This window comes from Nelumbo lutea, chromosome 3 (genome assembly GCF_056320005.1).
Source record: "Nelumbo lutea isolate HS-2025 chromosome 3, American lotus-T2T, whole genome shotgun sequence".
Classification (NCBI taxonomy): Eukaryota; Viridiplantae; Streptophyta; class Magnoliopsida; order Proteales; family Nelumbonaceae; genus Nelumbo; species Nelumbo lutea.
Genome location: NC_142686.1, coordinates 65,546,152 through 65,618,240, shown reverse-complemented (window position 1 = coordinate 65,618,240; position 72,089 = coordinate 65,546,152). Strand labels below are relative to the sequence as shown.

The 72,089-nt window shown below is 40.4% G+C and overlaps 2 protein-coding genes and 1 long non-coding RNA gene across 3 annotated transcripts; all 3 read right to left on the bottom strand.

The window, feature by feature from the left end:
• Nucleotides 1-3,118: 3,118 nt before the first annotated feature.
• Nucleotides 3,119-7,283, bottom strand: LOC148865363 (receptor-like kinase TMK4). The gene is made up of 2 exons (XM_088981402.1): nucleotides 4,799-7,283; nucleotides 3,119-4,031 (listed from the first exon to the last, which is right to left on the bottom strand). The coding sequence occupies exons 1-2, from the start codon at nucleotides 7,059-7,061 to the stop codon at nucleotides 3,508-3,510; spliced, it is 2,787 nt and encodes a 928-aa protein (XP_088837528.1). The 5' UTR covers nucleotides 7,062-7,283; the 3' UTR covers nucleotides 3,119-3,507.
• A 25,358-nt stretch (nucleotides 7,284-32,641) lies between these two features.
• Nucleotides 32,642-33,274, bottom strand: LOC148865362 (uncharacterized). Its single transcript, XM_088976377.1, has one exon. The coding sequence runs from the start codon at nucleotides 33,272-33,274 to the stop codon at nucleotides 32,642-32,644; it is 633 nt and encodes a 210-aa protein (XP_088832503.1).
• Nucleotides 33,275-34,219: 945 nt separating this feature from the next.
• Nucleotides 34,220-37,223, bottom strand: LOC148865361 (uncharacterized). The gene is made up of 2 exons (XR_016109193.1): nucleotides 36,547-37,223; nucleotides 34,220-35,629 (listed from the first exon to the last, which is right to left on the bottom strand). It is a non-coding gene; the product is annotated as an uncharacterized LOC148865361 (long non-coding RNA).
• Nucleotides 37,224-72,089: the final 34,866 nt, after the last annotated feature.

Genomic DNA, 72,089 nt, shown 5'->3' with positions numbered 1-72,089 from the left:
TCAAAAAAGGGTAGAAACACCATTCATCTCTTTACTCCTTCAAACTACCGAACAAATCTCCCCACCTCCGGGCTCTATCTTTCTCTTTCCTCCTCCTCCTCCTCTTCCTCCTCCTTCTTCCTCTTCTTTCTTCTTCTTCTTCTCTGCATCTGGGTTTGGAGCAAAGCTGCTATAAGTTCTTCTTCTGAAACAATTAGAAAAGCACATGAAACATCATACCAGTAAATCTCGTGGTTCGCTACTGTCTCCTCTTCGGTTTGCCATTAGTGATTTGTCCCCCGCTCCCTCATCTGCCTGTTTGTCTCATGAGCAATTCGTCCGCCTTCCAGAGCTTAGCAAACTCTGGACGTCTAATGAGTTCCCTGGCTAGAAGAATGAGTCCATTCTCAAACCAACGTTGCAAGCTCTAGAAATCACGTTCTGCTTTATCTCAGTTGTTTTATCCAACCCTAGACCGTACGTGAATCAACACGAGTGGAGACGCCAACTTGAGTCCCTAGCTACTCACCAAATCGAGATTATTTCCATTCTCTGTGAAGATGACGTAGAGGCTACAGAGACTTGTGGAACTGTGCCTATCGTCGATCTTAGTTCTTCTAACGGTGTTTTGGCTTGTAACAAGAGTTCTGCCATATGGAAATTTGTTCGGCAGTATGAAGGAGGAAGGAGATAATAAGACCCAAAAGTTGCCCTTATCAACCATAATCCCTAAGTTTAATCCTTTTAAGTCATATTTAAAAATTATAAAAATTAATTCAAATTTAATAATAATAATATTATTATTATTATTTTTTAATTGAAAGTCTAATTAAATTAGTAATGTTATAAATAAATTAATAAAAAATAGTAATCTTATAAAATTAAATTTTCTATGATAAATTTATTAATTTTAAAACTAATTTTTATTAATCTAAATACTATTTAATATAATTACATAAGTAATGCTTTATAGTGGGCCTATAAATTAACCTGGCCCATGACCACACCTAATTAAGAATGTCGTAGGGCTTTTTCGACTTCATTTTCTTTTAAAAATCGTCCATTCATAATAAAATTAAAACATAGGAGAATAAGATGTCAACCCAATAATCCATAAACCAATTTCTAATTTAAATTAACGGCTCTTGAGTTTACAAAATGTGTCACAGAATATACAATTGAAAGACTAGAGCATAGGTTAGGTTAGTATCAGATTGAAGCCTATAGGGTTAGACGGGTTGGCATGGGTTTGACTCAACTCTAACCCAACCCTTTCATGCTTCCACTCAAACCCAACCCAACCCAACCTTAACCTGATCATGTAGGGTGCGTCAAAGTCGAATTTACATTTAATTTAACCCATTAACATCTTATACGAGATTAGCCACTTTCACTACGATTTCAATGTGGATTGTAACCAAAACATCTAAACATAACTCAAAAATAAAATCCTTAATATTTGTAACAAGATTCGTTCATTTTACGGGTCCCACGGATCCCAATTAGTATAGCTTTAGTCAATTCGGGCCTAAAAGCAACAAAATTGTTACTTTTTTCCCAGCTGATTTTTCGTAGAATCCACTAATTACGGGTTTTGGGGACAAGATTTGGAGCCATGGAATGGCGGTGCTCCGTGTTCGGGGGTGTTCCGCGTTCGAATCTTGAAAAGTCTTAACGAGAAGCCGGATATCAGTGGAGAGAGAGAGAGAGCGGAGTCTATGGGAAAAAGATAGAGAAGCCCCCCGGTTGCCTTTATATATTTTCTCTTCGGAGATTGTTCTAGAATTTTCGATCGGTTTGCCACATCAGCGTAGGTGGTCACAATTGTCAGCCATTCATCTACATGTTATATCCCTGACTTGGCCTGAATTGTTGTTTCGTGACCCGAGTTAAACCAAGTCGGTTCGTCTTGGATTCAAGATGGGTTTGAACGCTTGTTTGTGCCCTTACATAAGTTGCAAAAACACATGAATTAGTTGATTATTCTATTAATCAATTAATTTTTAACTATGTATTTAGTTCTGTTGACGCTTATTGAAAAAAAGGCTGTCACATCAGCGTTTTAGTGTTTATTGCATATAAAGTAAAATGAAATAACTGTTTAATTTCACTGTTTATTAAATAAACGGTAAAAAATTAAAACATTTTGATTTTTGTACATAAAATATTTGGGAAAATGTCATTCTTATTTTCTATTTTCCAACACCCCAGTGTTTCTTGAAATCAAATGATGATGTATCACATTTTAATGGGTATTAATTTGAAGTCAAGAATAAAAAACATTTAAAATATAATCCAACCGAACAATAAAAAGAGAAAACGCTTAAAGTAAAAAAATATAAATAAACCTTTAAAAGTAAAAAACACAAATGACGGTACATGCTTCACCCAGAAAACTGAACCTTTTCCATGGTTTCCCTTTCATATTTTTCCACAATTAATACTTTGAAATGGGCCCAAAAAAGAAAAGACAACTAGAGAAAAGTAGATAACCCTAAATTGGAGTTGACAAAGACGTGTAGCACACGCCCATCTTTGATAATGCAGTTAACACAAATGGGCCATACTTCCACGCACCATATGTCATAACCTAAACATGTAATTATTGACTAGCTTATCATATCATATTATATTTTATATTAATATGTTTGACTCCAGAACCTTCTAAAATCATCCTGAGGATGGTATTATTCTAAATATCCTGTCAATGTTCAACAGTTCTTCCCTGAGAATCCAAACCATCAATTCATGCATTTAGAGACCAACGGAAAAGGACTAATAAATACCACATGAGCATCACTACTGGTCCAAATTAAAATAAAGCTCTTTTTTCCACCACCTCCACCTTAACAGGCGCCTTTAATTGCTCTTCTTGCCATGTGAAAACTTACAGCTTCAACCCCACCAGGACATATATCTAAATATTCAATATTAGATAGGAAAGGAACACAATTTCCTCTCTGCCAGCTTATGTCCACCCTATCCTGATGAAAAGTTTCAAAATATTATTGTTTTTTTCTACTCCACTGTCTGCATATACATCTTTCTGAAAAAGAGAATATGGTGAGTAATTTTACACAGCCTGCAAAATCATTAAAACATATCAAAGGCAATAAATATCAGCCTACCAACCACATCGTTTTAGAAACAGAACAAATAAATACTCCTGGGCAACACTAATTTATGATCCAAATGGTCAGGTGACCAGTAAAAATGAATATGGTACAAAACTTTCTATTACTTGTAACTCCAACCTATCCACCACTAATACCACCAAACACTCCCCCCAGCTCTTTCAGTACCATCAATACAATCTGTTAAATTTACACAAAAGAATCCAAACCAGGGAAACAGATAACTCTTATGTCCAAGTAATTAACAAAATAAAAATCAGAAGAACTAACAAGAAGGAATATCAATGTCAACTAATAAAAAACCTCAACAAGAGAGATGCGTGTTCTTCACTGGCCTAATAGCATGGAAACCTGTCTTTTTCTCATCTCTTCAGAATTTTGTTTTTACCTCTGTTCATCGGCAATCTGTTGACTTGAATGTGTCTGCAAATCCTGTAGGTTTTGTAGGTATGCTGGCTTGACTGTTACTTAAGTTTATCGTTTGGCTAAAGTCAGCCATTGTTGATGTGCCTTCATCAGATTGCCATCTCTGTAGAGCTTGAGGTAAAGTCAAATGAAGGTCAATGCCATAACTTTCTTCTTCTTCTTGGGAAGAAGGTTTCCACTGCTCTACAAGAGGACCCAAGACATTAACTGCATGGCCCATGTCTGGCCTCTGAACAGGCTCACGAGCTGTGCAATGACCTGCAAGCTCAGCCACCTTGCAGATGTTAACAAAGGTCTCCTCGTCAGGATCAAGGGTGGTGTCAATAGCTTTCCTGATGTTATCCTTGTTGATCAGAACCCTACGAAACCATGTGACCAGATGAGATCTCTCCTCTGGCACAGTTTCATCAAGTGCTCTTCTACCAGTAATTATCTCCATCAAGACCACACCAAATGCATAAACATCAACTTTAGTCGTCACCCTTCCAGTAGCTGCATGGAAACAAATAACAAGTGTTCAATGTAAGGAACTCCTAAATAATATTATTACATGGACTGTTGAAAACTCAGGAGCCAAGAAAAAGAAAAAGAAAAAGAGAGAAAATCAGCAGCCATAATTATATCATACACCTGAACCATAAGAATATAAAAACAAAAATGATTGGGAACTGACTGAGAATTTGAGATTTCAGAAATTTCATTGCAAGGATGACAGTATAGTAAAATTACCACTATGAACAAATTTGGAAGAAAGTGTTTCATCACAGAGAAATGAAAAGGGCAATTTGGGTCAAATAAACTGAACAGTATTGCAACATATAGAAATAAATAGTCTAAAAATAATGGATTTCCAAAAGAACATGTTGACGAGTCTTTTGAGAGGAAAAGCATTGAAAGTCTACTTATTAAATCAAATCAAGTTGAAGAAACCATGATTCTACTTGTTGCAGAAAAAATTAGGACAATTCCATCCAAGCATATATGCAAGGTGTTATGGACTGAACTTTAGGAAGCAAAGATAACTTGTAAATTCTATTAAAACTGAAAATGTCAGACATGGTATACAAACTCGCAGCACTTGGGTTAGTCTGCATCAAAGAAAAGCCATTGAAGAAATTAATCTATGCCATGTCCAGGATTACTTCTAAGTTCTCTCCTAAGGATGAAATATCAGAGGAGAATGGTTAATACAAAATGCAAAGCAGATAATGTTAATTGACCAATTAAAAAGGCAGATAAATAGAAAATATGAACCTTACCTGCATACTCAGGTGCAAGATATCCAAATGTCCCTGCCAACCGCGTCTCAACAGAATACTTCCCATCAGGGGCATTCTTTACCAAACCAAAATCAGCAACCTTAGCCCTCATGCTATCCCCAAGAAGAATATTTGAAGGCTTTAAATCCCTGTGGATGAAACTTTGTTGTGCCAAGCTGTGGAGGTACTCCACCCCTCTGGCCACATCTAGTGCTATTGTGACCCTTTGTTTCCATGTGAGAGGAAGATATCCATGCTCGTTCCATTCAAACAAATGCTGGCCCAATGTCCCCTGAGGCATGTACTCATATACCAAAAGCCTTTCATTGCCATTGATACAGAAACCTAGAAGGGCAACCAAATGTCTATGCCTTACTTTTGTAAGAACTCCAATTTCCGCCTTAAACTCATTCATCCCCTTTGTACCCATTACAGTAGACTCCATCCGCTTAACAGCAATCTGCGTACCATCATGGAGTATTCCCTTATAAACAACTCCAAACCCTCCTCTTCCCAATATGTTTTCTTCACTGAAATTATTTGTAACCAGTCGAAGGACCTGTATTGGAATGACAACATTACCACCTTCAAAGAATTGGATTTCACTAGTATCTCTGCTACTCTGGCTGTGAAGTTCGCTAGCCACTCCAAACCCATTCATACCAATCACGCCATTTTTCACAACCTCCTTCCCATTTGAAGAAGGGCCTTGAACCCGGCTAAATTTCTGATGTTTCTTCTTGGTACAACATTTGTAGAAGACAAATAACACAACACATAAGAAAATCACAACTGCAATAACTGTACCAGCAATCATACCGGGCGAGACAGAATTTGTCTTTGGGCTATCAGATGGACTTCCACCGGGTGAATTAGCACCTGATGAGGAGCCCGAATTTCCTCCACTTCCACTTCCCGAGGATGAATCGATTCCAAGCAAGGGATTACCCGATGTTTTCAGTGTCACAGATTGTGGGAAATCTGGTATTTTTCCTGTAAGGTTGTTGTTTGTAACATCAAGAGTCTGGAGCTGAGTCAATCCTGTTAATGCACTCGGTATTGGACCGGTAAGATTATTGTCATTCAGGTACAGGTTCTTCAATGAAGTAAGGTTCGCAATGGCGGATGAGATCGTCCCTGATAAATGCTGCTTCCCAAGGTTAATTACAGAGACATTTTTACCCTGGCAAGTGACAAAGCTCCAACCTTGACATGCATCATTACCGTCCCAAGCATCCGACAGACTGACGGGGTACCCAAAGGCGCCAGCCAGAGCAAGCAATGCTGTCACCTGACGATCACAAGGGCCGGGCTTTTGATTACAGAAATTATTGGTAGTACCAACAACAACATTGACATTGGATTTGAACTGTGGGTATGGACCCTGCAACTTGTTATTCTGTAATGTCACATTTAGCAAGTTGGGAAGTGACATCAATGTCTCAGGAACGGTCCCAGTGAACTGATTGTCTCGGAGCTGAAGATCAAAGAGAGAAGTGCACTTAGAAAGATCTGGGATCGGACCGGAAAACTTGTTCGCATGTAGCCAAACCTGGGAGAGCTGAGCCATTGTTCCAAGCACATCAATGGTTCCAGATAACCCATCTGCCTGATTGTTGAGCCAGAGGTTCTGGACATCGGAACCGTTGAGAGAAAGCGGCAGAGACCCCGTCAGGTTATTATAAGAAAGCCTGACAGACTGCAGATTCGGAAGCGAACCAAAAATGTCCGGTATCGTGCCCATTACATTGGATTTGCTAGCGTAAAGCGTAACTAAACTCGCAGATTTCCCCAGATCTAAGGGTATAGGCCATGGTGCAAGGTTTGAGTTCTCGCTGATGCTAAGTATCTGTAAGTTATCGAGCCCAGTGAGGAACGAGTCCGGAACAGAGGTGAAGTTGTTAGAATCAAGATAAACTTCTTGCAGATTTGTGAGATTGGCGAGAGAAGGCAAGGGGCCCGAGATGTGGTTGTTTTGGAGAGCTAGGATTTTGAGCTGGGTGAGTTGATTGAGATCTGAAGGAAGAGTACCTGTGAGCGACTTGGAGGCAAGGCTGATAGCGGTGATTCGCTCGTTGGCGTCGCAGTTAACCCCCGTCCATTTGCAGGGGTCGTTACCTGACCAATCTGATGGGGTCGGAGAAAGAGAAGCGGCGAGCTTGTTCATGATGGCAGCATCATCGGCGACGGCGAGAGAGAAAAAATTGAAGACCCACAAGAGAAGAATCGACCGACCAGAAATGGGTTTTTTCCGTTCCCCCATTGCGGCAAGATGAGAGAGAGAGGGGGGAGAGGGAGAGAAGAAGGTGAAGAAGGAAGAGTAGGTTAGCTGTTTCTGCCGGATTTGAGAACTCGGTTGTCTTTGTGAGGGGGCACGATGGGGACGGGTCTTCTCTTCTGACACTACTCGTTAGAGAAACGCGTGGTTTGTTTCAGCTGTAATGGAAGACCACCGGATGGAAGTTTTCATTTGTTTTGATAGCAACGAAGCGATCTCTTTCCTTTTCATTTGTAGAAGTGTTAATTATAAATGATTAAGGAAAGGTTGGGTAATTAAGGAAGTGATTAGTATTAATTCATAAGAGATAAGGACTTCATTTAAATATTTTGATACGCTGAGGTGGACTGGAGTGGGTTCCACTTCATCCGTGTTCCGTTTGGGAGTGATTAAGGAAGTGTTTGGTGTTAATTGAGAAGAGATCAGGGTTAATGACTCGTTTTATTGGTCAAGTAAAGTGTGTTATTGTATTCCACCCATTTGGGAGCTGTATCAACCATTGATCTTAGTTGGCTCTTATTGTCAGCATCTAGCGGTAGGTTACTAGGTTAGGTATATTGAAGGAGAATGAGAATCCATTCAGTCCAGCAACAACATACATCAAGATATCAGGGATTTGGGGCCCATGTTGCATCTTTGTCTGGGTGGCCCACTTGGGCCCAATTGGGAGGAAGCTTGGCAACTGGCAACAGAGCTTCGTGGGCCACGAGACAAAAGGTAGGGCTATTTGGGCTCAGCAGGCCCGGAACCAGTATTGTTCAGATTCAGACCGGACCGGATGGTTGAATCAATCATAATAATTTGGTGACGTTTCTGGGTGCCGGTTTTTTTGACGGCTTGAACGGTCTAACCATCTGATTATTAAAACCATGACCCTGTCCCTGTGAGGTTTTCTGTTTGCTCAGTCTCACTCACAGCATTGACCAACTAACTTCCGGAATTTGTTCGTCTCCTTGGAATGTTCTATGTCAATCATCACCATAAATCAAAGGAAATTGTTCTGGCTATAGTACCGAAAAGGTATGATACCTAAAAGACTGACAACCAATCAACCATATGTGGATGGGAAAATAATGAAAGACATGCTATAGGAAGAGTTTTTATCAATCAAAATTTACTTTGAATTTTGATAAATGACACCTAATTAGCTACTACCTTTATGGTTTCAGTTGATTGATAAGACATTCTTGGATATCATATTTTTTCCATTATTGTAGTGAACCCTTTGCGGATTTGCCCACCCGTGAACCCAATAGCTGCGATGGTGACGGTGTCAACTGGCTCAATTGATATGGATACCTGTTTTTCAGGTATGATACTTTTCCTGTATCATAGAGGTTGCCTAAGATTCTATATATTGATAAGACCCTGACCCAACAGGGAATAAGGTCACGACTACAACTTGATCTGAGTAGGCCCAATTAACCATGTATTGGGCCCATCCTATCCACAGATTCGCTGGGCATGGGATGATAGGATGGGACGGGTTAAAATCTGGGCCTAAACTCAGTTTGGGCTACAAGATGGATCTTGGACCAGCCCAATCTTAATGCATAGACATGTATGCTTACTAACATGTTTCTCCATCAAATAAAGTTATGTAAATGATAAGCAATGTAGCGTTTACTTGCAATTCCGAATATAGGATGAGTTAAATCTGCATTTTTCTGTTTATTCTGGTCAAAATCAGAGGATCTGATCTTAAAGGCTCAGTTTGGGAAGAGTACTGCTTGTTGCTAGCACGCCCCTATTAAGGTTAGGGCGCTCCGTCTTTTTCCAAGAATTCATGAGCCGCTCGGTAAAAGCCTTCCATTTCCGTCAAATGACCCGGCCTCCCATGTCTCTTCCACCGTCCGGCTCCCTTTCCTTCCTACGCTATGCTCCCTCGGCTCGCCGTACCACGCTTCGTGCCTGCGGCGTTTTCGCCAGACGGTCTTTGCTAGTAGTGCCAAATGCAAATACGTATGATGCAAAATCTTGTATACCATCTTTCCTTATGGCTCAGTTTGGAAGGAGTATAAATGTAAATATGTAAATTGCAAAATTATGTATTTTATATTATTTTGCATATATTTGCACTGTATATGTATTTACACTCTTTAGTTCAGTTTGGAAGGAATATAAATGCAAATATGTAGAATGCAAAATCTTATATTTTATATTATTTTTTATGTATTTACATTATACATATTTGTCTTTGTACTCTTTCCAAACTGAGACTATGGTGCAAATACAAGGTTTAGTTGGAAGAGTACAAATACAAATATGTACAGTAGAAAACCTTGTAAATTTTATTTCTAAACCTAGCAAGATAGAATTATCTGTCTCCAAGGTGAAGGTACAATCTGAATTTCTTGTAATAGCTCTCACTTTGTATTCAAACGTGTACATGTCAGCACCTAATTTTTGTTTAGCCCTCTATCTGAACCCCAATTCACCTTCGAACATCAATTAAACCATGCCAAACCCCACCTCATACCCTAAGTTCCCAAAAATACCCCCTCTTCCAAAAGTTACCAAAATCCCCTTACCCAAATTCCCAAAAGACCCCTCCTTCCAAAAATGACCAAAATACCCTTGACCAGGTTATCCGAATTATCCCTTGGATCAATTTCTAAATTACTAAGGTTCAAAGTATCGAAAACGCAAGGTGTATCGGAAAGACAATTTTAAGAGACGTATCAGGATGTGCTTTAAATACATATGGATACGAACGAAAAATCAAGATACGCATAAATATGGTAAAATTTTCAAATAAATCTTAAAAAATATGTTACTAACTACATTTACAAATTTTATATGATTGTAAATAAGTCATTTAAATGTAAAAAAACATAATTTAATGGTTTATATAAAGTGTGACATATCGGGGCATAATTAGTAACTGTTGAAAAAATGATGGAATAATTAAAATGTAAAAAAAACAAAAAAGAAAAAACTAAAATGTCAATGTCAATTTTCAAAAACCAATATAATTAATCTTAATATTTATTAGCATATAAATTTTAATAATTAATTCTAGCATTTATTAATAAAAACTTGTCACTCTTTAAGAAAGGTGAAAATTTACTTAAAATTAAAAATACATATAATCATAGCAAACAAATATGTGTGGCTCATTGCAAACTTGTGGTTGTTAAAACTTACAATTAAGTAAACAAGGTTTAAATCTTGCTATACACTAACAAAACTAAATTAATGATAGGGGATCATTAATTAAAGGAATTAATGAGAGAATTTTAATTAGGCTCTAAAATTCAAATTTAAATTTAAACTTGTCTTGGAGTAATTGACTAATTAATGAAAGAGAAATTAAACTTAAATAAACTACATTAATGAGAGATTCAGTATTAAATATGGATTAGCGAATAACGATACTTTTCGTTCTGTACAAAAAGAAACAGAATGAATGATTTATATATGTCCTACGTATCGGCCAATACGTTGCGATATTTTAAACCTTGCAAATTACTCCTGTCCTAATTCCTAAAATACCCCTCCCTCCAAAATTGCCAAAATACTTCTTGACTAGATTACTAGAATTATCGTCGCACCAAATTCCTAAAATACCCCATTCACCAAATTCCCAAATTACCCCTCATTCCCAAATCACCAAAATGCCCTTGACCATATTACCCAAAATACCCCCTGACTAAATTACCAAAAATTACCCTCTAACCAAATTACCAAAATGATCCTTTTTTTCCAAACTCCCAAATTACCAAATTGCCCTTCACTCATCAAATTCCCAAATCACTCCTTCCAAATTACCTAAAATACCCCTTACCCAAATATAACCCTAAATGCACCCTTTCAAACCCTAATTGTCGAGTTAACCAAATAGACCCATGTACCTTCAAGATTTTTTTGAAACCTCCCTCTCTCATAGGCACCATGCACCCATCCCAAGGAGGGGGTAGAGGATAACGGGGTCGAAGGGGGAAGTTAGAAAGGGAGAGGCTCTCGGTGCTTTCCTTTCTATGGAGATGCCGAATTGAGAATTAAGAGAGAGAGAGAACTGAGAAAGTCTAAGAGAAAGAGAGAGAGAGAGAGAGCATAAGAAGGGGAGGGCTCTGGTGGTTTCCCTTTGAAAGACTATGATGGGAGTAGAGAGACTCTCACGTAAAGACTAGGGTCTCTCAGTTCAGGTGAGAGAAGAGACGATTAGAGAGAGAAAGAGGGATTGTACTAAAGGGAGGTTTTCATTGTCTTCAACCTGGCGGCAAACACAGAGTGTGACGAAGGGTAGTGAGCTCGGATTTCCCAAACTGCACTTCAAGCCTCTCTCTTGCCGCTATAGCAAGTTGTAGCTGAAGGGAAGGGATATCCATCATATGGATGGCCAAACCATGTAGGGTGGCTAGGCGAAATTTCAAAAATTTTCTTTCTCCCTTTCGGGAATCCTATTCCCTGATTTAGAAAAACTGCATTTTTCAAGGTTCATTCTTGAAACAAACCGGACGAGATCTAAAACCAAGATTAAGGGAGGATTATACCTGATATGGAATCCACGCAAGTAGCTCCCAATGTAGGTAGGTGTTTACGCCCAAAGAGGTCACCAAATCCCACATCCACTGAAGATGACACAGCTTAGGATGAGGTAGGATCAGCAAAGCAAGTCTTCAGCAAGAATTGCAATCCTTCGGCAAGGTTCACATAGGGGATGTGAGCACAACTTCAGATTTGATTCTTCTAGCAAGAATAAGAATCAAGAACCTTTCTTGATCAATCCAAGAATGGAGATCGAATTGGGTAGGGTGACAAGAACAGAGAGAAGATTTGGGATTTGCAAAAAGTGTTTAACAGAAGGAATTCTCCTTCTATTTATAACTTCTCTGGATCAACTTCTTAATCCTATCAAGAAAGGGTTCTTTGATCCAAACCTTTATCTGGATCAGAACTCTTAAGTGGATAAGACATATCTTATCCTCTTGTTGATCTAGAAGAAGATTTGATATCAAATTCGCCCATAATTAATTAATCTAATTAGCCCAGTTCAAATTACGCTTTAGGCCCATTAAGTCATCAAGCTCACTTCCCCTTTAATTTGCTGGTTAGCTTGTTTCTCTTTGTATGGCGTGGGACCCTAACATTGATCTCCACAAAAACCATATGGGTTCAATCTAGCCTCTATTACAAGGCCTAGCCGAATTCAATGTTGAAGATAGTGAACCCCTGAGCCCATTAATATGGGCTCTTAACAAGCCCAACATTTATACTAAATGACCCTTGGGTCCAGCCACCTTATAAAGGCCCAAGGACTATGGACTTAATTGAGATTAGCCCATCAGGTAGAAGCCCTAAATGATCTTACACTTAACCTCTTAGCCCATAATGATCAAACACTGCTCGATAAGAGAGGACCTCTTCCTCGGCTATAAGGTACAATATTGCACTCTCTGCTCACATGGATCCCAGGAATTAAAACCTTTTGCAAACATTTTGTAAAACCATAATATATATGTATATCTCTATATAAATATATTTTGCAAAACAAATCTCAACAAGTTTGAAATCAACTGCCAACAATTTAGGTTTCCATCAGAGAGAGTGCATTCTTCGATCATTTACTTTGTCAGACAAAGGGGCTGATTTTGTCACTATGATCACCCATTCAGGTGAATTCTTAGACTGCCCCAACATACCCAGGTTTTGAACCCCGCTAAGAATCTCACTGATTGACATATCAAAGATAGCCCAGTCCAACACCAAGTGCAATACCATAGTTGAGTCTTGGGGCGATGTATAACTTTCAGTTTTGCCCATCTGTCTCCAAGGGCTAGAGCATAACTAGAAAGTGGTCTGGTTCAGGGTTTCAAACAAACCCACACTACACATGGTTTAGGTCTCACCCTGGTAGATGAGACAAGCCAACCCAATTGACTTGGAAACACATTAGTGTCAACCTTGGCAGGATAAACCTCCCTAGGTCAATCCAACGACTGTGAAGATTCTAAACTAACATGAGTCTCATAAGTGTCCAATTTAAGGGTATTACACAGAAACACACCATAGATAACATGAACCAATTATGTACTTTATTCATTTACAATAAATATCAAAATGTTCATCAATCTGATTGGAGCTAAGGGCATACACTATCTAACAGCTCCCACTTGCACTTAGTTTCAATCGGGTACAAGCCAGAGTCTCATACTTTCTACATGTTTCTTAAACACTTTTTGTGTGAGTGGCTTAGTCAATGGGTCTGTCATATTCTCCGTTGATGCTACCTTTTGAATCTAGATGTCCCTCTATTAACAATCTCCCACAATACGTGATACTTCCTCTCGATGTGCTTCGACTTCGAATGGGCTTGTGGCTCCTTAGCCTAAATAATGGCTCCAATGTTGTCATACGATAGTGGAATGGGTGATGTGCCGGATGGAACAAATCCTAATTTTTGAATGAACTTTTTTATCCAAACGGCTTCCTTGGCAGTGTCACTTGCAGCAATGTACTCGGCCTCGGTTGTGGAATCTGTAGTAGACCCCTTTTTGCTACTTTTCTAGCTAACTACACAGGATCTCATCGTGAAAATGTAATCAGATGTAGACTTTCTATCATCTGGGTTTGACTGGAAGTTGGCATTAGTATACCCTAGGATCTATAATGAACTACCATCAAATACCAAACAAAACTCTTTTGTCATTTGAAGGTATTTGAGTATGTTTTTCACAGTTGTTCAATGCTCTTGTCTTGGGTTTGACTGGTATCTATTTACCACACTCACTGCCTGAGCAATGTTTGGCCAAGTGCACAAAATGACATACATGATGCTCCCTACAGCTGATGCATGGGAAACCTCTCTCATGCCCTTAACCTCCTAGGGAGTCTTAGGAGACATACCCTTGGAGAGAGTGACTTCGTGCCTGAAAGGAATATTTTCTTTCTTAGAGTTCTCCATGCTATATCTCTTAACAGTTTTGTCAATGTAAGTAGACTGGGATAACCCTATTATCCTCTTTGATCTATCTCTATAGAGTCAAAGTCCTAGGATGTAGGAGGCTTCTCCAAGATCTTTCATGGAAAATTGCTGTGAAAGCCACACTTTCACCATAGTTAACATTCTTACATAATTCCCAATGAGTAGAATGTCATCTACATAAAGAACCAAGAACGTAACCTTATCTCCCACTATCTTCCTATAAACACAGGGCTCATTCGGATTCTGCTCAAAGTTAAACTGTTTGATAGTAGTGTTAGACCGGATGTTTCAGCTCCTAGAAGCTTGCTTAAGTCCATATATGGATTGGTTAAGTTTACACACCATGTGTTCCTGACCTATAGCAATGAATCTTTGCGGTTGCTACATGTAGATATGTTCAGGAGTGCAGTTTTGACATCCATTTGCCAAATCTCATAATTATAATGTGTTGCTATAGCTAGTAGGATCCTAATGGACTTGAGCATGACCACTGGTGAAAAGGTTTCATCATAGTCAATTCCCTCTTTCTAAGTGTACCCTTTCACCACAAGACGATCTTCATAGGTCTCAATCTTCCCATTAGGGCCCTTCTTCCTCTTGAAGATTCATTTGAAACTAATTGCCTTCACCCCAGGGGGTGGGTCTACAAGAGTCCAGACCTTGTTGGTTTCCATCGAGTTCATTTCGGCTTTCATGGCATCTACCCACTTTAAGGAATCTATGTCCAACATAGCTTCCCTATAAGTTACGAAATTTTCCTCACTATTCATGGCTTTCATTAAGTAACTTTCCTGGTCATAGCCGTAAAGAACTAAAGGCCTAAATTCCTATGTAGATCTTCTAAGTTGGTTACTATCTAGAGCTTGTGGGAAATCTCCCACTATCCTTGGGCTCTCTTTATCAAGAACTATTTCCTGATGATGATTGTCCAGGATGTAGTATTCTTCCAAGAAATAGACATTTTGACTATAAAACATCTTTTGCTCCTTTGGGTCATAGAATAAATAACCTACAAAGCTTTTGGGGTAACCTACAAATAGGCAATGACTAGTCTTGGATTTCAGTTTGTTAGAACTTGTTCTTTTAACATGTGCCGGACAACCCCAAATCTTCAAGTGTCTTACACTTGGTTTCTTACCAGTCCATAGCTCATATGGAGTCTTACACTTGGTTTCTCTAATGCATAACCCCAAAAGGATATAGGTAATTCTGAGTGGACAAGAAATGAACAAACCATATCCAATAGAGTCCGATTTCCCCTCTCTGATACACTATTTAATTATGGTGTAGCAGGAGAAGCTAGTTGTGATACAATCCCATTGTCCTTTAAGTAGTCATTGAATTTGTCAAAGAGATTCGCCTCATTGATCTAATTGAAGGGCCTTAATCTATCTCCCCAACTGTTTTCTCAACCTCTTGTCTGAACTCCTTGAACTTTTCAAATGATTCAGATTTGTGTCTCATTAAGTACATGTAACCATACCGTAAGAAATCATAAGTGAATGTTATAAAATAAACGTGTTGGTTACATGTCGTAACATTCATGGAACCACATACATCAGTATGTATAAGGTCAAGCATGCTTGTAGATCTTTCAGGCTTAACTATAAATGGTTGTTTCATCATTTTACCTTGAAGGCAAGGTTCACAAGTTGCAAAATCCTCTATAGTTAAAAAATCCAAAGGATCATCCTTTACCAACCTAGTGATATGATCTATGTTAATGTGAACAAGTCGGTAATGCCACAAGCACGTGGGATTAACTATATCATGTGTTCTTTTCTTGGGGATTATATCTGACATAGTTTCGATTAAGTTTGTTACAAGAGAAGGATGAAGAACATAGATTGAAGGGATAGGAAATCCATCATATGGACGCCCAAGATTGAGGAATAAAGGAGGGCGAATTTCAAAAATTTTTCTTTCCCTTCAACTAGGAATCGAATTCCCTATTTAGAAAATCATATTTTCAATGATCATTCTTGAACCATAAACTAAACCAGATCTGAACCAAAAGGAGGAGAGAGAGATAATACCTGATACAGTGAAACAATATCTCTCAATGGAGGTGTTCACACCTAAGGTAGAATTAACAGTGTCCTTCCTAAGAACTTGATTCTTCCCAAGAATAACCTGGACGGCTTGTGAATACAACTCCTACCAATCTTTTCTACAAAAGATTGGAATCAAGATCCAATCTTGATTTACCCCAAGGAATGGAGATCGAACTGCAATAGGCGGCGGCTGCAGAAAGGAGGCGGCTAGAGAGTATTTGCAGGGTGCAGAATTCTCTCTTCTGTGATCTCAGCTCTAAAGACAAAACTGTTGCTGGTGAGTCTCTTGGATATCTAAAGGCTACCGCCCCCTCTTCCTTTTATAGACTTAAAGGGATCAGCTCCTAATCCCATTAGGAGTTGCTAACCCAAATCATATCTAGATTAGAAGTCCCTTTAAAATAAGGGATAATCCTTATCTTATCTGTAGATTAGATCAGTCAGCTCCTAATCTAATTAGGAAGTTTCCAAATCTAAATCTCATTTAGATCTTGGACTCTTTGAGTGGATAGGGTGTGGGCCCAATCCTATTAGCTGATCTTATCTCAGAATTCGCCCCTTAAAGACTAATCAAATTAGCCCAGTTCGAAATGGGCTTAAGGCCCATTAAGGGTTATGTATTCATTAAGCCTTCCAAACTGCTGCCCAGTTGGGCTTCCTTGTATGGCATGGGACCCAAACATTGATCTACACATCAGCCACATGGGTTCAGCCCAGCCTTTGTTACAAGGCCTGGCTGAATACACTGTTACGGACAGTGCATCCCCTGAAAATCCATCAGATGGGCTCTATGGGCCCAACACTTACCCTAAGTGGTCCCTGGGCCAAGCCACCTTGTAACACCCAGGGACTGCGGGTAGATGCAAGATTAGCCCATCAGGTATTATCCTAAATGGCCTTACACTCAACCTCTCAGCCCATAATGATCATACACTGACCGACAAGAGAGGACCTCTCCCTCGGCTGCAAGGAACAGTGTTGCACTCTCTCAAGTATGGATCCCGAGAATTAAAACCTTTTGCAAACATTTCAAAACCATAATATATATATACTTTTTATATCTCATATAAAATATATTTTGCAAAACAAATCTCAACAATTGAAATCGGCTGTCGGCAGTCTTGGTTTCCATCAGTGAGAGTGCATCCCCGATCATTACCTTTGTCCGACAAAGGGGTTGATCCTGTCACTATGATAACCCACTTAGATGAATTCTCAGACTGTCCCAATATACCCAGGTTTTGACCCCCGCTAAGGATCTCACTGATTGGTATATCAAAGACAACCCAATCCGACACCTAGTGCAGTATCATAATCGAGTCTAGGGGTCGGGTGTAACTTTCCAGTTTTGCCCATCAATCTCCAAGGTCCAGGGCAATACTGAAAATCTGGTCCAGTTCAAAGATTCAATTAATCCCACACTATATGCGCCTAGGGTCTCACCCCGGTAGCTGAGACAAGCCACCCCAACCGACTTGGTGGCACCACAGTGTCAGCCTTGTCAGGATATGTCTCCCCAGACCGACCCACTGGATGTGATCATTCTAAACTAACACGAGTCTCATTAAGTGTCTAGTTTAAGGGTATTACACAGAAACATACCAAGGGAACATGAATAAAATATGCACTTTTATTCATTTACAATAAACTCATAAAGTACATCAATTTGATTGAAGCTAAGGGCATACAAAACTGTCTAACATAGATACCATTCTCAAGTTCTTCGTAAGTGAGGAATTTGTTATTTCGTTTAATAGTAATCACATTACTGAATAAAATAGAATAACCATTCATACACAATTTTGAAATAGAAATCAAAATTTTTCTCAAATTAAGTACATAAAGACAATCTTTAAGAGTAATGATTCCTTCTTTGAAATACAAATCTATAGTTCCTATAGTTGTAGTTGCAACCATTGCAGAAGTCCCCAAGTAAAGTATTACTTCTCCATCACTCAACCTTTTGCTTGTCTTGAACTTCTGCAATGCGTTACATGTATGAGTAGAAACCTAGAAGTCAATATACTAGGACGCAGAAGTAACCAACATATTGGTTTCTATGACAAAGGATTCAAAATTACATTGCTTCTTAGTCTTCAGATACTGAGGATAATTCCTCTTCCAATGGTTGATCTACTTGTAGAAATGGCATGCATCTGATGTCTTGTCCTTCTGCTTTTTAGGTTTGTTAACCTTCTTTTGAGGCTTCTTCTTTGCCTTCCTCTTTTTCTTTCTCTTTTTCTCGCCTGATTTGCCACTTTTAACAAGCATGGCAATAGGCTTGTCCTTGTTAATCAGTTCTTCAGCCCCCTACAACATATTGCTAAGTTCCTGAAGGTTAACCTTTAGCTCATTCATGTTGTAATTCATGATAAACTGATTGAAGGAGAGAGGCAAGGAGTTTAAGACAACATCAATTTTAGTGTCATCACCTAACCTTGAACCAAGAGCCTCTAGTTCATTAATATAGCCCATCATCTATAGACAATGGTCATGAACTTGTTGGTTTTCAGTCATTTGAGTGGTCATAAGCAACTTTAGAACATTGTGTCGAGTAGAACAATTATGCTCTTCATACATGGTCCTCAGACTATCCATGATATCCTTGGACACTTCGATCTTATCGAATTGTCTCTGTATCGGATTGTCTAAAGAGGCTACAATGTAACACTGGGCAAGAGAGTTCTTCTCCTCCCATTCTTGATTCTCTTTCTTACGGGCCTCTGAAGCCTACTACCCAGATGTTCCAGTGCAGGGTTTTTTGTTACCTTGTCCATTTTCTCGGACGTCAGCACCAGCATAAGGTTACAGAACCAGTTAACATAATTTGGGCCCTTAAGCTTATTATCGTCCAACGGTGTGGCAAATTGTCTATTTTCCATTTCTGATAAAAGGCAATGCAAATTATTAGTCCATTTCATCTATGAGATTTCCCTCCCATCCCAGTGACAGAGACGCGGTTATGTCTCTGGAAATGTGGGAAATCACATAGGTCCATGGAGCCAACTGGTTCAACTGCAAAGCCCCACCACTTTCTATGAAGGATCATATCCACTCATCTTATGAGTTTCCCTTTGGCCTCGATCAGACAAGGTTCATTGCCATTTTAGATTAAACCTTTCTGTCTAGTAAGTGTAGACCCGACATATTTGTGGACCCCAAGGTACCGTGAAAGAGTCTTCCATTTTAGGGTAGGCCCCTCCCACATCGGTCTATGACGCCCCTATCATCTTATGAAGCAATCAAATGGATTGGATTAACAAATGGATAGCCTAATTTTATGGTGCATCTCCTAATTACTAACACAACCCATCTTCATGCTAATGACGGAAGGTCTTTAGAGAATTCATAATATGAATTTCCCTATCACATGCACTTATATATAGCTGGAGAGAACAAGTTGTTACGTCCCTAGATTTGATTTACGTCAAACCAAAGTGGCTCCCACTGACTTTCAAATGGGCCCAAAACAGCTAGGGTTCTGCACGGTTCCTCTTGGGGAGGAAGATGATCCGGGGCCCATTGAGAAGAGAGATCATCCAATGATCTTTAGGGCACCATGGAAATGATGTGCGTTCAACCATGGTGTGTGCAGAGAGCCATTAACGATTAAACATGGGCCAAGTGCTTATGGCCCATGTACGAAGCACATCACACATCACATACATCCACGTGCATGAAAATTCATCTAATCAATCATATAAACTGTAAAACCCAAATTAATTGAAGTTAAGACATCATCAGCCCATTGAGGCTCATAATATTATCAAGGTATATGAGCTAAACCACAAAAGGCAATTCGGCCCATGTAGCTGTAGTGTTGAAAGTGGGCTAATTCTGCTTTAACTTATCAAAACTAGGTTTTACAGGGATGGTCCGAATTACATCTTGTAATGGGCCATCAAACCCTTGGCCCATAACCGAATTTGGGTTAGGGAACTAACCCCATCGAACCATGAGTTCGGTCCAACTAGTTTGGACCAAACTAGGTCAACTTTGGCCTAGGGTTTGGTGTCCAATTCAAGATTTAATTCAAGAAAGTTATTTGAAATTAATTACAATTGAAAAAGACAATCAAGATCAGCAAGAAAATAGAATCAGACGCTATAAGTGTGATGATCTTGGATAACATGCAAACCTGCAAAAAGATTAATCGTAGATAGCAAAAACGATTTTTGCAAATCGCAGATTGTAGATCTTGTATCTACAAAATTTCTTCTTCTCCTTTGCGCGAACCAACACCCTTTCCAATGTTAAAAAAATAGAAAAATCTAATTTTCTATTAATTACATCATAATAAATCCTATACATTTTGTCTAAAAATAAAAAAGAAATTATTTACAAATTGAATTGAATAGAATAAAAATAATAGGGTGCATAGATCTTGTTGCCAATCAAGATTTTGATTTCTATCATACAAATAGCCCAAGAATTCAAGAAATGATAATAGAACAATTCTAAAATTATTGTAGATAAATAAAGAATTAAATTTTAGATCACACGCCCAAAACTGAGAACCGATTTCTCAAAAAACTGTAAACATGCACAAATCAGGTAGAACATTTTTTGCCCATTTGCGTAGGTTCAAATCTGGTCTAAATTTGGTTTAAGACTTGAACCTGGCTCTAATACCACTGAAGGGAAGGGATATCCATCATATGGATGGCCAAACCATGGAGGGTGGCTAGGCAAAATTTCAAAAATTTTCTTTATCCCATCTAGGAATCCTATTCCCTGATTTAGAAACACTGCATTTTTCAATGTTCGTTCTTGAAACAAACCGGACTAGATCTAAAACCAAGATTAAGGGAGGATTATACCTGATACGAAATCCACACAAGTTGCTCCCAACGTAGGTATTCACGCCCAAAAAAGTCACCAAATCCCACCTCCACTAAAGATGACATAGCTTACGATGAAGTAGGATTAGCAAAGTAATTCTTTAATAAGAATTGCAATCCTTCAACAAGGATCATGCAGGGGATGTGAGCACAACTTCATATTTGATTCTTCTGGTAAGAATCAGAATCAAGAACCTTTCTTAATCAGTCCAAGAATGGAGATTGAACTGGGTAGGGTTACAAGAACGGAGAGAAGATCTGGGATTTGCAAAAAGTGTTTAACAAAAGGATTTCTCCATCTATTTATAACTTCTTCGAATCAGCTTCCTAATCCTATCAGGAAAGGTATTTTTTATCCAAATCTTTATTTGGATTAGAACTCTTAAGTGGATAAGACATATCTTATCCTCTTGCTAATCTAGAAGTAGATCTAATCTCAAATCCGCCCACAATTAATTAATCTAATTAGCCTTGTAGACACCTCATTTTTGCACTCTTTAGTCTTTCTGCAACACTTTGAGCTTCAGGCATGCTTCAGCTAACCTCGCGGTTGACTTGGGGGTATTTTTAGAATTTTACAAAAGTTGGGACCTCAAGGATCCAAGACCATAGGTACGTAGAGCCTAAAAATCCAAATTTAATAAAACCAAAATCACTCAAATCCAACACTGTTTACCCCTTCATCCTGAGACCTGAAGCTGGAACTGATTCTAATCGTTCGATCGGAGTCATTTTGATCCTAATCCTCATTTCAAATCAAATCCAAAATCCGAGACCATAGGTACGTAGATCCCAAAAACCCAAATCCAACGACACCAAGATCACCCGAGTCCGACATCGTTTACCCCATCATCCTAAGACCCGAAGCCGAAACCAGTTTCGATCGTCCGATCATAATTATTTTAATCCTAATATTCATTTCACATCAAATCCAAAATCCAAGACCATAGGTATTTAGTGCCTAGAAACCCAAACCCAATGACACCAAGACCACCCAAATCCAACATTGTTTACCCCTTCATCCTAAGATCTGAAGTTGAAACTAATTTTGATCGTCCGATCAGAGTCATTTTGATCCTAATCCTCATTTAATATCAAATCCAAAATATGAGACTATAGGTACATAGAGCCCAAAAATCCAAATCCGGCAACACCAAGATCACCCAAATCTGACACTGCAAACCCCTTTATCTCAAGACCCAAAGCCAGAACCAAATCCGATCGTCTGATCAGGATCATCTCTGATCCTAAATCCTAAACCCCAAAAAATCTGAAATCCAATCCTGTACATGGATAGAGCTCAAAATTCCGAGTCCAGTGGTACCAAGATCGTCCAATTCTGATACTGTTAGCCTCTCTATCTTGAGACCCGAAGCTCGACTCGATCTAGGCCCTCTGTTTAGAATCTTCTTCACAATAACTTTGAACCTAGGGCATTCCACGATCAAAACTTCCCCTCAGCCTCTACAAAAATCTTAAAAATCTAAGATTTGACCAGCTATAGCTTCCAATCAATCAATCCAATCGCCTAAACTTGGAATGTCCAATTTAGGTAAATTGATGAAATCTTTCACTCTTTGTCTTGATTGATTGAGAGAATCTCTCACAAAGCTATCTTGATAGCCCATTCTCTCAATCAATCTCACTCCAAAAACCATTTAAACATCAGCCATTGATCTTCCTTGTCTCCCATCTCAGCCCTCCATTCCTCTCTCAAAAAATCTATAAATACCACCATTTTCCCACATCCTAAACACACAAGAAAGCCTAGAGCAATTATTCTATACTCACTAGTATAGAGAATACCCCCCTTCACGCCCCAAGCTTCCCTAACTCATGTCCTACACTCTTTCTCCACCATCTCTCACATCCCTAGAGTCTCCCCATATCAGTGTTTCAGTCCAAAAACTCCCCCAAGTCATGCATACATCCAAGAAAAGAAGCGTGAAACATTCTTGAAGCAAAAATCTTGTTGCAGAAAATTTACAAATAGATATTTTCTCACATTTTAAGCTATATAATCACATCATTAACCTCCCAAATAACCAAGAATTCATGTTGAAACCAAAGACTCTTTCACGATCGGAGTTAACGAGGGAAGCTATTCAATGTAATGATAATATGGGAGAGGCGATTCCTACTTTGTGAAATTAACTATTATTAAGGTATGCTGTTATCTACTTCCATTATTTTATTGTCATTGTTTTGTCATATAGGTCTGCTGTTTCCATTCTATATTAGAAATCTTTGCTTCTTTCGAAAACAGTTGAGTAGGATCGGTTTATTAGTTGTCCGAAGATGAAAGTCCCACCCTTAGAGTGCTCTTTGTTTACTCCAACAATGTTGCATGCATCGTTAGAACATTTCCTAATTAATTGTCTAAGAAACGTCTACTATCATTTTCTTGAAAATTGCATTAGAATACTTGTGTTTCATGTTTTTCTTAGATAATTAAATTCGACTTTTTTTAATCAAGCATCTAAGTGGGTCCCTCTTTTATTTTACATTTCACTAGCATTATCCTATTTGTGTAATTAGCTTCCTATATTTGCATATTTAAGTAATTCCATCCGTACCTTGTTATCTTTGTATTAGTATTAGTATAGAATAGTTTGCATAACCCCAACGTGTCATATCACATTAAATTTCTAGTTCATATTCATTTTGCTCCTTTTGACCTTTTAAGGTGTCATCATGATATGGTTTTACTTTTCTTCTTAGTACCTTTTAGCATTAGTTTATAGCTTGACAATATTTTTTTCAACATTCCTTTTATGATTTAAATAGGGTCATTTGTCAATTAAATTTTCTTTAATGATATTAATTGTTCTTAGTTGCTTTAGTTCTTGCGTTATTATTCATGTATAGTTTATTGCTAGCTTATAAATTTTGCATTTAACTTTTCATATCTCGATGGCACGTAGTAGGATTCGTCCATTAGTCACTCATTAGTCACTCCATCATTATCATTCTAATGGTTCAAATGATTAAATGCTTAAAAATTCCTCTTTTCTTTCCAGATTCCAATTGCTTAGTTTAGTGCGTGTTTTATTTCTAAGCCCAGAAATTATGAAAGTTTCAGTGGAATATTGGTGAAGTAGAGGGGGTTCAACCGGACGTGTGGAGTGCTTAATACTTTTCTACACTGTACCTTGGTCCCTAGACCCTAAGAATCTCTATTCTATTGGGCAATGAGTTACTATGAAAACAAAATATTTTTTTTGAAAAATCTCGAGTTTTCCTAAATTCCCAATTTCAAAAAGTTAGGTGGCGACTCTAAACTCTATATCCAAATCCATTCCCCCCCTCTGGGTCAGGTAAGCACAAGCCCAGTTCGAATTGGGCTTTAACCCATTAAGTCATCAGGCTCACTTTCCCTCTAATTTGCTGGCTAGCTTGGTTCTCTTTGTATGGTGTGGGGCCCTAACATTGATCTCCACAAAATTCATATGGGTTCAGCCTAGCATCTGTTACAATGTTTGGCCGAATTCACTGTTGAGGACAATGAACCCCTGATCCCATCAATATGGGCTCTTAATAGGCCTAACATTTACATTAAATGGTCCCTAGGTCCAGTCACTTTATGAAGGCCCAAGGACTATGGACTTAATGGAGATTAGCCCATCAAGTAAAAGCCCTAAATGGTTTTACACTTAACCTCTCAGCCCATAATGATCAAACACTACCCGACAAGAGATGACCCATCTCTCGACTGCAAGGTACAGTATTACACTTTCTGCTCACATGGATCTCAAGAATTAAAACATTTTGCAAACATTTTGTGAAACCATAATATATATGTATATTTCTATATAAATATATTTTGCAAAACAAATCTCAATAAGTTTGAAATTAACTACCGGTAGTTTAGGTTTCCATCAGAGAGAGTGCATTCCCCAATCATTCACTTTGTCCAACAAATGGGTTGATGTTGTCACTATGATCGCATATTCAAGTGAATTCTCAGATTACCCCAACATACCCAGGTTTTGACCCCGCTAAGAATTTCACTGATTGGCATATCAAAGACAAACCAATCCAATACCTAGTTCTGTACCATAATCGAGTTTAGAGGTTATGTGTAACTTTTCATTTTTCCCATCTATCTCTTAGGTCCAAGGCATAACTGGAAAATGGTCCGGTTCAAGGTTTCAAACAAACCCAAACTACATGTGCTTCAGGTTTCACCCTAGTAGTTGAGACAAGTCACCAACTGACTTGACAGCACATTAGTGTCAGTCTTAGTAGGATAAACCTCCACAGGTCTATCCAATGATTGTGAAGATTCTAAACTAACACGAATCTCATAAATGTCTAGTTTAAGGGTATTACACAAAGGCACACCATAGATAACATGAATCAATTATGTACTTTATTCATTTACAATAAATGTCAAAATGTACATCAATATGGGAATTAAGGGCATACACTGTCTAACAAGTTGAAACCTTTCAAGCCTTTCTCTCGCCGCTGATTGGAGCTTGGATTTTCTAAGCCGCACTTTAAGCCTCTCTCTCGTCACTGCAGTTAGTTGTAGTGGCAGGTTGGAACCCAACCAGCAACAGCCACTCACATCTACCTTTCTATTCTCATCATTTTTGTACCAATCTCACCCTTCTCGCCATCTCTTCTCCTCTCGTCACCTTTCAGATTACCGGTCAATCACTGATCCCATCTTCCATCTCTATCACCCATTGAGTAGAATCACTGGTAGTAAGGTCAGCTAAGGCGTTCCAAAGCGATATTAACTAAGTCATTTTTCCCTCCACACCACCATTTGAATCAGTCAAAATCTGATAGTTCGATATAGTTATTAGGCGACCAATCTTCCGTTCATTTGGCTACTGTTTCGACAACACCCAACAACATTCAATGCTTATTCTAAGGCTACATTGAGGTAACAACCTTATCTCACCCTCAAATATTTATATTTGCTTTTCTTTATTTTTTGTTTGTATATTTCGTATCTTATTTGCAAGTGCAAGAACAATGGTGTTTTTTGATGTTTGCGGGGATTGATAGAAAAGGGGTAGGGTTTCCTACCCTTTTGCTTAGGCCCCTACGTCCAAAAGTGGGCTGGATCGGAGGATAAGGGAGTGTTCTTCATATCCCTCCTTATTGTTAGAAAACACGGGTTCTTAGCTCTAATTCGAATTAAAGCAGAGAAGGGAAATCCAGTATTCACACTGACTAGAGAGAGGGGTGCCTAACCCCTTTCCTCTCTCTTTCTCAACTTACCCAAAATGGCCTTGTCCTTGCTGATTGGTATGGAGTTGTTAATTCTAAATGATTTTGTAAAATTTAAATCCGGGAAACCCAACTGTTCGGCCATGAAGTGAACGGCCGGTGATTTTCTTGATGATCACAGAATGGCAACTCCACTGGGGAAGCTGAGAACAGTGTGAACACCATTTCTCTTAACGGTTCCACTTGTGGCAATCGGTTTCAGCTTTTTAACAACAATTTGGTATATGCTGGTTTTAAATTCTTAGTGGTTTACTTTTATTTGGTTTTGCAAAATATCCAAAAAAAGAGAAGATATAAAGTAATTCCGTTTGTTTCTCTAAACTCCTAATATCATTTTTCTGACAATTCGGGTTTTAGCCAGTTGGAGTTTAAGGTTTCTTCTGATTATTTTTTGGGAAACTCCCCTGTTTTCTTTCTTTATATGTTGTTGTTCTATTGGATTGGGTTTTGATGGAGTTCCCTAGGAGAAGCAACATATTTCTATACGAGTAGCTTTCTTGATTTCTGTGTTAACGCTGTATTAAATAATCTCAGGGTGAAATTCTGATAAATAAGTATGATGCCATGCACATACCTAGTTGGAACGCTGATTGTTGTCCTAGGTTCTAACTTAGCATCTCATGCTAGATTGCATTTTCCTTTTTGTGGAATTTCTAATGGGTACTAATAATAGTACAATCTGAATTCTTGACGAAGCTATCTCTTGATGTTTTGTGTTAGTCCAGTCAGTTCTTGGATGGATTCATAATAAACGGTGGTGGCACTGCATTTGCATGCTCTTAATTTTCTGATAAAACTGGCTTTTTAGCTTTTAAGTTCATGTTGGATTTCTGCTTAGATACTTTCTAGAATGAGTACTAAATAGTGCAGTAGCAGTACTTTTTTGAATAGAAGTTCAGTCCATAATAAGCAATGACAATGTGGGCCAAGGTTGAACTTGTAACAGACAATAGAAGTACTAAGTGCTATGTATTTGCATGTTTTGGTATTTGATGGGATAAATATTTTTGATTAATTGGGAAGCTAGCAATCCTTGCTGAATTTGAATTCATGCTGGTTGTAGAGCACCATGACTGAGTTTACTTGAATATGCATAAGTTAGGTCATCAGTAGTTCGATTTTATGCTCAGATGATTCCTCGTGCTGAATGAAATGAATAATTTCTTCTTAGTTTCTGCTGGCTTAAGCATGAGTGATTTTTATTTTTAACTCAAATCAGGTTTGGATGTTAGTATTTACTTCATGTTGATGCTTATTTGTTGCTAAATTTGATAAGTTTGAATAAATTTTCAATTTACGGGTTCATGTGCAGATTAAGAAAAAACAGTGAGAAAAAAAAAGATAAAAAGATAAAAAATAATAAAATATACAAGCTTATCCATCCGATGTTGATCACCTTGAGTGTTTGCCTTGTTTGTAAAGATCAACTTCACTAGCATACCAGGGCTAACTCTTACTGCTACAACTGCAGCAAGAACCTATTCCCTCATGAGGCAAAACCTGAGTGGTTATAGCAGGTGTGCAGACATCCAAGGATTTCAGTATGTTGGTCATAGGCTTGGGGGTGTGATAGAGATTCTTGCAGAATTAGGGAATTAGATTTCGGATTCTACCAAGGAGCAATGTTCCCACAGGATCAGTTTGTGAAGTAACTAGAGGTTAGAGGCTGCTAGCAGAAAACCTCAAAGTCTAGAAGTCAGTGGGTGGGCTGATAACAAATTACCTCAGTTTTTGGACATTACCATTCAGCCACTGTGAAATTACAAGACAGAAACATTAACCTTTGACCACCTCTACAGTCTTTTCTTTTGTATCCCCCAGATTGAAGTTGCTGTTGTTTCAGAGGTTAATAAAGAAAAAAAAAGAAATAATAAAATACCTATGCTAGTAATGCCTGAAGGGATTTGGGTTCAAGGTAAGGCTGTCCTCATTCAAGCTCTGTATCAGAAACTAGTCCTAGTTTGTGTATTGTGAAGGTGAAATCTAGATTGGTCTTGGGAATGAATGGTGGGGGATCTGAAATGAGATCCAAATGCTTGTCTTTAAGTTTGGATACTAGTTTAAGCAAAGTGTGAGGGGCTTCCCTTTGCAGGTAGATGTCACTTACAGCAAAAAAAAAAAAAAAAAAAAAAAAAAAAGATCTGAATATATCCATGCTTGAATAAGTGGCAACTTTTGGTTGACCGTTTACAAAAAATCTTAGGAACATAACTTTGACCCTCACACCCTCTCTTGTTAAAGTTTATGTTTGTCTTTCCTACATATGCTCAGTTTTGGATGGATAACTGCCTGTACTCAGCTCCATGTACGTTTAATTTCTTTCTTCTTTAGGGTTTTTGCTTTAATTCATAGAATGCTGCACCTAACCGCTTGACAGATATGAAATTACCCCTATCCATTCCATGTCGACCCTAGTCCCTTATTCCTGGATCTGTTTCCAGACCAAGTTCTGTTTTGTATAGGTGCATGTTTAAGAGGAACATAGTCCTTTTGTCTAAGCAAAGAATTCCATGAACAAAGCAAAGCTTCATAGAGTGATCATTTAGCCCATGACAAGAGGATCAGCAAAGCTTGAAAGGCCACCCAATAGGCTGAACCTCTCATCAAAAGGGGTGGGGGGGGGGGGGATACAAGGAGTTGTGTTCTGAAATGAGAGGTGTTTACCGGAAAGGGATGGAAGGATTCAATCTTGGTTGTGACAATAGTCAGGATGGTGTGTTGAGAGTTTTGACTTAGTATGTTTCTTTCATGGGAGCTTGCAATTGAACAGGTTGTGTGTGCATGTTTTCCAATTTAAAATCCGAAACTTAATAATTTCAAAATTGTGGGTAAGGTGGCGTTTGATAAATCTGAAAATTCAGATCTAAAAAGTTAAAAAGATATTAAAAGTGTTTGAAATATGAAAAGAGGCATGATTGCTTTTCTACTTTTTAAAGGATTTGAATCCATAAGTTTGTTTGTGTTGGATGGACCCTTTACCATCTGAAATTTATTGATTTTACTATTTTACCCCTAGAACATACTGTTTGGAAATATTGAATTCAATATACATTATCTCATAAAAAATAATTTTCAACCTCAAAATAATATTGAAACAATACAAATAAAAAATAATAAATTAATAAATGAAAAGATTAAAATTAAAAAAAATTAATGACTATAATTAATAATTACAAATTAATGATTTACACAAATAAAAATTAAAATAATTTTTAAAAATTAATGAAATAATTAAAAATTACTAGTTAATAAAAATAATTAATGAAGAATAAATAACACAAGTAAATTCAATAATAAATAAATAATGTTTAATAAAAAATAATAAAATAATTAATAATTAATAAAAAATTGCAGAAGACAATGAGAGAGAGGGAGGGAGGGAGGGAGGCAAGAGAGAGAAGACAAGGGGAGAGAGAGCCACTGCTACAAGTTGTCGCGGTGGTGGCGGTGGTGGCGGTGGTGGGAAGATAGGGGAGAGAGGGAGAGAGAAAGAGAGAGGGAGGGAGAGAGAGAGAGCGAGAGCGGGAAGACAGTGGGAGAGAGAGAAAGAGAGCAATCGCTACAACTTACAACATCGGTGGCGGCTAGAAGACAAGGCGGAGAGAGAGAGAGAGTGAGGGAGAGAAATCGAGAGATTGAGAGAGAGGGCCAGAGAGAACTGCCTCTACAACTTTGCAGCGGCGGTGGCGGAAGACAGAGTGGAGAGAGAGCAAGATTGAGAGAGAAGAACCACCATTGCAGTGGCGGAAGACAGGGCGGAGAGAGAGCGAGAGCGAGAGAGAAGAACCATGGTGGCGAGAATACAGGAGAGAGAGGAGACAGAGAGAGTGCAGCGGCAGTGGTGGCGGTGGAGCTTCATTGGTTCACAGTGAGGGTTTGATTCAATTTACATGGAGGAAATAAATATGTAATATTAAAATTTTTTGAGGGTATTTATGTCTTTTATGCACCTTTCAATTATGTCTGAATGCATAAGTTATAGGCTATTGACTTAAAATTTCAGATCTGAGAAAAGATTTCAGATCGATTTTCAGACGCAACACTAAACAAGTCTGATGTCTACAAAGCAAGTTTTTCAGACACCATACCTCTGAAAAGTGTTATCAAATGAGGCCTAAGTCGAGTTTGTTTGAGTTTGTGGAATGCTGACTTAGAGGGTGAGTTGACTTACAAGTTACAACTAGTGTTACGTGAGGGGAGCTGCTATTAATCTTTTTAGAAATTAAGAGGTGTTGACTGTTTGATCGAGCTGGTACATTCAGCACGTATGGTTTAATGAACACTGCTGCTTTGCTTTATGAATTGTGAACCATGAGCTCATTTTGCTTGACTCAAAATTGAGGATAAATTTGTTTCCCCCAGTAAGTTCTCTGAACTATTTCATTCTTATCTCAGTTGAAAGCTACACCCCCCCCTGTTGAAAATTTGAATTGTCCTCAACCTGAGTGTTTTGATTCATGTTTTCATAAGCCTATGGACATCGAGTTGTTCAGTTGACTTAATGAATGTTGCATTCCCTGTGAATGTGACAATGATTTGCTCTTGTTTTAATATATATGCAATCTTAAGTTGAGTTGTAATTGTTTGCTTGTGATGCATCTCTCCATTGTCAGATTGGTCCTTGCTCCTTCTATTCTGCCTTGACCTGTGTCTACGTATCATGACAGAATTCCTTTTTTCTTCTCTTGAACCTGGAACTTGTATTTGAATTAAAGCTAGATTTCTCGTTGAAAACATGGGTAAATAAGTTTGGCCCTGGGTATTTAGCATAGGTTTGAATCATGATTGGATAATATGCCATAGCTGGTGTAGGATAAGTAATTCAGCAATAGACTTTGCCCTGGAGTTTCATTTGTACCATGCCTTGAAGTGCCTCATCTGGTTTCGTTAGTGACTTTCCTGTCCTAATTCTGTAACTGAAGTGTGCCTCTTGCCCAATCCAATTGTCCTAGTTGTGCAACCCAAGAGATGGGTTTATCCTGGCTATCATGTTTTGTTTCCCTGACCAGGTTCAGAATATTAAAATCACATCCAATTTGTATGGGTAGGCTCTGTAGACCAGGGTAGGGGAATGTGTTTAGCAAGTCCTCCATCTATGTTCAATCCATGTGTGACATACCTTTTCGAGTTGGTAACCCTAGGGGTCTGACCCAAGCTTAGATAGTCTCCTTCAAAGGAAAACAACTCTATTAATCAAGCTTGGGCGGTCAGTTGAGGCTGAATATCTCCTAATTATTGATGATTGCTGAATGCCTGATCCCATTTGTCCTTTATTTTTCTGAACTACATACTCTTTTGTGTGAAGATGTTAAGACTCTTTATGTATTTTTTTTTTTTTGAGTTTGATTAAGCATGTCAGGGAAGAAAACATTGCAGCTCATGTTGTGGCAAAGTGTGGCCTCAGTAGCCTTTTCAGGTCCAACTTAGCAGTCCATTTTTGTCTATCCACCCCTTAAGTTTTAGGTCTGATAAGTGTTAGTTTCTTCTTTTTTATTTTCTTTTTTTTTTCTGGTGTTTTTCCGGCATAGACTCCCTTTTATGTTGTCTAGCTAGTTTGCTCTGGTGTTAATAGGTTTCTTAATAAAATAAAATTTCTAAAAAAATAATAAAAAAAAAGCTACACATGCATGGAGCTATGTGGGGATTGCTTTGACAACATTGATTATGATGATTTGTGCTATTGAACATTGGTTATGGTAGCACTGTTTGTTGATCCCCGGCTTGTTTTGTTGAGGGAAAGCCATTTCATTTGAAGGTTGTGAGCATCGGAAAAACCAGTTCACTTGTTACTTGGGTTGGAAATGGAGTCGCCACCCATCAGATTAGGAAAGGGAGGTGATGGAACCTTCGAGAATGATTTTCAAAATTGGTTTTTGTTTAGATAATGACTCCAATGCCCGAGGCACTGATTAACCAGCTCGGGTGAGTCTTGGATGGGAGAGGGAAGGGGTTAGGCACTCCTCTCCCAAGTCCAATAAGTGGGGCCCACATGGTGTTCTAAGCGAGCATAATTGCAAATACATGATTAAAAAAGCAGCAATGATAAAGAAAATATCAAACCAAAAATAAATTAACAAAGAAGACCTATTTAATTTATTTAGTACTTTTTCCTTTTATTTTTTTATCTTTTTTTTATTAATTTCAATCTGAATCAGAGACCTACATCCTTCATTAGCTCGAAAGGATGCTCCCTTCCTTACTCGCGGATCAATCCCCTTTTGGACGTAGGGGCTTGGGCAAAAGGGTGGAAGATTGCTCTCTCACCTCTTTTCTATCAGAGCTCCCACCTTTGGACTCGGTGGAATGATCTGAAGAGAGAGGAAGCTTAAACCTCTCAGGCCGACTCGGGCAAACATCAAGTTAAATAAAATTACTAATAAAGAGCAAACCGAGGTTCATAAACAAATTAGATAAGTAATCTAGAACGAAAGAGATAATGGAGCTATTAAAAGTAAAAACAATGTATGACAACTATCTTCATGACATCACTAAAATCTAACCCTGTCTAAGAGCCTCTTCAATTTTGACAATTACCTTCACGACATCACTAAAATCCTTCAAAGGCTGTGCAATCAACAATGTATGATATGGATCCTTCAACGTCTTAATAAACAACCTCACCATCTCTTCTTTTGGCATTGGGTGTCGTAATCTAGCCGTCATTTTACGCCACCGATATGCATAATCCAGGAAACTTTCTCCTGACTTCTGAGTCATAGACTCGAGATCTCCTCGATCAGGTGCTAACTCCTTGTTATAAGAAAACCGGTCTAAAAATGCCTCTGAAACACCTTTCCAAGTCTTGTTCTTATCATTTGCCAGATTTGCAAACCAAGTTCTAGCACTCCCTATAAGGTTCTTTTGAATGAGTAATTTCTTATTTGATCCATATTGAAACATATCACCACAGAAGGTCTTCAGATGGGTTTGTGGGCATCCTTTCTCATCATGTTTTTCAAGGTCTGGCATTTTGAATTTAATAGGAAATTCCGCATCATGGTATAGGCACAAATCTCTGAAATCTGTAACTACCAAATCCCGAACTTCTTTCAACCTCTTCAGCTCATATTTCATCTGCTCTAATTCAATCTTGAGGGGATCGTGGAGTGGAGACTGGATGACAATCATATTCAAATTCTTTTCTCATGAGGATGCAACAGTGGGTTGACGTATTGTCGGATTCTCAAAATTAGGAGTGGGAAATGTCTTTGGTTGATGAGCCTGTTTGGTTCCCGTAGTAAAAGACAAAGGAAGGTGACCAATATGTTGTTAATGGCATGGGACCAGGGTTCTTGGATGAAGAGGATGCAAAGGCATAGGATGTAGGAGGGAAAGATGATTGGGTTCCCATTGTGGGAGTAGATTGAGTAGTTTGGGATTTCTCGGTTTCCAATTTGGCCAACTTGATTGACATCTCATTCAATGTTTCTTGGAGATGGAAGTAGTCACTATAAGAGAGATGAGTTAGCATATTGTCTTTGTGTTTGGTGGGACTGCCATTTGAGGGATGCAATCAGTCTTGGGAAGAACTTCAGGCATGATAGAGAATTAGGGCTGAGCTGTAATGCTTTTTCAATTCTTGATCTCCAAGAATAACCTTCTCTGAAAAAGGACATCAATTTTATCATTGTGCACCATTATCTCATATTTTGCTTATTCTTCTATGTCCTAATTTGGGCACCTTATGTCTTTCTCTCTTTTTTTTCAACTTTTCTATTTTCCCTTTTTTTGTATTTTTCTTGATTTTACTTTCTTATTTCACCTTTGTATACATCTTCTTTTCCTTTTATTTTCTTTTTTGTGATGATCTGAGTTTTTATCATTTTATCTTTTTTTTTTTTTGTTTAGTAACTCATTCATTACATTTCCCAAAATTTTGGTTAATTAAAACAAACTCAAAGAAATCTAGATCATCCTGATCCTTTTTTTTTTCTTTTTTTGTTAATTTAATATTTATTTTAGTTATTATTATTGGTTTTTAATGCCTTATAATTTTCCTCATTTCCTCTTTTTTTCTTATCTTTATCATCTTTCTTTTTGTATTTTGGTTTTTTCCCTTTTATGGATTTTGGATTCTCTTTTTTTTTTTTTTGCATTTTCTTTGGATTTTGAAATTTTTCTCTTTTTTTTGTTTTTTCTTTTCTGTTTTGGCATTTTTTGGACTTTTAATATGTTTCATTTTGGTTTATTTTGAACTTTCTCTAATTTTTATTTTTTATTTTTTAATTTTGATTCTATTATAATTTTTTTTAATTTCATGTTATTACTCTACATAGGTCTCACATTTTACCATCTACTTATCTATTATCTTTTCTTTTTGACTTGTGACTAATTGATTGATCAAAGGTGATTTTATTTATTTTTTTTATTTCTGATTTTGAAAATTTAATTTTCTTTTTCTTTCGAATTTGACTTTCTTTTTGTTTTTGTTTTTGATTTTTTTTTGTTTTTGTTTTTGAATTTTTTTCTTCTTTTTTAGATCCTTAATTCTTGGTTTTTTTATTTTTAGTTTTTTATTATTTACAATAAAGAAATATTCAGGATTTCTCTTATTTAAATGATTTTGGTTTTTCTTTATTTTTTGTTTTTTATTCATTTTCCTTATTTCTTTTCCTTACTTCATTTCTCTCTCTCTCTCTCTCTCTCTCTCTCTCTCTTTTTCATTTCTATTCCTTTTTCTTTTTTTGTATTTCTATTTTTGCTGATTTTTTTTGAATTTCTTATTTGGTTTTTTATTTTCCATATATTTGTAATTTCTTTTATTTACAATTGTTACATTTTGTTTATTGACACTTTATTTTTGGATTTTTTAGAATCCATTTGGTATTTTTTTGTTTTTTTTACATTTTTTATATATTTTTTCTTTTTTTCTTTTTATATTTTGCAATTTAAAAACTTCCCCTTTAATTTTCTTTCTTTGAATTTTTTGGATTTATTATTATATTTTTTACTTTTTATTTGATTTTTTATATTTTTATTCTTTTTCTCTTTTCCTTTTTTCTTTTTTATCTTTATCTTCTATATATTTTTTTTAATTTTTAATATTTTTTAATTTTCATTTATTTATATTTGTGCTTACGCTTTTGTATTTAATTTTTTTTACTTTTTTCTTTCTTTTTTTGTTTTACTTTTTTTTGTTTAAAAATCTTTTGATCTTATATTTTTTTATTTTGACTCTTGATTTTTTTTTTTATCTTTTTACCTTTTTTTATCTTTTTTATCTTTTATATTTTATGTTATTATTTGACATAGGCCCCACAAGGGGTATGCAAGCAAGCAAAGCTGAGGTGGCTGAAACCCTAACTAGGTTGACATGTGGAATGTGATGCATGATGTTGGAGTGTGGCACCTAGATCCATGGTTGAGGTCATCACTCTGCAAACCTCTAACCATATGGGCTTCTCAAGTTAATGATTGGTTGAGAGCTTTCTATTGGTCTCGCCGGGTTCATAGTCCTGATGGCCCAAGTGTACCGACTCTCTCCTAATAGGATGATGGGGTGAATGAGCAGATAATGAAATAATAGACATAAAGCAATAAAGAACAATCAAATGAACATCAAAAGAGCAGTTATTATTCTAATAGAAGAAAAACGACCTAGAAGAATGCAATATATACAAAAAGGCCCATTGTAGGCCCCACCTATTGTTCAAGAACTCCCCAATGGAGTCACCCGTCTGTGAGTGTTGGAAAAATCAGCTCACTTGCCACTTGGACTGAAAATGGAGTCACCACCCATCAGATTGGGAAAGGGAGTCGCCACCCATAGAATGATTTTCACAAACGTTTTTTTTTAGATAATGAAGGGGTTAGGTACCCCTCTCTCGGGTCTAATAAGTGGGACCCACATGGTATTCTAATCGAGCATAATTGCAAATACATGATTAAAAAAGTAGCAATTATCAAGAAAATATCAAACCGAAAATAAATCAACAAATAAGACCTATTTAATTTATTTAGTACTTTTTTCTTTTCTTTTTTTTATCTTTTTTTTAATTTCAATTTAAATCAGAGACCTACATCCTTCATCAGCTCGAAAGGATAGCAAAATGGTGGAAGGTTGCTCTCTCACCCCTTTTCTATCAAAGCCCCGACCTTCGGACTCGGTTGAATGATCTGAAGAGAGAGGAAGTTTAACCCTCTCGGACCGATTCAGGCAAACATCAAGTTAAATAAAATTACTAATAAAAGCAAACCGAGTTCCATAAACAGATGAAATAAGTAATGATCGACATTCTCATTCAAAATTAATTCAATAATTAGATATGATCAAGCACAATGAACAAATCATCGGATGAAAATGATTGCAAAGATAGAATGGATAAGAATGAGAGAATCTAAGAACAATAAAAAAAAAGAGAAATTGAAGGAATAAAATAATAAATACGAAAAGATGTTACCTGGTTTGGATTTGGATGTCGGCCTGAAATAGATCAACGAAACAGGGGAACCGAATTATGATATTCCCAGTCGGTGTCTTCAAAGTTCTAACCACTACGATGATCAATTTTTGCAGTCATGACTCAGGTTACCGTCGTCAGGTCAAGCAGCTGGGTCTCAGACGCCAATACCGAGAGGATGCCGGACGCGAATATATAGTGTGAAAACTGAGTGATGCCACCACCGGGTTCGTTGTTCGTAGTGAGGAAGACAATGAATGTCACTGCTCCGCTGTTCGATTATGACTCGACTAGTGACAGAGGGGAATGATAAGAAGGAAGAACAAATGGAGGGGAGAAACCGAAGAAAGAATGAGAGAACGGGAGGTAGAGATCACTACTGCCGCTGATGGTCGGAACAACTACGGTAAGGTTTCAGATAAGGACAGTAGGAATGGTGGTGATAAGAGAGGAAAATAATGAGAAACAATGAAAGAGAAACGAGAGGAATCAATGGGAGGGAAAGATAAGAGAGAGATAGAGAAAAGAAATCACCGCCGTTGCTAGAAGTTGCAATGGCGGTGGTGATTTCGATCGTCCCAGAAAACAGCGAAGGAAGGCAGAGGAAGGAATAGAAAAAGAAAAAAAAAGAGGGAGAGAGAAAGAGAGTTAGGTCGGAGGTTGAAAGACTGCCGCCCTTAATTTGAGAGATAAGCGCTTATTTATAGGTAAAGTTAAGGGCAGTTTCGTAATTTTGGGGTTCTGAGAGTATTTTGGTAATTCTGGGAAATGGGTCAAAATGGGTCTAAAAGGGTCAAACTAGGTCTTCTGGTTCATCGGTGGGGATTTTTTTGGCAAAAAAATGAAGAGTTGAGATGGGTTTGACCGCGGAATGGGGTCGCACATGTGGTGAGATGAATCGAAATGAAATATTTTTACATGGAAGGGTAAATGAGGGTATTCTTGGCTGAAATTTCACAAGGTGGGGTTTTCATACATTCTGAATTGGTTGGAGGGTCAGATTGGGTGAAATGGACCTGAATCAGGAAGGTCTAGCTAGGGCTTGATTTAATTAATTTAGGGCTCAAAATGGAATCTTTATGTGATCGAGGGGTAAACGAGGTTTGTTTTGGACGAAACTTCACAGAGTAGGGTTTTTGGGTAGTATAAGATGATTGTTAATGTTATATTGAGCCAACTAGATCCGGATTGGGTGGATTTGGAATTCAATCAATCTAGAGCTTAGAAATAGAATTCTGGTATAATAGAGGGTAAATGAGGGTGCTTTTGGGCTGAAATTTTATAGGTGGGTGTTTGGAGGTGTCTAGGATATGATGGTGATGTCTGATTTGTTGAGGGGGTCAAGATGGTAGAAATTTAGGTTAATAGGATATTTTCGAAGCGGAATCTTTGTTTGATGGACGGACAAATGGGGGAATCTAGGGTTGAAGCTTTATGGACAGTTGTTTTGGTGTGTCCAGAGTTTAATGGTGTGGTTTGATCAGTTTCAGATGTGTCAAGATCAAGGGAATCTGGATTATGAGTGTTTAGGTTAACGAGATTAGCCGAAATAGAATCTTTGCATGATGAAAGGGTAAATGGAGGAATCTTGAGCTGAAATTTCATGTGTAGGTGTTTTGGGAGGTCCTGAGTTTGATGGTTGTGTCTGATCTAATGGTTAATGTGTAAGTGTGGGTTGATCTGGGCCATTATATAGGTATCGAGTAGGTTTAACGGTGGATCAGAGGGTTCTTGGGGTGAAATTCAGGATTTTTGAGTTTTTCGGTGTTTCAAAGAGATCAAGAGTGTTTAATCGAGTGTGAGATAAATTAGAGGTTCAGGCAACGGACCGAGAAAAAGTCAGGTGCTGAGAAGTGAGAAAGGTGAGGAAATCACTTTTTTGGTTCAAGAACAAGGGGAATAGGGAGACGGCCTGGAAATGACCACATTGAAATCAGGATCGAGGGGCAAGAGAACAAATTAGGGGTTATTAAGCCTTGTTTTGTCTTCAAGTATGGGATTGACTTCAGCGCTTGTAGGTTATGCTCCCTATCTGTGAGCCAATAATCTTAGAAGATTAGGTTGACCCTGGTCAGATACTTCCCCATTTGATTGTGTTTATTAAGCCTTGTTTTGTCTTCAAGTATGGGATTGACTTCAGCGCTTGTAGGTTATGCTCCCTATCTGTGAGCCAATAATCTTAGAAGATTAGGTTGACCCTGGTCAGATACTTCCCCATTTGATTGTGTTGAGTAGAAAAAAAACCAAAGATCTTGACTTGAGATAGGGCGACCCCCAGAATTAAGAGAAACAGGCATTCATCCTTTGTTTCCTGCTTTGTTTCCTGCTTTGTCGGTGTTGAAACTAGTTAGATTTATACGTTAGGGACTCATTGATGCTCCTGGTTATCAAGTCGAGTCTCTTTCATTATAATCCTAACCCCAAGACAGGTCATAGGCCCATTTCAAACTTAACATTGCTTCAATAGGAGTTTGCTTTGGATCTCACGAGCAATGGTTCCTATTTTAAATGATGGGTAGAAATGTTTCAGGTCCTCAGGAGCGTCAAGCCTCTTTCTGATTGGTTATATAACTTCCATTGATGTCAGTCCTTTCTCTTGAGTCGGTGGTATCTAGCTCCTGTTAATAGCTTACCCTTCCCCTTTGGCCATTGCATCCAGCTCCAATTTTGAATATGCACGTCTTTTCTCTTGGATGTTTGGCCTCTGGTTTAAGTTTTCATATCAGTTCCCCTTCTATATGTAGTGGTACAAGTAGGATCAAGCATGCTTCCTTACGTTGATCCAAGTTTCTTTGTTTTATGGAAACAAGAATTTGACTCGTGAGTGTCTTGGGAATAATAATCTCGTGCCACATGTGACAAGAGTCGAACATCTTGGTACTGTTGGCTGGACAAGGCCTATGTCTTGTGTTCAGAACTCTTGACCACTTGTTAGATTAAATGAAACCCGATTCGAAGTTGTGTGGTGTCCCCATGGCCGCCATATGCGTTTTCATATATATATATATATATATAAGCGATGTTAAAGGCAGGTCTCTCATCCTAAGATTTAGTTTCATTAATTGCTAGGCTAATATATGTATATGTGGGGATCCCATTGAATACTTGTTTTCGATTGTTTATTTCCATTCTTTTGATAACGATTTTGCTTGTATATATTGGCATTTTCTCATGTGTGAACAATTACGTCTTATTACATAAATTTAGACATTTATAATTTGCTTCCTACTAGGAGAGAGTCTGGTAAACTTGGGCCATCGGGATTAGGAATCCGATGGAAAGCTCTCAACCAGTCACCAGCGTGAGAAGCCTACAAGGGTGGAGGTTTGAAGACTGGTAGCCTTTTGACCATGATCTAGATGTCACACCCCACACCCATGTGCATCATTTGTATGATAGCCTAGATTTTAGGTCAGCCACCTCTTTTGAATGAATTACTATGACTGATTAAGAATGGAAAAGTAACAAAAAAAAAAAAGGATGAAATGCAAAAATGATAAAAAAGGGGCAAAAAAATAAATAAAAAGGATGAATCCAAAACTCACAAAAATAAGAAAAATAAAAAATACAAATAAAGGGAAAATCCAAAATCCAAAAAAAAAAGAAGTGAAAATACAAAAAAAGGAAAATCCAAATTACAAAAAAAAAAAGAAAATAAAATAAAAAAGGAAAATTCCAAAATCAATAAAAAAAGAGAGAAGTGATGAGGGCAGATTTGGCCCTCCAGTGAAATTGTGACACGTGGAACCTCGTGACAACTAGGAAAACACCCAGCCAACAAACTTACGAAGTTGGTGACCCACCTGGGCACCAGTTTGGCTAGCCTGGCGCGACCTGCGTGAACTGAGTGCGGCCTGCACGAACTGCGCGGCTCGCGCGACCTGCGCAAACTGCGCAGGGCCTGCGCGAGCTGCGTGCGGCGTGCGGCCTACGCGACCTGGCCGACCTGGACCAGCCTAGCGCATGATCCGGCCAAGCTGCCCATAAGGCGCCCACCGACAAACCTGTCTAGACACTGACCCGCCGACTGACATAGGCGCCGACCTGACAACCTGGCCTAGACACTGACCCGTCGACTGACGCAGGCGCCCCTCTGACAACCCGGCCCAGGCGCCGACCTCGCCGCCTGACACAAGTGCCAGCTTGACGACCTCGAGGAGTTCACCACCGTACCCCGGTTCTGACAGGATGCGACGAGTCTTACCGTTTGGAGGCTTTTCACCCACCTAACCCGCGAGGACTCCGGTATATAAAGACCTCACCCCCCAAAGGGGAGGGGGATGAAAAAAGGGAAGTAACCCATGCTCTCTAGCTCTCTCATATTATCGTCAAAGCTCTCTACAATATGAGTTCTAACTTAAGCATCGGAGAGCCCCCACTGGGAAAATACCCCCGGGACCTTTGATTCAGTTCTCGTAGGTCCTTCAGCTCCCGCCGCCTACAAAGAGGAGGAAAAGATGGAGTTCTCGCAGGTCTCTCAGCTCCCGCCACCTACAAAGAGGAGGAAAAGATGAAGTTCTTGTAGGTCCCTCAGCTCCCACAGCTTACAAGGGAAAGAAGACCACCTCATGTTGAAGGCAGTCGGATTGCGCCGCACCAGGGAGCTCCAGCATTCTCTAAGTCATTGGCCGCTTAGTAGGTCACCACCAGGCAGTTCGCCACCAAGCAGTTCGCCACCAAGTAGTTCGCCACCAGACAGTTCGCCCCCAGGCAATTCTCCACCGAGTAGTTCGCCAGTAGGCAATTCACTACCAAGTAGCTCATCACTAAGGCACGCCACCATCGGGTCAAATAACGAGGTACTTAGCCAAAAAATTTTACATCACAAAACATTGGTACGTGGCCGAAAACGGTTACATCAATTGGCGCCGTCTGTGAGAACACGCTACAAAAAGCTAAGTTTTCATCATACAAAAGCTAAGTTCTCATCTTGCCAAAACTAAGTCCTCACTTTTTAGAAATTGAAGCTATCGCTTTATAGTTTACATTTTTTATGAACTCAGAGACTATGTAGGGAGCTAACGGACTAAGTAGCTCTACCAACCTTACTTTCAATTCAGATAATGCCACATCAGTCCTCTCCACAAGGTCCCCCCTACAAAGATGACCTCTTCGTGGCTTCTGCGGGAGTTGGCGGCCAACTGACTACATAGGCGCCCTTACTGGTCGAGCCTTCCAAGGCTCCCGTGTGAGCTAGCAACCTAAATTTAGTAGTGCTGCCCCCGAAGATCGAACCCCTAGTAGCTTCTTGTAGGAGTAGGTGACCGGCATTACGAAGCTGATGCAGGCCAAGCCTACAGGCCACATTACTACTTAAGACCCGGTCGCCTCTCCAGCATGGGCAAAGTTAGAAAAGAGTAGACCACTGGTCACTCCCAAAGCCTACGGGCCACATTACCACTAAAGACCCGGTCGCCTCTCCGGCACGGGCAAAAGTCAAAGAAGAGTAGACTACGAGTTGCTCCCATAGCCTACGGGCCACACTAGTAATTGGATCAGCACTTACTAGCTCATCGACTTACGGGCCAAAAGAAATCTACTCCCTTCACTGAGTTACTATCAGCTCGGGAGTGGGGAGCTATTGATGAGGGCATATTTGGCCCTCCAGTGAAATTGTGACATGTGGCACCTCGTGACAAATAGGAAAACACCTAGCCAACAAACTTACGAAGTTAGTGACCCACCCCGGCACCAGTCTGGCCGGCCTGGCGTGACCTGCACGACCTGTGCGCGGCACACGCGACCTGCGCGGCGCGCGTGCATGGCTCGCGCGGCCTACGCGAACTGCGCACGACCTGCGGCCTACGCGACCTGGCTGACTTGGACCAGCCTAGCGCATGATCCGGCCAAGCCGCCCATAAGGCGCCCACCGACAAACCTGGCTAGACACTGGTCCGCCGACTGACACAGGCGCCAGCTTGACGACCTGGTCTAGACACTGACCCGCCGACTGACACAGGCGCCGACCTGACGACCTGGCCTAGACACTAACCCGTCGACTGACGCAGGTGCCCCTCTGACAAACCGGCCCAGGCGCCGACCTGGCCGCCTGACACAAGCGCCAGCTTGACGACCTCGAGGAGTTCACCACCGTACCCCGGTTCTGGCAGGATGCGGCGGGTCTTACCGTTTGGAGGCTTTTCACCCACCTAACCCGCGAGGACTCCAGTATATAAAGACCTCACCCCCCAAAGGGGGGGGGATGAAAAAAGGGAAGTAACCCATGCTCTCTAGCTCTCATATTATCGTCAAAGCTCTCTACAATAAGAGTGCTAACGTAAGCGTCGAAGAGCCCCCACCGGGAAAAAACCCCCAGGACCTCTGATTCAGTTCTCGCTGGTCCTTCAGTTCTCACTGCCTACAAAGAGGAGAAAAAGATGGAGTTCTCGCAGGTCTCTTAGCTCCCGCCACCTACAAAGAGGAGGAAAAGATGATGTTCTCGTAGGTCCCTCAGCTCCCACAGCCTACAAAGGAAAGAAGACCACATCATGCTGAAGGCAGTCGGATTGCGCTGCACCAGGGAGCTCCAGCATTCTCTAAGTCATCGACTGCCTAGTAGGCAGTTTGCCACCAGGCAGTTCGCCACCAAGCAGTTCGCCACCAGGCAGCTTGCCACCAGGCAGTTCGCCACCAGACAGTTCGCCACCGGGCAGTTTGCCACCAAGCAGTTTGCCCCCAGGTAGTTCTCCACCGAGCAGTTCGCCAGTAGACAATTCACTACCAAATAGCTCATCACTAAGGCACGCCACCACCGGGTCAAATAACAAGGTACTTAGCCAAAAAATTTTACATCACAAAACATTAGTACGTGGCCGAAAATGGTTACGCCAAGAAGAATCTAGAATCAATAAAAGGGGGGAATTCAAATTACAAAAAAAAAAGTAAATACAAAAAAGGGCAAAACCAAAATACAAAAAATGGGAATATAAAAAATAAAAATGGGAAAAATCCAAAATCAAAAAGAAAAGAAAAGAAAGAAAAATCCAAAATAAAAAAGGTGAAACCAAAATACAAAAAAAAATGGGAATATCTAAAGTAAAAAGATGGGAAAATCTAAAACAAAAACAGGAAAATAAGAAAAAGGATAAAGAAAAGAAAAAATAGGCGGGAAGATGTAGGAATGCTTTAACTAAGCTGTTCTTTTCTTAGGATATCATTGCGAACCCTAGACTAGTAGCCCATTGTATAGTGACTCGTGCCATGGTGTGAGAGTCCTTCCCAAATGATCTAATTAGCACCTCTTAGCCAATAAACTTGATTGCCTTTTCCTCAGTAGAGCCTAGGGTGTGGAACACAACCTCTTATTTTGAACTACATTCGACTTGGTCCCTTTCAAAGTGGTACGTAGAGCAGCCCATCAAATGGGTCTGGCCATTTCCATAAATAAGATATTATTTTCCCTCATTTCTTCTTCCCTTGCCTGAGATGCTTATTTATAAAGAGTGATTAGTCCATTCAGGGCTATCTACTTGTAGAAGAAGGCAGAGTTTACCTCATCTCAGAGTCCCAAAAGCATGTCAGAGAAAAGAATTGTTAATAAAGAGCTCTATAGTTGAACTTCCTATTGACCTCCCAACCCATAACAAAGCCATCATCTTTGTCCAAATTGGGGCAGAATTGTGGCTCCCAAAGCATTGCACATTTCCCTTGAATAACGCATGAGCCAACATAGAACAAAGGTACCATCCTAAGCTAGTGCTTTGTTGATTAATCAAGAAAAGACATGAGGGCATCCTTGGCCATTTTTGATTCCTTGTGACCTTATGAATCATCAAAAATCGCTTGTTAGCCAATTGAGCTCATGTACTAGTCCTTTTTTCTTTGGTGAACTATCCAAACCCATAATGCACATCAAGGATCATCAAAAGGCTAAAAAATGAAAAAAAAAGGAAAAAAGAGAGAAAGAAAAAAAGAAGAGAGAAGAAAAAATAAAACAAAAAAAAGGGAGAGAGAAAGAAGGAGAATGCCCAAGGGGGCTTTGCTCGACTTATACTATGCTCAACATATGCTTCTTTAATATGCAACATGTAGTGGATAATGAAATGAAGGGAGGCTTTTCATGGCCGCTTGTTTGACCTCGTGCATTCAATCCTAATAATATATAGTCAAATCCCCTAGTTGGCCCTTTGAGCCTTCAGGTCAACATTTTCTTCATAATAAACACTTTCTTGTAAGTGGGTGTCAAAACAAGCAGAAAGCGATTAGGGCAATCGAGCAAGCACTCAAAAAAAAAAAGGAAAAAGGGAGTGAACTTTTGGTAGCTTTTCTGAGAATGAAATACTCAAGTAAAGTGGGGCAATTATCAAGGAAGATCAATGCAAAAGTGAATTGGAAAACGAAGAATCAAGAAATAGTCAGAAGTAACTCATGCATTTAAGATGATTTTATCATTATGGGAGCTTTTATGATGACACCCATATACTAATTTTGGTTTTCCCTAACCATTTACATTTCGTTCCAAAATAAAGCCCTCCCTAATCAATAAGAAGCATGATTCATGTTGATGAAGAAGATGAAGAGCAATCTCCATCCATGTGGCTATGAATAGAGCCTTGATAAAAAAAATTAAGAAAAAAAAGAGGGAGAAGAAAAAAAAGGAAAAGACGAAAATATGATAATGAGAGTAGACCCTGAATTAAATCCCTAAGGTGGTGATTTGAGCATCCGATGCCTATATTAATTGTCATTTGAGCCTTTTAACCCATCATTTGTAACCTCCATCCCATACCACGTATCATCCTAATGAGCAAGAGCCATTGTTTTTAAAAAATCAGCAAATCAGCACTAGATAGACCTATTTAGTCGGCGATGAAGGATCATAGTTGTCACTCGCTCCATTAAAGCATCAACTTCATTGCCCACCATTTTTGTTATCAAAAAAAAAAAAAGAGAGAGAAGAAGTGAACAAAAAAAAAAAAAAAACAATGGGGCAGGCCAATTATGATGAAGACTTTTTCTTATAGTGAATCCCTTGTTTAACAACTTACAATTCCATCACGCATTCTTTTGAATTCAATGAGTTTTGAGTAATAACTTTGAAGAGAGGATACACACTCTCATATGATGCAAACCATACATAGCCTATTTGGATGTAATTACTCTTGTATATATGAGTTAAGGTTGAAGGCACTTTTGCCCTTGAGTTCTAAAGCTTTTCCCTCTTACCATTCCAATATTTCATGTCCTTGTGCATTGCTTGTTAATTGAATACTCCCTTGTACAGGTGATGTTTTGACCTTTTTAGTGCATACCTAGCTTCTATCTTGGCTCCACCATCATACCATATCATTTTTCTTATATGCTGGTTCCTTTTCAATTCATTCATGCAAATCATTGCCCTATCTTCCAAAAATCCCTCCTAGCGTTTATCTCATACTTCAGTGTTCTGCTTCTTAAGTCCATAATTTGATTGAAAATTTGTTAGTTAATTGAATACTTCCGTTGGTCACATCAGCCTCTATGCTTCGACCCACATCAGAAATCTTGTTGGTTACGTCAACCTCTATGCCTTGACCTATGTCAGAAATCCCGTTGGTCATGTCAACCTCTATTCCTTGACCTATGTTAGAAATTCCATTAGTTACGTTAGTCTCTATGCTTTGACCTACATCAAAAATCCCATTGGTCATGTTAGCCCCTCAACCTGTGTCAGAAATCCCATTAGTCATGTCAGCCTCTATGCCTTGATCTACATAAAAAATTCCATTGGCCACCTCAGCCTTTATGCCTTGACCTGCATAAGAAATCTCATTGGTCATGTCAACCTCTATGTCTTCACCTATGTTAGAAATTCCATTGGTCGTGTCATCCTCTATGCCTTGACCTGTGTCAGAAATTCCATTGGTCACATCAGACTCTATGATTTGACTTGCATCAGAAATTTCGTTGGTCACATCAGACTCTATGCTTTGACTCGCGCTAGAAATTTCGTTGGTCATGGCAGCTTCTATGCCTTGACTTGCGTCAGAAATTCCATTAGTCACGTCAGCCTCTATGCCTTGACTTGCGTCAGAAATCCCGTTGGTCACATTAGCCTCTGTGCTTTGACCCACGTTTGAATTGAGTAAATGGAGATGATATAAATGATAATAAGAAAATTAAAAGAAGAGAGAAAAAGGAAAGTTAAAAAAGAACAAAACAAACAATAGAAAAGAAAAGAAAAACAAGAAGGAAAGAATGATAAATAGTGATATCTAAAGCTTGGCAATGAGTTCTTCACATTGTGCTATGTCAAAGAGTTGTTATACTATATCAATTGTAGAATCCTTGTTAAATATTTCACTAAACATTTTGAAAATTGCAGGAAATCTTTTAGTGATTGAACCTTTGCCTTGCCTTGCTTTTTAAGATTGATCTTAAGTTTTTCCTCCTTCACAGCAAGTATACCCTGATTCCGTATGGTTTCTATTACCTAGGAGGGGTCACTTTGCCAAAATAAATGGTTTTCATATTTTGAGTTTCTTGTGTTGTTTTCTTTTACAGCAAATGTACCCTGATTCTGAAGGTTCTTGATACCTAGGAGAAGTCACTTTGCCAAGAATAAAATGGCCTATATGTGATGCAACAATGTTGCACGGAAACCTTTCTCCTTCACATTGATCCTCCTTCCTCCTCTTTCCTCATCTTGCCCCTCTTCCAATTTTGCAAAAATCTTTGTGCTTCTTTCAGTCTTTGTTGTTTCGTAGTTTCCTACCTCACAACAAAGAGGGGCAGTTGTTAGCACCCAATTTTTGCTAAATCCTCTATCTGAACCCCCAACTCACCCTCGAACACCGATTAAACCATTAAAAACCCCACCTCATACCCTAAATTCCCAAAAACGCCCCTTCTTCTAAGAGTTACCAAAATCCCCTTACCCAAATTCTTAAAAGACCGCTCCTTCCAAAATGACCAAAATACCCTTGACTAGGTTACCCAAATTACCCCTTGGACCAATTCCCAAATTACCCCTAACTAAATGCCCAAAATACCTTTGACCAGATTACTAGAATTACCCTTGCACCAAATTCCCAAAATACCCCCTTGACCAAATTCCCAAAATACCCCTTAACCAAATCACCAAAATTACCCTTTCTTAATTACCAAAAATACTCCCCTGACCAAATTGCCAAAATACACCTTGACCAAATCATCAAAATTACCCTCTTTCCAAATTACCAAAATGCCCTAACCAAATTCCCAAATTACCCCTCCTTTCCAAATCACCAAAGTGCCCTTGGCCATATTACCCAAAATGCCCCTTAACTAAATTACCAAAAACTACTCTCTTTCCAAATTACCAAATTACCAAAATACCAATTTTCTCCAAACCCCCAAATTACCAAATTGCCCTTCACTCACCAAATTCCCAAATCACTCCTAAATTACCTAAAATACGCCTTACCCAAATATGACCCTAAATGCACCCTTTAAACTCTAATTGCTGAGTTAACCTAAAAGACCCCATGTACCTTGAAGATTTTTTTGAAACCTCCCTCTCTCATATTAAAAATAAGAGTCGCCCATCTTAAGGAGGGTGGACGGAGGAGAAAGGGGTCGAAGGGGGAAGTTTGGAAGGGAGAGGCTTTCGATGCTTTCCTTTTTGAGGAGATGCCGAACTGAGGATTAAGATAGAGAGAGAATCGAGAAAGAGAGGGAGAAAGACTGAGAGAGAGAGAGAGCGCATAAGAGAGGGGAAAGACTGAGATAGAATGGGAGAAATTCCAAGAGAGAGAGAGAGAGAGAGAGCATAAGAGGGGGAGGGCTTTAGTGGTTTCCCTTTGGAAGGCTGTGCTAGGAGCAGAGAGAAACTCTTAGGTAGAGGCTAGGGTCTCTCAGTTCATGCGAGAGAAGAGACAATTAGAGAGAGAAAGAGGGGTTGTGCTAAAGGGAGGTTTTCATTGTCTTCAACCTGGTAGCAAACACAGAGTGCGATGAAGGGTGGTGAGCTCTGATTTCCCAGACCACACTTCAAGCCTTTCTCTCGCTACTACAACTAGTTGTAGTGGTAGGTTTGAACCCAACCGGCAACAACCACTCACATCTCCCTTTCTATTCTCATCATTTTCGTACCAATCTCACACTTCTCGCCATCTCTTCTCCTCTCCTTAGCTTTTGGATGACGGGTCAATCACCGATCCCATCTTCCATCTCTATCACCCATTGAGCAGAAACACTGGTAATAAGGGCAGTTAAGGCATTCCAAAGTGATATTAACTAGGTCATTTTTTCTTCTGCACCACCATTTTAATCAGTCAAAATATGATAGTTCGATATAGTTATCAGGCGACCAATCTTCTATTCATTTGGCTTCTATTTCAACAACACCAAACAATATTCAATGCTTATTCTAAGGCTACATCGAGGTAACAACCTTACCTCACCCTCAGATATTTATATTTGCTTTGGTTTAGTTTCTTTTTTAGTTTCTTCTTTTTTTGTTCTTTATTTTCTGTTTGTATATTTCATATCTTATCTACAAGTGCGAGAATAGTGGTGTTTTTGGATGTTTGTGGGGATTGATACACTCCTCCGATGCTTCAGGCCCACCAACTAAGTCCGAAGGTAGGGGTTTTGATAGAAAAGTGGTAGGGTTTCCTACACTTTTGCTCAGGTCCCTGCATCAAAAGAGGAGCTGGATTGGAGGATAAGAAAGCTTTCTTCATATCCCTCCTTATTGTTAGAAAACATGGGTTCTTAGCTCTAGTTCGAATTAAAGAAGAGAAGGGAATTCCAGTATCCACATTGACCAAAGAGAGGTGTGCCTAACCCCTTCCCTCTCTCTTTCTCAACTTACCCAGAATGGCCTTGTATTGGCTGATCGGTATGGAGTCGTTAATTCTAAATGATTTCATAAAATTTATATCCAGGAGATCCATCAGTCCCCATTGTTAATTCTTGATGGGTGGCGATTCAACCTGTTAAGCCATGAAGTGAACTGCCAGTGATTTTCTCGATGTTCACATATAGTATTTGTAGATGTCAACACTCAATTTTTGTTAGCCCTTCCCCTTACCTTGCTAAATTCCCCAACAATTAGGAAAGACACTAAAATTCTTTAAATTTCCTAAAAAAATGAGATTTGACCATAGACATACTTGAACCTCCACCACTTAGTCCTTTGTTACATTTACATCAAGATTTCATTTTATCCAACCTCACTGGTTGAAACTTATAACCCCCAATTTAGCCCTTCTGACCTAACTCTTAACTCATAAGACACCATCAATGTCTTTTGGACATCATAAAACACTTACTTACCCAATTTTGGCCCAAAACTCTTCCATCAAACAAAGATTCTGTTTTCAGCCTTCTTGTTTGCTGAAGCACCTATGCTTTAAATTCCATTGGTCCAAACACATTTAAATCAATCAGACCCCACCAATTAATCAACTAAGAACCATAGAAACACCACCACATCGAATTTCATCATAGATCTCTACCATTTTATCCTCTATTACACCTAGATTCCATTCTACCTTATCTCGTTGGTCTAAACTTCTATTTCTTAATCAACCCCATCCATCACCACTTGCAATCGTTCAAACATTGTTGTTTAGTTGTAGAAACCCTGAAATTATCTCCTATTAAATTACACACTAAATCTTCCTCAATTAGGCCTTAATCAACCCATGGTGAGGCCCATATGTGTCCAAACACACGCAAGCCCATTATGATGAAGCACTTTATATATCGCCATGAGGCATTAACAAATACTAACCTTTGGATGATGACATCATCATTTTCATGTAAGATTAGTTGTGGCACGCAGGAGGGTAGTAGGACACATGAATAATGAGGGATCTCGAGGATAAGGAAAGTTGATCATCGAGAATATCTTCATGAGACACATGGTGATGCCATTTAGAGTACCCAATAATTACCAGCTAACAATATATTCCCTTCCCCAATACGGAACAAAGATCCTGGTCTCCTACCTTTTAGGATGTTGGGATCTTCTTCATAAATAGAGGGTCCTCCCCATGTCAAGGGGCATCGAAATCTTTAGTATCTTTGCTACTCATACCCTGGAGTCCATAACTCTCTCATCTTCTTCTCCTAATCCCATACCAAGAGACCTTTGCACCTTTTGGAGGCTCTCCTTCATCCTTCAGAGAGCTCACCCTCTTATCTAGCCTTACACCCCAGTCCTACATTAGAATCTCTAGTTTTGCCTTTGATCACGAAGGATGGCCTCGAGAAGGATCAACCTCTCCACCATCCCGGAAGAACAGAATGACGCTTCAGAAAATGTCAATCCCAGAATAGAAACTCAACCTGAGATGGAAACACCCATCCAGGCCGACATTGAGATCTTGTCAAACTAGGTCTACAGGTTTGAGGCTTCACTTCCACTTTTTGAGGAGCAGCTCAAGAAAATTGAACAGGGTATGGAGGAAACAAGAAGCGCCCTTCAGATTCTGATTAACCGACCGACCCAGGTCAAACGGTCACCTACTTCCACCATCCATGGCATACCAAGTTCTAATCCCAATCCCAGCTGCCATACCTCTGGCGCCATACCCTACCTCCCTAGTTTCCCAAAACAGCACCACAGGGTCAACCCAACCCCGTCTCAAGCAAGCTTTACACCCGCTCATCAGTTTCATGCTCACCCCAGTGCCAATCCGATACCTGATGTTCCTCTTAGCAGAAATGAATTGAAAGAATACGTTCAAGGACTGGTGGTTGAGAGTTGTAACCGGGTTCAAGATTCAATAGTCTTACAGAAACCTTATTCTGATCGTATCCTGTACAAGTCCTATCCAGCCAGGTATGTCCCTCCCCAACAATGGCCACAATATGGCAGATAGAAGGGCAGCCCACAGGAGCATTAGCAAGTTTGAGGATTCCCTTGGCTCTCATGCTCTTGACGGGGACCTTAAAGTATGAGAGTTCTCGAAGTCACTGACTGGCCCAACGTACACTTGGTTTGTAAGTTTCACCCCTGGGAGCATCGACTCATGGGGGGAGTTGGCCAAGAAGTTCTTATCGAAGTGGTTTACTCTAGAGAGGAAGCTGACAATGGCCAACCTGCAAAATGTGGAATGGGGGCCAAGTGAAGACCTTCTTGCTTATGTTCTAAGATTCCTGAAGCTCACCCATTCTGTTTTCAATGAACACGCTACCGAGAAAAGCTTTGTCGAGCAATGTGTTCAAGATATGTGCCCTGCATACCGGATCGGCATTGAATGTTAGACAGTTTTGTATGCCCTTAGCTTCAATCAAAATTGATGTACTTTATGAGTTTATTGTAAATGAATAAAAGTACATATTTGATTCATGTTCCCTTGGTATGTTTCTGTGTATTACCCTTAAACTGGACACTTATTGAGACTCGTGTTAGTTTTGAATGTTCACAGCCAGTGGGTCGGTCTGGGGAGACCTATCCTGATAAGGCTGACACTATGGTGCCACCAAGTCGGTTGGGGTGGCTTGTCTCAGCTACCGGGGTGAGACCCTAGGCACATACAGTGTGGGATTAATTAAATCTTTGAACTGGACCAGATTTCCAGTATTGCCCTGGACCTTGGAGATTGATGGGCGAAACTGGAAAGTTACACCTGACCCCTAGACTTGATTATGATACTGCACTAGGTGTCGGATCGGGCTGTCGTTGATGTACCAATCAGTGAGATCCTTAGCGGGGGTCAAAACCTGGGTATGTTGGGACAATCCGAGAATTCATCTGAGTGGGTGATCATAGTGACAGGATCAGCCCCTTTGTCGGACAAAGGTAATGATCGGGGATGCACTCTCACTGTTTGAAACCAAGACTGCCGGCAGCCGATTTCAACCGTTGAAATTTGTTTTGCAAAATATATTTTATATGAGATATAAAAGTATATATATTATGGTTTCTAAAATGTTTGCAAAAGGGTTTTAATTCCCGGGATCCATATAAGTGGAGAGTACAACACTGTTCCTTGCAGCCGAGGGAGAGGTCCTCTCTTGTCGGGCAGTGTATGATCATTATGGGCTGAGAGGTTAAGTGTAAGACCATTGAGGATAATACCTGATGGGCTAATCTTGCATCTGCCCACAGTCCCTAGGTGTTACAAGGTGGCTTGGCCCAGGGACCACTTAGGGTAAGTGTTGGGCCCATAGAGCCCATTTGATGGGTTTCAGGGGGTGCACTATCTTTAACAGTGTATTCGACCAGGCCTTGTAACAAAGGCTGGGCCAAATCCATGTGGCTGATGTGTAGATCAATGCTTGGGTCCCACGCCATACAAGGAAGCCCAACTGGGCAGCAGTTAGGAAGGTTAAGTGAGCACATAAGCTTAATGGGCCTAAAGCCCATTTCGAACTGGGCTATTAATTTAGTTAATTAAAGGGGCAAATTTTGAGATGGATTAGCAGTTAGGATAGGGTCTTAATCCTATCCACTCATAGAGTCCAGATCTGAATGTGATTCAGATCTAGAAACCTCCTAATAAGATTAGGATAAAGCTAATCTAATCTGCAGATAAGATAAGGGTTTATCCTTATCATTAGAAGAGAAGGCTGATCCAAATATGATTTGGATAAGCACCTCCTAATGGGATTAGGAGCTGATCTTTTCAAGTTAACAAAAGGAAGGAGGGGGCGGCGGCCTTGAGAGAGACCAAGAAGAACATCAGATCCTCTTTAGTGCTGAAATCAAGAAGAGAGAATTCTGCACCCTGCGAATACTCTCTTGCCGCCTCCCTGCTCTTGCCGCCCTGTTTGCCAGTTCGATCTCCAGCTGTGGGAGAAGTCAAGATTGGATCTTGACATCAATTCTTTGAGAAAGGATTGAAAAGGGAGCTGTGCTCACATTCCATCCTGTTGTTTCTTGCGAAGAATAGAGTTCTTGGGGAAGAACACTGCTGATTCTGCTCCATCCTGCACTGCGCCATCTTCAGTGGGAGCAGTCTTTGGATCCTTCCTTGGGCGTGAACACCTTCGTTGGGAGATATTGTTTCTCCGTATCAGGTATCATTCTCTCCCATTCCTTTTTGGTTCAGATCTGGTTCAGTTTAAGGTTCAAGATTTATCCTTGAAAATATGATTTTTTAAATAGGGAATGTGATTCCCAATTGAAGGGAGAGAAAAATTTTTGAAATTTGCCCCTTATTCCGCAATCTTTGGGCGTCCATCTGATGGATCTCTCAACCCTTCATTAAAAACGTCGAAATAGAGACTTTTAGCCAACTCTGGAAATGCGTAGAGAGGACGGCATGAACCATCAAAAGTGCGACCCCGTACAACAGAGAGTAGGCGTATGCGATCGACAGAAGGCCAAGAAGCAAATAGAGAAACCAGACAATGGCTGTACTAGAGAGGAAATGCCTAGGGGAGTTATCATGATCATGAATAAACTGGTTGAAGATAGAGTTATTAACCTGCCACTGCCACCTTTGGGAGTAGATCTAGAGAAGGACAAGTGTAGAAGCAGTTGGTGCCATTACCATCATACACCTTGAGTTGATGGATTGCTTTAGCCTCAGGAGGACTTTTGCACAAAAAGTAAAGTTAGACCATTTCGTAACGAAAGAACCAACCTGCATGGAAACTGATCCCCTACTAGTACACACCCAAGGGGGTAGCATTAATGTAGTCAGGGCGATCAGACAACATCAAGCCGATGCTCTAATAGAAAGACTAGAGCATAGTGAAGAGTTGCGATAGTTCTTTGCCAAGCAAGGGACCAACATGACAACACAGATCGTAGCAGCATCGAGTTAATGACAGATGACATGCTAGCATTTGACCCCCTACATAACCGACCTCTATACATAATGGCAAAGATAGGGGGTACGACATGCAGAGATTGATGGTCAATCCCGGAAATTCCATAAACCTTATCCTGATGCACACATTGGAACTGATGGGTATTCGGAAAGAAGACATCAAGGGGCTACCATTAGAGGTAATGGATTTCAATGGAAACCCCTCAACCACCGAAGGATCAATAAAGCTACAAGTTGTGATTGGGCCATTTAGCATAACGCGGGAATTTCAAGTAGTTTAGGGAAAAACTTCTTATCACACACTCCTGGGATGACTGCTGATACACTATCTAGCTCTTGTTCCTTCAACATACCATCAATGCATCAAGGCCAGGTATCGAAGGAGGTCAATAAGGATCTCGGCTACCAAGGCCCCATTTGACAAATCTAAAGCACACCTCCAGGATGCCATCTACTACACAGAGTTAGCGGAAGATGTGGAAACCAGGATAGCCAAGGTAGAAGGGACAAAGCTGCCACAATTGCCTAAAGGTGAACCCACGAGGACGTTAGAGTGATAGAAGAGGAGTAGATGCATGGGAATGACAGGGAACGATGGAAAGGAGTACTACACCATTGTCGAAGACTATGAAAGCGATGAACCTCCTGCGATTAAGAAGGCAATTCCTGAGGTATGAATGTGATTTTCTTTTATATATAATTACCTAGTGTGATCTAATCGTAGTATGTGTCCCATTTTTAAATTTTAATTTTCATTTTTTTTATATATTTGTAAAGAAATCATTGCATTTCCTAACCAAAATTCCAAGTAATGTTTCAACCAGTACTATTTCATATGCCTCAGAGTGATATTACTATGACCATGTCACCAAATGATGGATTGACCACTGAACTAAGCATAGAGGTATAACACCTGAACCATATGCACATGAAAATATAAAAAAAAAACAGACCTAGGAATCGGATAAGTAACAATTAAGTGGCCTCAGGAACTGGAAGAAGACATGCTAGAATACTGCGATGAAGTTAGGGCACCTCCAAAAAACATGACGGATTCCATTGATATGATCGAAGAACTGTTAGAAGAAATCAATCTAGTAGTCGATGAACTTGACAAAAGACCCTTGTACATATGCACCAGGTTGCCAACAAAGGATAGGGAGAGACTGATTGCACTTTTAGAGCAGTTCTAGGATGTGTTCACTTGGTCGTACGACCAGATTCTGGGACTTGACTTAGAACTAGTCCGCCACTCTCTTTGTATAAACCCGAAGTTTCAGCCGGTAAAACAACCACAGAGAATTTTCAAACTAGAAGTGACATTGAAAATCAAGGATGAAATAGAGTAGCTTCTACCCCCAATGGTTAGCCAATGTTGTTCCAGTAAAGAAGAAGAATGGGCAACTGAGGTTAGTATTCCTTACCCAGCCTCTAACGATGACACGATACCTAGATACTAATCCATACCTTATCGTAGATGTTGTGTCGACTTCAAAGACTTAAAATAAAGCTTGTTCCAAAAATGAGTTCCCTCTCCTTAATATGGAAGTCCTGATAGACTCGACAGTGGGACACAAACTTTTCTCCTTCCTAGATGCTCATAGCGGGTATAACCAGATCTTCATGGACCCTAATGACACGTCTCACACACCCTTCAGGACACCCATAGGGAATTTCTATTACAAAGTGATGCCTTTCAGATTAAAGAATGTTGGAGCCACGTACCAGAGGGCAATGACTAGTGTTTTTCATGATATGATTCACAAGGAGATAGAATGCTATGTTAATGACATAGTTGTCAAGGCCAAGAGGAAAGAAGAACACCCTGAAGTCTTGAGGAAAATCTTTACCAGGTGTAGAGAATTCAAACTAAGGTTAAACTCATTGAACTGTGCTTTCGGTGTACAATCAGGAAAATTCTTAGGTTATAGAGTAAACCAAGCTGGGATACACCCAGATGAGAACAAAGTTAAAGCCATCCTAGATTTGTTGCCGCCAATAAATCAATCATAGTTGAAGACATTCCTTGAGAAAATTTCCTAACGTAGGTAATTCATCCCCGGCCTTGCGCACACAGCTCTGCTGTTAATGAAGTTGGTCAAGAAGACCGCTGAATTTAAATAGACCCAAGAGAATTAAAACACCTTTGACTAGTTAAAACAATAATTGGCCAAGGCACCTACGGTGTCACCGCCCAAGGATGGACAGGAGTTTAGGATGTATATTACAACAGGGGTAAAAGCCATAGGAAGTTTGTTAGCGCAACAGGATGAAAATAAACTTCAAATTCACATTTATTACGCCAGTAGAACCCTCAAGGTAGTAGAAAAGAAATACTCCCACATGGAACAATAGTGTCTAGCCCTGGTCTTTGCCACACAGAAGTTTAGGCATTATATTTTGGGGCAAAAATTGTGGCTTATCGCACGAAGCGACCTGATCAAGTTTTTCATGAATAGACCTCCCCTGTCGACAGGCTCGTGAAATGGATGATGCAACTCAACGAGTATGACATAGAATATACACAGCCCAAAGCCGTTAAGTATTAGGCCACCGCCGACCTGCTAGCCATCTTACCATTTGCCATTGATTTCCCAATATCAGAAGAGATCCCTGGAGACATGCCCATGATCGCTTTGGTGGAAAGTAGTGAGTGGATCTTGACCTTCGATGGTAGTAGCACAAGTACGTTAGCTGGCGCTGAGGTAACCCTGACTTTCCCAGATGGATAGACCTTAGCCTATTCATTTAAGCTCTAGTTCCCATGCTCCCATAACATAGTAGAATATTAAGCACTAGTCCTTGGCCTGATAAAAGCAAATGAAACTGGCGCAAAGAAGATAAGAGTGTATGGTGACGCAAAGCTAGTGATTTGGCAGCTTGACGGGAACACAACAGTAAAAGAACTCAACATCCTACCTTATAGGACCCTAATACAAAAACCAGTTCGCGACCTGGACATATGCTTCAATCATTAGAGCTGAGCCAAGAACAGGTTTGCTGATGCCTTAGCCACATTGGAATCCAAGATACAATCCAATCTCGAGCCGATAGAAATCACCGTCCAAACAATCAATAAGCAATCAACTTGTCACCTTGAAAGAACAAGTGGAAGATGCGAAGTAGGTGGTGGTCGATGACTGGAGGTATGAAGTTACACAAAAGTTGGAGGGTTAGACCGTGGGGACTCAAGACATAAGGTTGATTGGAAAATTCCAAATGGTGCATGAAATACTACACCATCAAGAGTCAAACAGCGTAAGGATGAGGTGCTTAGGAAAGCAGGAAGCGGAGTCGTGTTAGATAAGATTCATAGAGCCACTTGTGGAGATACCACTAACACCCTATTCCATAAATTACAACAGTTGGGGTATTATTGGCCTACGATGAAGTGGGATTCGACTAAAATACAACATGAGTGCAATAATTGCGTCCCACAGGTAGACAACATGGAATGTTTAGTAGTTTTTGATGAGGACTGGAGGAAGATATATATAGAATACTTATAGGATGAGATGCTATATAGGAAGTCACACATAGGAAAACCTCTGTGATGTTTGGCCGGCGAGGAAATAGATGACATATTTGAAATTTCCCATAGCTCCGAACTAGCAACCCATCAAGGCCAGCTTGCCCTGCATAACCACATCCTGCACCTCAACTTCTATTGGCCAACTATGATGGAAGACACGTAGTAGCATGTACGTCGGTGTCACAAGTGCCAAATCCATGGAGAAAGGATCCAAAAACCTTCCAACACTCTGCACCCTGTTATCACACTCTAGCTTTTCCACACTTGGGGGGTAGACCTTATAGGGAAGATACACCAACCCTCTAAAGGGTACCGCTTCATTATTGTAGCAATGAACTACTTCACTAAATGGGCAGAGGTCATCCCCTTGTGACGGGTCTGTGCTGCTAACATAGCGAACTTTCTACAACAAAACATAGTTCATAGATTCGGGTGCCAATGTGGATACTAACTGATAATGGCCTATCTATCAAGAACCAAGAGGCCCATGATCTTCTACGATAGTACGGGGCTAAATTAGGGACATCGACAATGTACTACCCCCAAGGCAACGGTCAAGAAGAGGCTACAAACAAGACGTTACTAAGGATGCTAAGCAAAACAGTAGCCGATAACTAGAAAGATTTGGTAGAGAGGCTATTAGAGACATTGCAGGCTTATTGCACGTTGATCAGGAAAAGCACACAAGCAATGCCCTATTTCTTAGTCTATGGCCAAGAAGTAGTACTGCCAACAGAGATTAAGGTTGTGTCTGCAAGGATAGCCTTGATGATGGGTAAAAAGATTAGAACAGAGGACGTGGATAGTCTACTTGTAGATAGACTCGAGGTGGTGGACGAAGTCGGGGACAAAGCCATGAAAAAGAAAAACGAATACAAGTGGGGCTTTGCCACCAACTTCAACAGACAATTGAGACCTAGAAGCTTCAAAGAGGGAGACAAGGTGTTGAAGACAACCCTTAACGTTAGACAGGGTAGATTTGCAGGGAAGTTCACACTGACATGGGAAGGACCCTACTTAATAAAAGAGGCTCACAAATTGGGTTATTATGTGCTTAAAACCATAAACACGGGTGATGACGATGAAATCATAAATGGCTACTAGTTGAAACCTTACTTTTAATAGTCATGATTCTTTGTACACATGTGCATTCTTTTGAATAAATCTGCGATAAGGCTTCCTATGCCCTAACAACCCTAGGCATAGCCAAACATCGGAAATCCAAGGCACCACCAAAACCCTGACAACCCCAGACACAACCATACCTCCATGTAACCATTGGAGGGCTTCGTCGATAGTAGGTATGACTCCTATCCTATATATAAATACAAATACTCTATCTAACTGCGATGAGTTAAGGGAAGACAAACCCCACCCGTCTCGCACAACTGACAACAATACTTTCCTAAAGAACAACACTAACCATTGTGCACTCATTTGTGACGGAGTGCACAAAATGACCAACTTTAAATGATTTGATTACCACTCAACATTTGCAAATTACGACAAAAATTCACAAACCACACGAATTTCTTGATAAGAAGACATTCTATCATGATACGAGGGGATTGCGCCCACCAAAGCAACAACAGCAGTAATAGAACCACGTCTATATGGGTTGGGGGGCTCTGCTGGCGATAACATCGAGCCATATTCATTGATAAACCAAGCGCTCCCCCATGCAAAGGGTTGTGCTGCTTCAAATGTGATGCTATGGTATCTATCACTGCGATGAACTCTATTAAATAACAATACACAATACGAGCAAATAGGGAATCCCATTAACATCAAGGTTCTATACATAGCACAAAATAAAATTGAATTGGTCTATTACAATAACAAGTTACTTGGCCCATTCCACGCGAATGGCTGCTGTGGTATCTATCACTCCACTGGTTTCTCATATCTCTTCAAGGAACCTAACTCTGCCTCATAGTCTTCAAGGATCCATTCCTGCCGCATACACTCATCCCGCAAGTTCTTAAGTCTATCAGTAACTCTTTTCACGTTGGCCTCGATAACCTTGCGGCGATCCCGAACATCCTTCATGGAACGGAACAGGTTCATTTGAGGGATATCTCGACTGGCCTTCCAAAAAGCATGCGCCAATACAATAATAGATCTTTTAAAATTACTCATACAGAAGCCCATTGACAAAAAAGCTCGACAGGCCTCCAGCTAGCAGGCGAAACCGGTCCATGATAGTTCCTCTGCCGGTTGGCCCATTATATAACTCATCAAGGTCGCCACCGTATTTAGAGTAGGGCCCACGATCTCTAGGTTCAACCTTTCCTCTGGTAACCATTCTGCATGAATCGCATTGGACACAATTGAAGCCACATTGCTGGATACATTGTACATAACGCCCCTGCCTTGGACCAACACCGGGTCTACCACCGGGAAATGCAATAGTGGGATGTTGTGGAGATCGCAATACTCCAAAAACTCTCGCCGTATCTGAAATAACATTTTCTCATAGGATAACTCTTCGGATGGGAGAGTAAATTTTGGATCCGCCTCATCACATCTAGAATGATGCTCTAGGCCACCGGAAACCATCGGTCGAGGAGAGTTGCCTCCTGATACGCCACCCGGCTCGACATGAGACCGAGGTCCAGTAATTTCCCTTTGATCGACACCCCTAGAGACATTATCACCATTGGTGGCAGAAGTGGCCTCCTCGCGCTGCATCACTACATCCGAACCCACCACCGTCCACCCGACCGGGCGCATTGCCAGCGTCACCACAGCACAGGTGTTGTCGTCACTATCAACACCCCTTACTCCTGCAGATTCAACCCTGGGGGGCTGCATCATCCTCAATTCTTCCACCAAGCACCTGAAAAAGGGCGTGTTTGGTACGCCACTGGCACGCTTGGCAAACAAAGCTTGCGATGAAGCGAGCACAACCAATCAGTTTCGCAACTACACAGCAAAACCCAACAATGAGAAAAAGAGAGGGGTAACAAAAGGCAGCCATGACTTACGTTAACATCAATCTCGTCAACCTCGACAATGTCTTCGTCGGGTTCAGCTTCATTGCGATCAGCTCACTTCGGGGTCAAAGACTACTCCATAGTCAAACACAAGCCATATAGCAAATACAGAGTACTGACACAAGTTTCCATACTACCAAACCTCACCCAACCGAGGTCACTGCTAGAACCCTAGCTGATGGTTCCACATGAACTGCTTCATCGCCTACGACGACTCGTCCACCTTCACTAACAACAGGCTGCGATAGGATCATACGATTAGTAAAAGCAACGTAACTCCGTCTAATCATAGTTCAGTAATAACACAAACATTTAGCAAAACTTACTGACTCATCATTCTTTGGGCTCTGCCTCGGCCGACGGAGAGCCCTTTTCTTTAATCGCCCACTTGAGAAGCGAATTATAATGCCACCTGGGGAAGGCGACGCACCCGCCAGCCTCGTAGGTCCCAACACTAGAACAACGGTCCTCCTGGAGATTGTCACCAAGACATCCCGGCTGATCACAGACCCACCCTCGTTGGCTGGGGCTGGAGAAACCTGAGTACTTTCATGAACCTGCATCGGAACCACATCGGAGGGCAGTGGTACACCACCAGGACAAAAGGAGCGAGACACCCTCGCAGACCTAGCCCTCTTCACTAGAGGAGCGTAACTACAACCTGCACCATCATTGGCTGGTCGTTTCCTAGCACGTTTAGACGGTGATTCCTCTGGTCAATTAGGGTGAAGAGGAGCTGCCCCTACGTCGTGGGAAGTAGAATGACCTAGGGTAGGGGTCGACACATGGTGGGGTCGTGAATTGGCCCACAACATTTCTTGGAACCTAACAAGCAGCGAGTAGAGGTACGACAGATGGAGAGACTTACACACCTTCATTCTACCATACCCGACAATTAGAAACCGAGTACACCTTGGGAACACTCGATTGTGATGCCGAACCCAAAATATGTCCTCCCTGGGGTTTCTCAAGAACTGGGCACCTATATCAATGTACCCAAATTGCCGGAGCACCCGATCCGGACGATATACAGAGATCTGCGATTCACCCGAACGATCCAAATACCCAATAACCCCATGCCACAAAATTACTCGCGCCATTCTCATAACAACACTTCCCAGCTCGAGAGCGCATTGGTTATCCCCTCCTTCCGAGACAGGCACGCCGATGCAGAATGGCACGGCATGGTGAACTGAGCGAGCATATGGCCTCCATATATCTCCGTCCAAAGAGGCCAACTTCATGCTAATCTCACTCATTTTAAAATTTTTGTGCCTCTTCGCGTGAAGCCACCGTTTCCCCCTACATACTTCCATAACTTTTTCCTCCGATTCATCACCATTGAGAGTAGCAATGTGGAGCCGGAGAGGATGAAGATTTCGCGGCCTCACATTGAGCTCAAAGCGTTCACAGATGAACATCCAAACAAACGGAGCGAAGAAGTAGCTCACGCACCTCCTGCAACTAGGGTCGTTAAGTTGCTGAATCGTGTTGTCCAACTATTTTTACAAATAGCCAAGAAACATCGATGCCAAAGGGAGTTGATACCCGCTAGCAGCAAAGACGGCTAGGGGGATCAAAATGGTGCGGAGACCGTAGTTCGGCATTCCTAGGAATAGGAAGTGGGAGGCCACATAGAGAATGTAGGCAACAAGTGACATTGAGAGCCCGCACCTCGTACCATGACATCCCCACCGCCTCGACACTTGAACTAGTAGGCCATCATTGACCCAATGGCATTTTGCCCTGCGAGGAGGATCAGTCCACCAACGCCTTGTAGGGGGAAACTTCCCCAATGAGCTCCTCACACAGCTCCTTCAACTCTGGTGGAACGGATTCGGCATGTTGCAAATGCTCTGCAGATACCATACCCCAACCATTAGTGTTAGCAATGCCACCACATCCTCCACTGTGATAGTAAATTCGCCAAACGCACCGATGAAAGTATGGGTACACGAACACCAATGATTCAGCAGATGCCCTACATACTTAACACTTTCCCAGCCTAGAAGATCAGTATAGTAGTCTACAAACCTCAAAATCCTAGCATCCTTAAGTGTCCAACAGTATATAGGATTTTTCAAAATGAATCGTGTCCAAGCAGTATAGTTGGTTGGAGAATTCGACGCATCGGTCCGCGGCTCCTGGCATTTGTAAGACATGGAACCCTCCATGGTTTCATAGAGACACATCAACTCGGTACCAGCAACAACATCAAATGAACCGTCTTCACCTCAAGCAGGCATAGGAGGCCAAAAACCCTTACCACCATCGACTGCCGAGGCCACCTCCTTCTCTATTAACAATGACGCGACGTCAACTTGCCTGATAAAATCGGTAAAAAAGGAGTCTAGATTTCCTTGTCGAGTGGCCATGGAGATAGACTGAACAATCTGAAAACAACACATAGGAGGAAAAGCTTCTTTTCCCTGTTGAATATCCTTCAAATGATATAACGGGGAGCCAATAGCAACAACTGCGGATGATGCGAGAGCAGCCTACCTGTTCCATTTTACAGCGCCCTTGTGACCACGGACATAGAATATTAAACAAAGCCGGAGAAGATGGTACGACACCTGCACGACACATGATGTAACACTTTGGAAATAAGTAAGCTCGTGAAATTACCCAAATCCCCTTTTCGAAGAAGGGACCAATGAGGTACATTTAATGCAATTGTGTCGCCCTATCCGTCACAATGATGGACAATAACCGTTGCCATACCATATCGAATTTCAAATCCAACCCACATGTGCGACCAAATTGTGGTAATCTCCGAATAATGATGGATGGTAAGCAAGTATCAGGCATGATGAGGATTTTCTTTGCAAAGAGAACCCTTTTCCTAACAGCATATCACACGACAATGCCCAATCGGATCGCATGCACTCGAGAAAAGGACATACATGATGCTAATTCAGCCATCACACATGAAACCTACCACCCATGCATTACTAGTAGTTTGACAACTACTAGCGGCACAACTACTATACACAGCGGCCGGCGAGGCCTAGACAACGATAATGGCTTCATTCAGTGTCAGAGTTCACCACAAACCACCCAGAAATGGTACACACACAACACGACCGATCACATGTTAATAGCACTAAATACAATGCTTCCTTTGGTTTCATTCAAAATTGGTGTACATTATCAAAACAAAAAAAAAAAAAAAACAGACATATAATCCAAATTTACAGTGCAGCCTATTCATCCTGCGCTTCTTCTATACCCCCAAGCAGAGGTTCCCAAGCCGCATATGCTGTTAGCTCACCGATCTCTACCTCACACTCTGCCACCATGCGACGCTGACGAGCACACTGTTCCTCAAGATCCGCGAGATCCCTGGCCATAGCAACTCGCCTCGCTTCCGCGACCTCTATATGATGGCGCATGTCTACTAAAGATCACCAATAAACTAATGAGGAATCGCCCAGACCTGTCCTCCAAAACACATGTGCCAAGCGAATGATGCGGTTCTCAAATTCTGCGACATGAAAACCAACCACAGAAAGGCTCTCATAGGTCTTCAACCATTGTGCTAGAACATTCCACGAAATCCAATCGTGGGGGAGGTTCATTATCTCGGACATAACAGCCGCAAGCATGTTCAATGTCGGACTCATGATGACAGCAGTTAGCTCGACTGGAGGCAGCCAACCGAACTGTTCAATTGATTGTGCAAAGGTCACTACTTCCCGCGTTACTAAAAACTGGTTCCCCGGATGCACACCCCAAATAGGAGACCTGTTAACAACTTTGTACCCCAAAGGGGCTATTGCATTCTCTTCACAATGCACACGAGCATTTAACGGACCACAACATACTCCAATGTCACCGTCGACCCTACCGGAGACAGCGAATTAGAACCCATTGGTTCATTAACAACCAATTGAGCGTCATCGAGGAAAAAGGCCTTTGTTAACTTCGGAACGTAGAAATATAACGAATGGACACTCAAGCTGGAAAGCGCGAATCAGACTTAGACAACGCTGCAGAGTATGGCATAAGACAAGCACGTTAGATGAATCATCGTGGACAACGACACGGTATGACTCACAAGGTGCCATGCAACACTTACCACACGTGCCACTTCTTACATCCAATCAAGGGCTATGATGATCGAGACCGCAGCTTAGCCACCATATACACCCTGGCACCACAGTCCAACGTCTTTTCCCCACAAAAATAAAATCAGCGATTGATTTAATTATGTTTTGATGATTTTCTTCCTAATAGCAGTAAAAAGAGAGCAGGGAGCTAGAGCACACAAGCAGCACCGACTACTGGGCTAAATCTTAGATCATCATTAATTACCAAACATGAACACTGGGAGCACGCAATTCACACAAAATCCCAAAACAAGTAGAAATACCAGACCCAACGCCAGCGCAAAAACGGAAGGACAAAAGAAGGACAACGTGCTTATTGACAAGCTCCCACTTATGGGGTATAATGTAGACAAGTATAGCTCATTCAGACTCCCTAAGAATACTCTATCATCATAGTAATACCACAAAATCGCTCATAAGTCACCTATAGTTACCCTGAGCTGCGATGGACCCACAACGCATTAGATGATACCATGATAAACCCACGACTCGTAATCCAACTTTGGGAAGCGGGTCTAGGGAGAACAATGGGCCGAGCCCAAGGTGAGGACCATATGTGCCCAAACACATGCAAGCCTATTATGATGAAATACTTTATAGATTGCTATGAGGCATTAACAAATACTAACCTTTGGATGATGACATCATCATTTCCACGTAAGATTAATTATGGCGTGCAAGAGGGTAATAGCACACATGAATAATGAGGGATCTCGAGTATAAGGAAAGCTGATCCTCAAGAATATCTTCATGAGACATGTGGCGATGCCCAGTAGCATACCTAATAATTACCAGCAAATAATATATTCCCTTCCCCAATACGGAACGAAGATCCTGATCTCCTGCCTTTTAGTATCTAGGGATCTTCTTCATAAATAGAGGGTCCTCCCCACGTCAAGGGGCATCGAAATCCTCAGTATCTTAGCTATTGATACCCTGGAGTCCATAACTCTCTCATGAGGCTCTCCTTCATCCTTCAAAGAGACCACCCTCTTATCTAGCCTTACATCCCAGTCCTACACACCTTATAATCACCAAAATCAATCTTGGCCATTAAATTATCTTCGTAAAACCCTCACCGAATCATAAACAATTAAACATACAGCTCCACATGTTGCAAAAAAAAAATATAGAAGAAAGAAAAACCTCCAAACAACTAAGATATACCTTCAAATCCTAAAGTTCCCAATAAATACCATCATATCCCATAAACAACTCACTGTCCAAATCTCTTATTTGAACCCTTATCTGATTGGAATTTATACAACCATTTTCCCCAAATGATCAAACTACTCTCGTTAATCATGAAACCCCCTAAAATACCTTGAGCTCACCTTACCTATTTAAGCCTTACCCACCCCATTTAAGAGGCCAACAGGGAAAATGAGGAGAGAAAAAAGGTGAGAGGTCAAGTTAAAGGAGGAGAGGAGAGGTCAAGTGAAGAAATTTATGGAGAGGCACTAAAACAAAGGAAGAAAGGGTGAGAGGCTGAGCTAAAAATGAAAAAAAGTGAGAGAGTAGATTTTGAAAGATGAAAGAGGAAATAGAGAGGATAAAATCTCAAACTAGAAAGAAACTAAAAGAAGTTCATTTCAGGGTTGTTTCTCGGCGGGGAGTATAACAACTAGGGAGGTTTTTTCTCTATGAGAGGAGAGGAGAAACGATTGAATAAGAGAGGTAGACAGTGAGTGCTCTCTTCTACATCCATACATGATGTGTCTAGGATGATTCCATCTCAAGTTCACCTTAGTACTCTAGGGTTGGGGCTTCCATTCAATCCCAACTCTTAGTAGCAATTGATCTCTATCATAATGATGAGAAAAGTTCTTAGAAAAATCCATGGATATCACACCAACATGTATATCTTTCTTCAAAGGTCACATTGAGGTAAGTCTCTTACCTTACTTTCCTTTGCTTGATTAAATATTTTTATGTTCTGTTAGTTTATAGCTAGCTTATCAGGTTCAGAAGGTAGTTTTTCTGTTTAACATTTAAATTTCTTTTTGTTTGGCTCTATGTTATGTTGTGAATTAGAGAATATTTGAGTTTTCCTATGGTTTGAAGTGGTTCTCTAGATCTTTCAACTCCTCTGGCCGATCAACCAAGTATGAATGTGGGGGTCCCAATACAAAAGGGATAGGGTGTACCTTCTCACCCTTGTACTTAGGTGCCAAGATCCAAAAGGCGATTATTCTAAAGGAAGAGAGAGATGCTCTCAATTAAAATGCTTCCTTCGGCTACAAGAAATTGCAAATTCTCATTTCTAGCTCTTGGACTTTTAATTGTAAAGAATAAGGAAGGGAATTCAGTACCTACAATGACTAGAGAGGGGTGCCTAACCCCTTCCCTCTCTCACCCTTAACTTACCCAGACGGGCCTTGTCCTAGCTGAAGAGCATGGAGTCACTATTAATTTGAAGATATTTTTATAGATACAAACCTGGAAGGTCCATCACTCCCTATTTTGTTAGTTAATTTGGCGGGTGACGACTCCATTTATTCAGCCATGAAGTGAATAGTCAATTTTTGATGTTCACATAGTGGCAACTCTATTGGGGGGTTCTTAGGGGTTGTATAGGTATCACTTTCCTGAAAGGAGTGAAAGATCCATCCTATGGATGCCCAAATCTTGCGGAATAAGGTGGGCGAAGTTCAAAAAATTTCTCTCCCCTCAACTGGGAATCGCATTCCCTATTTTAGAAAAATCATATTTTTCAATGATCAATCTTGAACCATGAATCGAACCAGATCTAAACAAAAGCAGTAGGAGAGGACTATACTTGATGCGGAGAAATAATATCTCCCAACGAAGGTGTTCACGCCCAAGGAAGGATCCAAAGAATGCTCCCACTGAAGATGGCGCAGTGTAGGATGGAGCAGAATCAATAGTGTTATCTCCAAGAACCTAATCCTTCGCAAGAAATAGTAGGATGGCACGTGAGCATAGCTTCCTATTAGTCCGTTCACAAGGAACTGATGTCAAGATCAAATCTTGATTTCTCCCACTGAACTGGAGGTCGAACTGGTAGGTGAGGTGGCGGCAGGAAGGAGGCGGCAAGAGAGAATTTTCACAGGTGTGCTGAATTCTCTCTTTTGTGATTTCGGCTCTGAAGACAAGTGAAGGACTTGTGTTGTGTGTCAAAAGGCTACCGCTCCCTCCTCCTTTTATAGCCTTAAATGGATCAGCTCCTAATCCCATTAGGAGTTATTTATCCAAATCATATTTGGATCAAACTTCCCTTTAAATGATAAGGGTAAACCCTTATCTTATCTGCAGATTGGATCAGCTTTCTCCTAATCTCATTAGGCAGTTTCTAGATTTTAATCACATTCAGATCTAGACTCTCTGAGTGGATAGGGTTAAGACCCAATCCTATCTGCTAATCCAATCTTAGAATTCACCCCTTATTTAACTGATTAAATTAGCCCAGTTGGGCTTCCTTGTATGGCGTGGGACCCAAACATTGATTTACACATCGGCTACATGGGTTCAGCCTAGCCTTTGTTACAAGGCCTGTCCGAATACATTGTTATGGGTAGTGCACCCCAAAAACCCATCACATGGGCTCTATGGGCCCAACACTTACCCTAAGTGGTCCCTGGGCCAAGCCACCTTGTAACACCCAGAGACTGTGGGCAAATGCAAGATTAGCCCATCATGTATTACCCTCGATGGTCTTACACTTAAACTCTCAGCGCATAATGATCAAACACTGTTCGACAAGAGAGGACCTCTCCCTCGGCTGCAAGGAATAGTGTTGCACTCTCTTCTTATATGGATCCCAAGAATTAAAACCTTGTGCAAATATTTTGGAAACCATAAATATATACTTTTATATCTCATATAAAATATATTTTGTAAAACAAATCTCAACGATTGAAATCGGCTGCCGGCAGTCTTGGTTTCCATCAGAGAGAGTGCATCCCCGATCATTACCTTTGTCTGACAAAGGGACTGATCCTATCACTATGATCACCCACTCAGATGAATTCTCAGATTGTCCCAACATACCCAGGTTTTGACCCCGCTAAGGATCTCACTAATTGGTACATCGAAGACAACCTAATCCGACACCTAGTGTAGTATCATAATCGAGTCTAGGGGTCGGGTGTAACTTTCCAATTTTTCCCATTAATTTCCAAGGTCCAGGGCAATACTGAAAATCTGGTCTGGTTCAAAGATTCAATTAATCCTACACTGCATATGCCTTGGGTCTCACCCTGGCGGCTGAGACAGGCCACCCCAACCGACTTGGTGGCACATCAGTGTCAGCCTTATCAGGATAGGTCTCCCTAGCCCGACCCACTAGCTGTGAACATTCTAATCTAACACGAGTCTCATTAAATGTCCAGTTAAAGGGTATTATACAGAAACACCATAGGAACATGAATGAAATATGTACTTTATTCATTTACAATAAACTCATAATGTACATCATTCTGGTTGAAGCTAAGGGCATACAAAAACTGTCTAACAGCTCTCACTTGCACTTAGGTCCAATCTGGTACAAGCCAGAGACCCATGCTTTCCATGTGTTTCTCAAACACTTTCTATGATAGTGGCTTCATCAATGGGTCTGCTGCATTTTCTGTTGACGCTAGCTTTTGAATTAGGACGTCCCCTCTACCAACAATCTCTTGCAGTACGTGGTACTTCCTCTCGATGTTCTTTGACTTCGAGTGGGCTCGTGGCTCCTTAGCCTGCACAATTGCTCCATTGTTGTCACACAACAACGGGATGGGTGATGTGCTGGATGGAACTACTCTCAACTTGTGAACGAACTTCTTCATCCACACAGCTTCTTTGGTAACCTCGCTTGCGGAAATGTATTTGGTTTCGGTCATGGATTTTGCAGTGAACCCCTATTTGCTGCTTTTCCAGCAAATAGCACACGATCTTATCATGAAAACATATCCAAATGTAGACTTTCTATCGTCTGGATTCGACTAGAAATCGGCATCAGTATACCCCTGGATCTGTAGTGAGCTACAATCGAATACCAGACAAAACTCTTTTGTCCTTCGAAGGTACTTAAGTATGTTTTTCACAGCAGTCTAGTGCTCCTGCCCTGGGTTGGCTTGGAATCTGCTTACCACACTCACTGCTAGAGCAGTGTCAGAATGAGTGCACATCATGGCATACATGATGCTCCCTACGGCTGAGGCATAGGGAATGTCTTTCATGCCCTCAATTTCCTCAGAGGTCTTGGGAGACATCTTCTCGGAAGGAGTGACTCCATGCCTGAAAGGAACATTTCCTTTCTTGGAGTTATCCATGTTGTATCTTTTGACTATTTTGTTAATGTAAGCAGATTGGGATAATCCTATTATCTGCTTCGATTTATCTCTATAGAGTCGAAGACATAGTATATAGGAGGCTTCTCCAAGATCTTTCATGGAGAATTGGTGTGAAAGCCATACTTTCACCATATTTAACATTCCTACATCATTCCCAATGAGTAGAATGTCATCTACATACAGAATCAGGAAAGTAACCTTATCCTCACTGGTCTTCCTGTAAACATAGGGCTCATCCGGATTCTGCTTGAAGTCAAATGGTTTGACAGCAGAGTCAAAACGGATGTTCCAACACCCAGAAGCTTGCTTAAGTCCATAAATGGATCTATTAAGTTTACATACCATGTGTTCCTGACCTGCAACAATGAAGCCTTGCGGCTGCTGCATATAGATATCTTCAATAAGATCTCCATTCAGGAATGCAGTTTTGACATCCATTTGCCAAATCTCATAATCATGGTATGCTGCTATAGCTAGTAGGATCCTAATGGATTTAAGCACGGCCATAGGCGAAAATGTTTCTTCATAATCGATGCCCTCTTACGAGTGTACCCTTTCGCCACCAGACGAACTTTGAAGGTCTCAACCCTACCATCGGGGCCCTTCTTCCTCTTGTAAATGCACTTACAACCAATTGCTTTTACCCTGGAGGGCAGATCTACTAGAGTCCAGACTCCATTGTTCTCCATTGAGTCCATCTCAGCTCTCATGGCCTCCACCCACTAGTCAAGGTTTCCACCAGGTAACTATCCTGGACATAATCATACCGGACTGGTGGCCTGGATACCCAAGTGGATCTTCTAGGTTGGTCACTACCTAGAACTTGTGGGACATCTCCCACTGCTCCTAAGCTCTCTTCATCAAGAACTACTTCCTGACGATGGGTGTCTAGGATGTAATCGATTTCCAAGAATTATGCATTTCGGCTATAGAACATCTTCTGCTCACTTGGGTCATAGAATAGGTAACCCATTGAGCCTTTTGAGTAACCTATGAATAGGAAACGACTAGTCTTGGATTCCAACTTGTCTACACTCATTCTTTTAACGCGTGATGGATAACCCCAAATCTTCAAGTGTCTGACACTTGGTTTCTTTCCGGTCCAAAGTTCATATGGAATGTTCAAAACCGATTTGGTTGGAACCCAATTCAGCACATAAATTGCAGTCTCTAATGTGTAACCCCAAAAGAATGTGGGTAACTCTGAGTGTATGAAAAGTGACTGGACCATATCCAATAAGGTCCTATTCCTCCTCTTTGAAACACCGTTAAGTTGTGGTGTAGCAGAAGGAGCCAATTGTGATACTATCCCATTGTCTTTTAAGTAGTCCCTGAATTCGTTAAAGAGATACATGCCACCTCGATCTGATCGAAGGGTTTTAATTTCTCTCCCTAACTGTTTCTCAACCTCTTGTCTGTACTCATTGAATTTTTCAAAGGATTCAGACTTATGTCTCATTAGGTACACATAACCATATCGTGAGAAATCATATTGAAAGGTGTTGAAATACACTTGTTGATTGCATGTCCTAACACTCAGGGGACCACATACATCAGTATGTATAAGATCAAGTGTGCCTGTACATCTTTCAGGCTTGCGGTTAAATGGCCGTTTTGTCATCTTGCCTTGTAGGCAAAGCTCACAAGTGGGAAGATCTTCTATAGTTAGAAAATCCAAAGGACCATCATTTACCAACCTTGTGATTCGGTCGACACCGATATGGCCAAGTTGGTAATGCCATAGGCACGTGGGATTAACTATATCATGAACTCTTTTCTTGAGGATTTCAGCCTACATAATTTCAGTTATGTTAGTTTCTAGAGAAGGATGTAGAACATAGAGACCGTTCTCTAGTTCCCCGTATGTGATGAATCTATTGTTTCTTTTAATAGTAATCGTATTACTAAAGAAA

What these genes read in the sequence shown, in the direction of transcription:
- LOC148865362 (XM_088976377.1), bottom strand. Translation starts at nt 33,274, where the DNA reads ATGATTGTCATCCAGTCTCCACTCCACGATCCCCTCAAGATTGAATTA.
- LOC148865363 (XM_088981402.1), bottom strand. Translation starts at nt 7,061, where the DNA reads ATGGGGGAACGGAAAAAACCCATTTCTGGTCGGTCGATTCTTCTCTTG. An exon ending in TCTTGCACCTGAGTATGCAG is followed by an intron (nt 4,032 to 4,798) that starts GTAAGGTTCATA and finishes GTTTCCATGCAG; the next exon opens with CTACTGGAAGGGTGACGACT.